Source organism: Procambarus clarkii, chromosome 19, assembly GCF_040958095.1.
Source record: "Procambarus clarkii isolate CNS0578487 chromosome 19, FALCON_Pclarkii_2.0, whole genome shotgun sequence".
Classification (NCBI taxonomy): Eukaryota; Metazoa; Arthropoda; class Malacostraca; order Decapoda; family Cambaridae; genus Procambarus; species Procambarus clarkii.
The window spans coordinates 36534332-36586831 of NC_091168.1; the positions used below are offsets into that span (position 1 = coordinate 36534332).

Below are 52500 nucleotides of genomic sequence, written 5' to 3' on the forward strand. Positions count from 1 at the left end.
CACCACCCACCACCACCGCCGCCACCACCCACCACCACCAGCCGCCGCCGCCACCACCACCCACCACCACCGCCGCCGCCGCCACCACCACCCACCACCACCGCCGCCACCACCCACCACCACCAGCCGCCGCCGCCACCACCACCCACTACCACCGCCGCCACCACCACCCACCACCACCGCCGCCACCACCCACCACCGCCAGCCGCCACCACTCATCACAGACGCCGCCACCCGCCACCGCCCGCCACCACCGCCAGACACAGCCGCCAGTGTCCGCCACCGCCGCCACTGTCCGCCACCGCCGCCAGTGTCCGCCACCGCCGCCACTGTCCGCCACCGCCGTCACTGTCCGCCACTGTCCGCCACCACTGTCTGCCACCGCCACCACTGTCCGCCCGCCGCCACCACTGTCCGCCCGCCGCCACCACTGTCCGCCCGCCGCCACCACTGTCCGCCCGCCGCCACCACTGTCCGCCCGCCGCCACCACTGTCCGCCCGCCGCCACCACTGTCCGCCCGCCGCCTCCACTGTCCGCCCGCCGCCTCCACTGTCCGCCCGCCGCCGCCACTGTTCGCCCGCCGCCGCCACTGTCCGCCCGCCGCCGCCACTGTCCGCCCGCCGCCGCCACTGTCCGCCTGCCGCCACTGTCCACCACCGCCGCCAAAGCCGCCACGGTCCGCCCGCCGCCACTATCCGCCACAGCCGCCACTGTCCGCCCGCCGCCACTGTCCGCCGGCCGCCACTATCTGCCACCGCCGCCACTATCCGCCACCGCCGCCACAGTCCGCCCGCCGCCACTGTCCGCCCGCCGCCGCCCTGTCCGCCCGCCGCCACTATCCGCCACCGCCGCCACTGTCCGCCCGCCGCCACTGTCCGCCGGCCGCCACTATCCGCCACCGCCGCCACTGTCCGCCCGACGCCACTGTCCGCCCGCCGCCACTATCCGCCACCGCCGCCACTGTCCGCCCGCCGCCACTGTCCGCCCGCTGCCACTATCCGCCACCGCCACCACTGTCCGCCACCGCCACCACTGTCTGCTACCGCCACCACTGTCTGCTACCGCCACCACTGTCCGCCCGCCGCCACCACTGTCCGCCCGCCGCCACCACTGTCCGCCCGCCGCCACCACTGTTCGCCCGCCGCCGCCACTGTCCGCCCGCCGCCGCCACTGTCCGCCCGCCGCCGCCACTGTCCGCCCGCCGCCGCCACTGTCCGCCCGCCGCCACTGTCCACCACCGCCGCCAAAGCCGCCACGGTCCGCCCGCCGCCACTATCCGCCACAGCCGCCACTGTCCGCCCGCCGCCACTGTCCGCCGGCCGCCACTATCCGCCACCGCCGCCACTATCCGCCACCGCCGCCACTGTCCGCCCGCCGCCACTGTCCGCCCGCCGCCGCCCTGTCCGCCCGCCGCCACTATCCGCCACCGCCGCCACTGTCCGCCCGCCGCCACTGTCCGCCCGCCGCCACTATCCGCCACCGCCGCCACTGTCCGCCCGCCGCCACTGTCCGCCCGCTGCCACTATCCGCCACCGCCACCACTGTCCGCCACCGCCACCACTGTCTGCTACCGCCACCACTGTCCGCCCGCCGCCACCACTGTCCGCCCGCCGCCACCACTGTCCGCCCGCCGCCACCACTGTCCGCCCGCCGCCACCACTGTCCGCCCGCCGCCACCACTGTCCGCCCGCCGCCTCCACTGTCCGCCCGCCGCCTCCACTGTCCGCCCGCCGCCACCACTGTCCGCCCGCCGCCACCACTGTCCGCCCGCCGCCACCACTGTCCGCCCGCCGCCACCACTGTCCGCCCGCCGCCGCCACTGTCCGCCCGCCGCCGCCACTGTCCGCCCGCCGCCGCCACTGTCCGCCCGCCGCCGCCACTGTCCGCCCGCCGCCACTGTCCACCACCGCCGCCAAAGCCGCCACGGTCCGCCCGCCGCCACTATCCGCCACAGCCGCCACTGTCCGCCCGCCGCCACTGTCCGCCCGCCGCCACTATCCGCCACCGCCGCCACTATCCGCCACCGCCGCCACTGTCCGCCCGCCGTCGCCACTGTCCGCCCGCCGCCGCCACTGTCCGCCCGCCGCCGCCACTGTCCGCCCGCCGCCACTTTCCGCCCGCCGCCACTATCCGCCACCGCCGCCACTGTCCGCCACAGCCGCCACTCTCCGCCGTACAGCCTCCCCTCTCTCCGTTAGTAAATAATTATAATTGTTAGTAAATAATAAAAGAAATATAAATTATTAGATTTTTTTTACCCTTAAATTGGTTTTAATATTTAAATTGAAAATAATAATATAATATAAAATATAATAAAAATAATATAATATAAAATATAATTTAATTTCAAGAAATTTAACTTTAAACACAAAAGATGTGAAAAGGGTTCAGATTATTGGCTCAAACCTTTCATAAGAGATTCATATTGGTATATGAATGGATTATGAATGACTCATGTTAGGAGTGTAAAGTTGCCACAACATCTCAAATTAGTGTTAGATACATATGTCTTGGTTATAAGTTTTGGAAACCTATTTAAGTCCACACACAATATCGTATCTGATACGATAAAACAAACGTTTCCAATACTTTCAAATACTTTCCAGATATGTTGTGGCAACCTAAAATTGTTTGCTGGGAAGGGGGTGCTGGAGTCAAAGCAAGTCACACTTGAGGACTTGTAGATGTGAGGAGAAAAAGTAAAAAGCATCTGATGGATCTATATGCCACTAAGAATGTAGGACCAGATCTCACTGTGAATACTATGAGAAAGAACAGCATAAGGGGCCTCTTAAGACAGCATTAGGGGTCTTGTGCTGGCCCCTTATAGCGTCACATGATATATGACAAGTCATACTATGATAAACATCTAGTCACTTGAAACAGGAGAACTGCCAAACAGCTGTAAGACGGCCAATATAGATCCAATATTAAAATAACAGAAAGAGACAAGAAGCACTAAACCACAGGCCTAGGTCTCTTACTTGCATATCATGCAAGATGGTAGAGAAGATCTTAAGAGTAAAGCTAGTAGAACACCTGGTGGGAAGGGACCTACACCACCAGGGTTCCAGGGGCGGCAAATCCTGCCTCACAAACTTGATAGAGGCTTATGAAGGGGCAACTGAGATAAAAACAAAAAAAAAGGGTGTGCGGATTATATATTTTTAGACTGTCAGAAAGCCATCGACATGGTACCTCACAGGAGAGATTGGTGCACACAATGGAGAAACAACTGGCAGGAGCGGCAAGGAAGGTTCTCTAGAGGATAAAGGAGTACCACTGCAACAGGAAACAGAGAGTCACCGTGCGAGGAGAGACCTCAGAGTGGCGGGACGTTACCTCTGGCGTACCACAAGGGTCACTTTTGGATCCGATCCCTTTTCTAATGTATGTGAAGGACCTACCAGGAAGGATGGAGTCCTTACCCACGGCTGAGTGGACAGTGCTTCGGATTCGTAGTCCTGTGGTTCCGGGTTCTATCCCCGGTGGAGGCGGAGACAAATGGGCAAAAAGTCTCTTTTATTCTGATGCCCCTGTTACCTAGCAGTAAATAGCTACCTGGGAGTTAGACAGCTGCTACGGGCTGCTTCCTAGGGGACGTGTAACAAAAAGGAGGCCTGGTCGAGGACCGGGCCGCGGGGACGGTAAGCCCCGAAATCATCTCACGATAACCTCAAGATGGTAAAGAATAATAACTCTCAGTTAGCTATCTGTGCATGAACACTTTGAGTAATAAAGATCAATACATAATAGCGATGAAAATATCATATCAAAGAACTATCAAAGAATATATCCACAGGAGTCCTGATGAAGGTTCGAACCATAGCTAGAACGCCTTTTATTATATTGTGTTAAATCCGGTCATTGTACTGTGTCTTGAAGGCATTTCCAAGGGCGCTTGTAAAGAGTTATAGAGAGAGAGAGAGAGAGAGAGAGAGAGGAGAGAAGGAGAGAAGGAGAGAAGGAGAGAAGGAGAGAAGGAGAGAAGGAGAGAAGGAGAGAAGGAGAGAGAGAGAGAGAGAGAGAGAGAGAGAGAGAGAGAGAGAGAGAGAGAGAGAGAGAGAGAGAGAGAGAGAGAGAGAGAGAGAGAGAGAGAAAGAATGCAGCACTGGGTATAGAGACTGGGGGTGTGTGTCCTTGATAAGAAAGATAACACATAGCGCCTTCTCCTAAAACAATCGCTGTGTCCTCCCTCACTCTCCCCCTTCACTCACTCACTCACTCACTCACCACTTCACCGTGACTAGCATCACCGTCAATCGTTACCCACTAGTATATATCTCTCTGCTTCCCCTAGTATATTCTGTTGCCTCTAGAGTTAACTGAGTTACTAATATGTTCTAGTGTCGCCTGAGTGTCTGCTAGCCAGCATCTCGCTCCCACTAGCTTCTGTTAAAGCAATATCCTCGTTGTTGCTGATATCTTAAGTCTCCGGCAAGATGACAGGTAAGAAACTAGTTATTCTTAGTACTTGTGTTACACACAAACACACATACAAGCACACATGCCTACACCTACACATACAAGCACACATGCCTACACCTACACATACAAGCACACATGCCTACACCTACACATACAAGCACACATGCCTACACCTACACATACAAGCACACATGCCTACACCTACACATACAAGCACACATGCCTACACCTACACATACAAGCACACATGCCTACACCTACACATACAAGCACACATGCCTACACCTACACATACAAGCACACATGCCTACACCTACACATACAAGCACACATGCCTACACCTACACATACAAGCACACATGCCTACACCTACACATACAAGCACACATGCCTACACCTACACATACAAGCACACATGCCTACACCTACACATACAAGCACACATGCCTACACCTACACATACAAGCACACATGCCTACACCTACACATACAAGCACACATGCCTACACCTACACATACAAGCACACATGCCTACACCTACACATACAAGCACACATGCCTACACCTACACATACAAGCACACATGCCTACACCTACACATAAGCACATATTTTACCTACACTTTCTCATAAACACATGCACGCGGACTTGCCTACACACACATACATAACAACAGAGACATACACCTGGAGAACAACGTCCGTAGAACATGTTCAACAGACCAACATTATGTAGTCTTCATACAAAAAATGAACAAAGGAGCATTAAGAGTAGTAGTAGACATCCATCAGTCTCAGGAGACTATGCAGTTGCGCTCTGATTGTCGAGGCTAGAGTAGCCTCTCCAGGGCGTAAAACCTGGGTAGGTTGATACGGAGAAGCTGTTACCCATGCAGCAGGTCCCCCCCTCTCCGCGATGCTGGAAGTTTCCAATGGAAAGGGCAAACGCCAATACGATTGGTTCCATATGCAGGCGATGAGTCACAATAACGTGGCTGAAGTATGTTGACCAGACCACACACTAGAAGTTGAAGGGACGACGACGTTTCGGTCCGTCCTGGACCATTCTCAAGTCGATTGTGATGAGGAGGTAAAGACAGGCAATAAATAGGCAAGAGAGAGCTGAGGAGGAAAGTAAGGTGTAGGGGATAGTAGTAATAATGAGAACTGAAGAAGGCCTATTGGCCCATACGAAGCAGCTCCTATTACAACCAACGAAAGAGAAGGAGATAGTAATAGGAATAAGAAGAGGATAGCAAGGGAGCGTAGGAGAAGACAATGAACAGAAAAAGGGGAGAAGAGAGAAAGAAAAGGAAAGATAAAGAAAGATAAATGGAAGGGGTAAGCTTATGTTAAGTCACGTTTGTTAGAAAGATTTGAGCATTTGAGTATATACTGTGAAAGGGAAGAGTCCACAGCAACAAAGCCAGGACTCAAGTTCATGTTGGATACATTGTGTATTAGAGCCGACTCTACAAGACGGCGTCTGTGTAGAGTAGAGGCAGGAAAGATTATTTTGGAGGAAGACCAATCAATGGGATGATTAGAATCCCTCACATGGCAGAAGAGAGCATTCTTAGTGTCTGCAGACTTAACACTTCTCTTGTGTTCTTTAAGTCTGTCATTCAGTGTACGGCCAGTTTCGCCAAAGTATTGGAGAGGACAAGATGAACAGGAAATAGAGTAGACACCAGCAGCATTAGCAGCAGGAGGAGCAGTGTGAACCAGATTGCTACGAAGTGTGTTAGTTTGTCGAAAGGCGAGTTTAATGTCAAGAGGACGAAAGGTATTGGTAAAAGTTTTGAGTTCAGATATGAAGGGAAGGCATAGTACAGTGCTACTAGTGTTGGAAGCAGGTTTAGGATGAAAGAAATTTCGTTTAGCTTGAGAGTAGACACAGTTGATGAAATGCAAAGGATAACCAAGGCGAGAGAATGATTTGTAGATAAAGGCAATTTCAGAATCAAGAAACTGAGGGTCGCTGATGCGTAGAGCGCGGAGGAAGAGAGAGACGAGGACACTTTTCTTAACAGAAGGAGGATGGTGGGAAAAGAAGTGAATGTACAAGCTACTATGCATGGGTTTACGGTAGACAGAGAAAGAGAACCCAGACACAGAGCTGTGAACATGAACATCAAGAAAAGGAAGGAGGGAATTAGATTCCCATTCAACTTTGTAATGGATAGAAGGAGCCAGATTGTTAAGAGAGGCGAGGAAAGGCTGGAAAAGATTAAGGTCATGAGGCCATAAAGCAAAAATGTCATCAACATAGCGAAGCCAGAGAGAGGGACGAGTATCAATAGAAGGAAGAAGAACAGTTTCGAAGTATTCCATGTAGAAATTAGCAAGAACAGGGGAGAGAGGGGAACCCATAGCGACACCGAATGTTTGAGTGTAATATTTATCGTTGAAAGAGAAAGAGTTAGAGTCAACACAGATTCTAATGAGATCGAGGAAAACGTCAGTGGGAAGCGGGAGAGGAAGGAGGCCCTCAGACGCCTTCTGTCTTAGGAAAGCGAGAACGTCATCGAGTGGAACATTAGTGAACAGAGAGTCGACATCAAGACTAAGCATCTTACAAAAGGGCTGCAGGTGCAGTCTTTCTATGAAGTCCTGAGAGTGACGAAGGTGGGCAGGGGAAAAAGTGCCAAGGTAAGGTGTCAGGGTTTTAGCGAGCCAGGAGGCAAGAGGATAGCTGACAGAGACCCGTGAAGAAATGATAGGACGAAGAGGGACACCAGGTTTATGAGTCTTAGGAAGACCATAGAAATAAGGAAGAGAAGGGCAGTTGACACGGAAACGTTTAATGAGATCAAAGTCAGGAGGACAAAGACTAGAGAACTGTCTTAGTGTGCGGTTAAAGGAAGTTTTGAGGCGATCCAAAGGGTTAGAAGTCAGAGGAGCATAAGTGCGAGAGTCAGAGAGCAAGACATCTGCTTTTCGGAGGTAGTCCTCACGGTCAAGGACAACCACCGAATTGCCTTTGTCGGAAGGAAGGATAAGAATAGAGTTGTTAGATTTCAGGGAGGCAAGGGCAAGCTGGAAGCGACGAGGAAGGTGGTGATTTTTAGAAAACAAGCTGTCATGAACGGGGATAAGGGCCCCTCTAAAGGCAGACAGGTCCGAAAGAGTACTAGAGTTAGAATTGACAAACCTGTCAAAGGAACTAATGAGATCAATGCCACAGCGTGGGCCAAGGGAAGTAGCAAAAGACAGACCAAGACCAAGAAGTTCTTGCTGGTGCTTAGAAAGAGAGTAGGACGAAAGGTTGGTAACACAGTCAGAGAGAGAGTATTTGGCCCAAGGACTGTTGGAGATCAGGCGTTGAAGTTTGTTGTGTAGTGTGGAGGAGTGGTGGGAAGAGGAGACGTGAGCAGTGTTAAATGCAATGGGAAAAATGATATTGCATAGATCACTGGGAAGAGAAGAAGACAGAAAGCGTTGCTGTTGACGAACAGCAAGAAAAGCCTCGTCAACTTGCAAGGAGGTGGCATGAATAAGTTCTTGAAGAAGAAGGCGGGCATGTTCAGGGAAAGGAGATCCCAAAGTGTTGAACTGGAGAAAGTGAGATAAAGAAAGAGGGAGAACTTGCTCAGCAAGACAGTCTTTAAGAAACCTGAGCTGGTTCTTCCAACGCTTGGCGGCAAGGGAAGATTCAAAGGCGCGAAAAGGCCGTTTAAAGGAAGGTAGAGCATCGAAGAAATTAAACAGAGTAAGATGCGTACGTGTGGTATCCACATGCCCGCCTTCTTCTTCAAGAACTTATTCATGCCACCTCCTTGCAAGTTGACGAGGCTTTTCTTGCTGTTCGTCAACAGCAACGCTTTCTGTTAAGTTTGAACTAACTAATTTGAACTGCACAACAGGTAGAGCAGTGGCAGTTTTTGCTAGTGAGTCTGCCATTTCATTCTACTTTTTAGGAAAGACGTGGGTAAATACAGGTTTGGAAACATGGTTGTTGATTTGGGGGACACCTCACCGGGTAGCTTAGTACAACAAGTATCACTTGATTGTTTCAAGCGTAGGTTAGAAATATATATGACTGAGTTTGTGGTGGCTTTAAATAGAAGCTGCCTCGTATGGGCCAATAGGACTTCTGCAGTTTCCTTAATTCTTATTTTCTTCTCTAGACTCTATTTTCACCTACGACCCGGACACCTGGAGAGTCACTCAGGAGATGAAAGACGCCTACGACACAAATGGTTACATCCTTGTCAGGTGGGTTCCTGTCAATGTGATATATTAAAGCTGCTCCTCCAGTTAGCATAGCTAATTTAGACCTAGGACAGGTTTGGTTGGAGTTATTGCTCTTCTATTTCAGGTGTGATGCTGTAGTACAAATAGTACAAAATAGACCAAATAGTACAAGATGTGAACTTGTGAGGATGCTACAGTCCATCCACAGGGGATAGGGGCATCACAGGTCCATCCACAGGGGATGGGGGCATCACAGACCCATCCACAGGGGATGGGGGCATCACAGGGCCATCCACAGGGGATGGGGGCATCGCAGGTCCATCCACAGGGGATGGGGGCATCACAGGTCCATCCACAGGGGATGGGGGCATCACAGGTCCATCCACAGGGGATGGGGGCATCACAGGTCCATCCATGAGGGGGCGGGGCATCACAGGTCCATCCACAGGGGATGGGGGGCATCACAGGTCCATCCACAGGGGATGGGGGCATCACAGGTCCATCCACAGGGGATGGGGGCATCACAGGTCCATCCACAGGGGATGGGGGCATCACAGGTCCATCCACAGGGGATGGGGGCATCACAGGTCCATCCCCAGGGGATGGGGGGCATCACAGGTCCATCCACAGGGGATGGGGCATCACAGGTCCATCCACAGGGGATGGGGGGCATCACAGGCCCATCCACAGGGGATGGGGGCATCACAGGTCCATCCACAGGGGATGGGGGCGTCACAGGTCCATCCACAGGTGATAGGGGCCTCACAGGTCCATCCACAGGGGATGGGGGCATCACAGGTTCATCCACAGGGGATGGTGGGCATCACAGGGCCATCCACAAGGGGATGGGGGCATCACAGGGCCATCCACAGAGGATGAAGGGGCATCACAGGTCCATCCACAGGGGATGGTGGGCATCACAGGTCCATCCACAGGGGATGGGGGCATCACAGGTCCATCCACAGGGGATGGGGGCATCACAGGTCCATCCACAGGGGATGGGGGCATCACAGGTCCATCCACAGGGGATGGGGGCATCACAGGTCCATCCATAGGGGATGGGGGCATCACAGGTCCATCCACAGGGGATGGGGGCGTCACAGGTCCATCCACAGGGGATAGGGGCCTCACAGGTCCATCCACAGGGGATGGGGGCATCACAGGTCCATCCACAGGGGATGAGGGGCATCACAGGTCCATCCACAGGGGATGGTGGGCATCACAGGGCCATCCACAAGGGGATGGGGGCATCACAGGGCCATCCACAGGGGATGGTGGGCATCACTGGTCCATCCACAGTGGATGGAGGGCATCACAGGTCCATCCACAGGGGATGGGGGCGTCACAGGTCCATCCACAGGGGATAGGGGCCTCACAGGTCCATCCACAGGGGATGGGGGCATCACAGGTCCATCCACAGGGGATGGGGGGCATCACAGGTCCATCCACAGGGGATGGTGGACATCGCAGGGCCATCCACAAGGGGATGGGGGCATCACAGGGCCATCCACAGGGGATGGTGGGCATCACTGGTCCATCCACAGTGGATGGAGGGCATCACAGGTCCATCCACAGTGGATGGGGGGCATCACAGATCCATCCACAGGGGATGGGGGCATCACAGGGCCATCCACAGGGGATGGGGGCATCACAGGGCCATCCACAGGGGATGGGGGCATCACAGGGCCATCCACAGGGGATGGAGGGCATCACAGGGCCATCCACAAGGTAATGGGGGCTTCACAGGGCCATCCACAGGGGATGGGGGGCATCACAGGGCCATCCACAGGGGATGGGGGCATCACAGGGCCATCCACAGGGGATGGGGGCATCACAGGGCCATCCACAAGGAGATGGGGGCATCACAGGGCCATCCACAGGGGATGGGGGCATCACAGGTCCATCCATAGGGGATGGGGGCATCACAGGTCCATCCACAGGGGATGGGGGCATCACAGGTCTTACCACAGGGGATGGGGGCATCACAGGTCCATCCACAGGGGATGGGGGCATCACAGGTCTTACCACAGGGGATGGGGGCATCACAGGTCCATCCACAGGGGATGGGGGCATCACAGGTCCATCCACAAGGGATGGGGGCATCACAGGTCCATCCATAGGGGATGGGGGCATCACAGGTCCATCCACAGGGGATGGGGGGCATCACAGGTCCATCCACAGGGGATGGGGGTATCACAGGTCCATCCACAGGGGATGTGGGCATCACAGGTCCATCCACAGGGGATGGGGGGCATCACAGGTCCATCCGCAGGGGATGGGGGCATCACAGGTCCATCCACAGGGGATGGGGGCATCACAGGTCCATCCACAGGGGATGGGGCATCACAGGTCCATCCACAGGGGATGGGGCATCACAGGTCCATCCACAGGGGATGGGGCATCACAGGTCCATCCACAGGGGATGGGGCATCACAGGTCCATCCACAGGGGATGGGGCATCACAGATCCATCCACAGGGGATGGGGCATCACAGGGCCGTCCACAGGGGATGGGGGGCATCACAGATCCATCCACAGGGGATGGGGGCATCACAGGTCCATCCACAGGGGATAGGGGGCATCACAGGTCCATCCACAGGGGATAGGGGGCATCACAGGTCCATCCACAGGGGATAGGGGCATCACAGGCCCATCCACAGGGGATGGGGGCATCACAGGCCCATCCACAGGGGATGGGGGGCATCACAGACCCATCCACAGGGGATGGGGGCATCACAGGCCCATCCACAGGGGATGGGGGCATCACAGACCCATCCACAGGGGATGGGGGGCATCACAGACCCATCCACAGGGGATGGGGGGATCACAGTACACACAAAACACTCTGATAAAACTAGTTTTCTGATTGTCAAAGCAATATACATCGCTAGTTTAGGCTGTATGTAGGCTGTATTAGGGGTCGGTTTGGTTAGGGTTGTTTGGCCTCTATTGGAGTAGGTTATGATGTGCTAAGTTCGATTGGTTAGGTTAGGTTAGGATAGGTTAGGTTAGGTTAGGTTGGTTTAAGTTTGATTAGGTTAGATTAGGTTGGGTAAACCTTGAGATAAAGTTTCAAAATCAAATTATAAAACTAATTTGAGTAAAATATGACAATTATCTACCTGTAGTAGGCAAAGGAACATTAATTTTAGAGGATGAGTCAGTCGAATCATCGTTATTCATGTGAACCATGCCTGACCAGTCGGCCAGAGTGGGGAGTGCGGTTCTCATTTGGGATTTCCCAACGTAGGAACATGTTGAACCGGGATGAGGTGGAGAAGGTGCGGGGGGCGCTGGAGAACCCCCGGGGCGTCCAGCAGCACGCCTACACCTTCCACGACGGCAAGAACCGCAGGAATGTGATGACGCTGTGGAACCACCCGGGTGATGACGTCACGGGCATGCTGGCCAGGTCTCGTAGAGTTGCTGACACCGCGGAGGAGGTCTGTCTGTCTGTCTGTCTGTGTGTCTGTCTGTCTGTCTGTCTGTCTGTCTGTCTGTCTGTCTGTCTGTCTGTCTGTCTGGCTGTCTGTCTGTCTGTCTGTCTGTCTGTCTGTCTGTCTGGCTGTCTGTCTGTCTGTCTGTCTGTCTGTTTCTCTCTCTCTCTCTCTCTCTCTCTCTCTCTCTCTCTCTCTCTCTCTCTCTCTCTCTCTCTCTCTCTCTCTCTCTCTCTCTCTCTCTCTCTCTCTCTCTCTCTCTCCCTGCAACCTTATAAAATAATAATGTACTAGTGGATGTTATTAGGCAATAACTTTACTTTTATTTCTCTCTACATAGTTTCATATTCATTTTATATTGCCTCTTTTTTTAATTAAAATTTATTTAATAAAAACAGTGCCCTTTTGAGCGCCCATTTCAATGCCCATTTTAATGCTCATTTCAGTGCCCATTTTAGTGTATATTTCGATGCAAATTTCTGTTCCCATTTCAGTGGTAACTGAGTCACGTTAGATGCTTATAGGAACGTTATCCCATGACATCACTTACCCTATTTCATCTCAATAGCATTTTCATGCTTGTGACGAACTTTTATCTCCCTACGACGACACAAAGCTTATCTATCCCATGACTTAGGTCATCTTATATTTTTCATATGATACAACGAAGCCTATCTCATCCCATGACAGCAAAAGGCTTATTTCTCTCCCTATGACAATAATAAGCTTCCCTCTCTCCCCATGACACCACTAAGCTGGCCCCTCTCCCCATGACACCACTAAGCTGGCCTCTCTCCCCATGACACCACTAAGCTGGCCTCTCTCCCCATGACACCACTAAGCTGGCCACTCTCCCCATGACACCATTAAGCTTGACTCTCTCCCCATGACACCACTAAGCTGGCCTCTCCCCGTGACACCACTAAGCTTGTCTCTCTCCCCATGACACCACTAAGCTTGTCTCTCTCCCCATGACACCACTAACCTGGCCTCTCTCCCCATGACACCACTAACCTGGCCTCTCTCCCCATGACACCACTAAGCTGGCCACTCTCCCCATGACACCACTAAGCTGGCCACTCTCCCCATGACACCATTAAGCTTGACTCTCTCCCCATGACACCACTAAGCTGGCCTCTCCCCATGACACCACTAAGCTGGCCACTCTCCCCATGACACCATTAAGCTTGTCTCTCTCCCCATGACACCACTAACCTGGCCTCTCTCCCCATGACACCACTAAGCTTGTTACTCTCCCTATGACACCACTAAGCTGGCCTCTCTCCCCATGACACCACTAAGCTTGTCTCTCTCCCCATGACACCACTAAGCTGGCCTCTCCCCATGACACCACTAAGCTGGCCTCTCCCCATGACACCACTAAGCTTGTCTCTCTCCCCATGACACCACTAACCTGGCCTCTCTCCCCATGACACCACTAACCTGGCCTCTCTCCCCATGACACCACTAAGCTGGCCTCTCTCCCCATGACACCACTAAGCTGGCCTCTCTCCCCATGACACCACTAAGCTGGCCCCTCTCTCCCCATGACACCACTAAGCTGGCCTCTCTCCCCATGACACCACTAAGCTGGCCTCTCTCTCCCCATGACACCATTAAGCTGGCCTCTCTCCCCATGACACCACTAAGCTGGCCTCTCTCCCCATGACACCACTATGCTTCACTCTCTCCCCATGACACCACTAAGCTGGCCTCTCTCCCCATGACACCACTAAGCTGGCCTCTCTCCCCTTGACACCACTAAGCTGGCCACTCTCCCCATGACACCACTAAGCTGGCCTCTCTCCCCATGACACCACTAAGCTGGCCTCTCTCCCCATGACATCACTAAGCTGGCCTCTCTCCCCATGACACCACTAAGCTGGCCTCTCTCCCCATGACACCACTAAGCTGGCTTCTTTCCCCATGACACCACTAACCTGGCCTCTCTCCCCATGACACCACTAAGCTGGCCCCTCTCTCCCCATGACACCACTAAGCTGGCCTCTCTCCCCATGACACCACTAAGCTGGCCTCTCTCTCCCCATGACCCCACTAAGCTGGCCTCTCTCCCCATGACACCACTAACCTGGCCTCTCTCCCCTTGACACCACTAAGCTGGCCTCTCTCCCCATGACACCACTAAGCTGGCCTCTCTCCCCATGACACCACTAAGCTGGCCACTTTCCCCATGACACCACTAAGCTGGCCTCTCTCCCCATGACACCACTAAGCTGGCCTCTCTCTCCCCATGACACCACTAAGCTGGCCTCTCTCCCCATGACACCACTAAGCTGGCCTCTCTCTCCCCATGACACCACTAAGCTGGCCTCTCTCCCCATGACACCACTAAGCTGGCCTCTCTCCCCATGACACCACTAAGCTGGCCTCTCTCCCCATGACACCACTAACCTGGCCTCTCTCCCCTTGACACCACTAAGCTGGCCTCTCTCCCCATGACACCACTAAGCTGGCCTCTCTCCCCATGACACCACTAAGCTGGCCTCTCTCCCCATGACACCACTAAGCTGGCCTCTCTCCCCATGACACCACTAAGCTTCACTCTCTCCCCATGACACCACTAAGCTGGCCTCTCTCCCCTTGACACCACTAAGCTGGCCACTCTCCCCATGACACCACTAAGCTGGCCTCTGTCCCCATGACACCACTTAGCTGGCCACTCTCCCCATGACACCACTAAGCTGACCTCTCTCCCCATGACAACACTAAGCTGGCCTCTCTCCCCTTGACACCACTAAGCTGGCCTCTCTCCCCTTGACACCACTAAGCTGGCCACTCTCCCCATGACACCACTAAGCTGGCCTCTCTCCCCATGACACCACTAAGCTGACCTCTCTCCCCATGACACCACTAAGCTGGCCTCTCTCCCCATGACACCACTAAGCTGGCCTCTCTCCCCTTGACACCACTAAGCTGGCCACTCTCCCCATGACACCACTAAGCTGGCCTCTCTCCCCATGACACCACTAAGCTGGCCTCTCTCCCCATGACACCACTAAGCTGGCCTCTCTCCCCTTGACACCACTAAGCTGGCCACTCTCCCCATGACACCACTATGCTTCACTCTCTCCCCATGACACCACTAAGCTGGCCTCTCTCCCCATGACAACACTAAGTTGACCTCTCTCCCCATGACACCACTAAGCTGGCCTCTCTCCCCATGACACCACAAAGCTGGCCTCTCTCCCCTTGACACCACTAAGCTGGCCACTCTCCCCATGACACCACTATGCTTCACTCTCTCCCCATGACACCACTAAGCTGGCCTCTCTCCCCATGACACCACTAAGCTGACCTCTCTCCCCATGACACCACTAAGCTGGCCACTCTCCCCATGACACCACTAAGCTGACCTCTCTCCCCATGACACCACTAAGCTGACCTCTCTCCCCATGACACCACTAAGCTGGCCACTCTCCCCATGACAGCTGCTGGGGGGGGAGGTGTACCACTACCACACTAAGCTTATCATGAAGGAGGCCAAGACTGGCGGCACTTTCCTCTGGCACCAAGATTATGGGTGAGTGTCTGAGTGTTTCCTCTCACCCATTACCACTCACCCATTACCTCTCACCCATTACCACTCACCCGTTACCTCTCACCCATTACCTCTCACCCATTACCACTCACCCGTTACCACTCATCCGTTACCTCTCACCCATTACCACTCACCCGTTACCACTCACCCGTTACCTCTCACCCATTACCACTCACCCATTACCACTCACCCGTTACCACTGACCCATTACCTCTCACCCATTACCACTCACCCATTACCACTCACCCGTTACCACTCACCCATTACCTCTCACCCATTACCACTCACCCATTACCACTCACCCGTTACCACTCACCCATTACCTCTCACCCATTATCACTCACCCATTACCACTCACCCGTTACCACTCACCCATTACCTCTCACCCATTACCACTCACCCATTACCACTCACCCATTACCTCTCACCCATTACCACTCACCCATTACCACTCACCCATTACCACTCACCCATTACCACTCACCCATTACCTCTCACCCATTACCTCTCACCTATCACCTCTCACCCATTACCTCTCAGCTATCACCTCTCACCCATTACCACTCACCCATTACCCCTCACCCATTTCTACTAACGAGCTCGGAAGTCCTACGAAGTCATCTTAAACTCAATGGTGTTATCATAGACGACTTCGTCCAGATATCATATATCATCACAGACATCAAAGCTTCGTAGCTTCTAAACTACTTAGTAAATACCGACTAAGCTGCCATGACTGAGATAAGGGGCTCTTATCTTTAGTATATGGTATATGCTCTGTGGTATACATACCACACTTATTAATGTATACCAATCAAACTAAAACAAAAAACTTTGTTCATAAGCGTTTTTATCTTTGCAAATGAGATGGTTTACATATAATTACTGTTCATTAAAGCCACGATATGTAAACTTTATCATTGTATAGTATGCAGTTTACATTCTGATGCTTCATTCTGCGCAAGTCGTACATCAAAGATTTCAGAGGTTATGAACCTCGCGAATATTTTAATAATCACTAACAACAACATTTCTGGCTGGGTATGTAAATTGGATCTGGTCATATCAAAGAGAGAGAGAGAGAGAGAATTTTTTTTAATAAACCAATATTAATCTCTCTCTCTCTCTCTCTCTCCATCACATCAGGTACTGGTACATGAACGGATGTCTCTACCCTGACATGGCCTCAGTCTTCATTCCTATCGACGACACAGACCGCGGCAATGGGTGCCTACAGGTGCTGCGCGGGTCCCACAAGTTGGGACGGGTCCAGCACCTTAATATCGGGGACCAGCTCGGGGCGGACCCAGAGAGGGTCCAGCAGGTGAGCTTCTCAGGTAGCTGTCAGTAGATCAGAATAAAGGGAATTCAGAAGGCCTATTGGTCCCTACGAGACAGCTAATTTTTGGTACCCGCGTTGTCACGTCTATAATGTTACCTGGTAATTTGTGCCATTGGTCAATGCTTCAGTTATCCATTGCTACTGGCTACTGACCATTGCTACTGACTACTGGCTACTGACCATTGCTACTGACTACTGGCTACTGACCATTGCTACTGACTACTGACCATTGCTACTGGCTACTGACCACTGCTACTGACTACTGGCTACTGACCATTGCTACTGACTACTGGCTACTGACCATTGCTACTGACTACTGGCTACTGACCATTGCTACTGACTACTGACCATTGCTACTGGCTACTGACCACTGCTACTGACTACTGGCTACTGACCATTGCTACTGACTACTGGCTACTGACCACTGCTACTGACTACTGGCTACTGACCATTGCTACTGACCACTGCTACTGACTACTGGCTACTGACCATTGCTACTGACTACTGACCACTGCTACTGACTACTGGCTACTGACCATTGCTACTGACTACTGACCATTGCTACTGACTACTGAACACTGCTACTGACTACTGGCTACTGACCACTGCTACTGACTACTGACTACTGACCACTGCTACTGACTACTGGCTACTGACCATTGCTACTGACTACTGGCTACTGACCATTGCTACTGACTACTGGCTACTGACCATTGCTACTGACTACTGGCTACTGACCATTGCTACTGACTACTGGCTACTGACCACTGCTACTGACTACTGGCTACTGACCATTGCTACTGACTACTGGCTACTGACCACTGCTACTGACTACTGGCTAGTGACCACTGCTACTGACTACTGGCTACTGACCATTACTACTGACTACTGGCTACTGACCACTGCTACTGACTACTGGCTAGTGACCACTGCTACTGACTACTGGCTACTGACCATTACTACTGACTACTGACCATTGCTACTGACTACTGGCTACTGACCACTGCTACTGACTACTGGCTACTGACCATTGCTACTGACTACTGGCTACTGACCACTGCTACTGACTACTGACCATTGCTACTGACTACTGGCTACTGACCATTGCTACTGACTACTGACCACTGCTACTGACTACTGGCTACTGACCACTGCTACTGACTACTGGCTACTGACCATTGCTACTGACTACTGGCTACTGACCATTGCTACTGACTACTGGCTACTGACCACTGCTACTGACTACTGGCTAGTGACCACTGCTACTGACTACTGGCTACTGACCATTACTACTGACTACTGGCTACTGACCACTGCTACTGACTACTGGCTAGTGACCACTGCTACTGACTACTGGCTACTGACCATTACTACTGACTACTGACCATTGCTACTGACTACTGGCTACTGACCACTGCTACTGACTACTGGCTACTGACCATTGCTACTGACTACTGGCTACTGACCACTGCTACTGACTACTGACCATTGCTACTGACTACTGGCTACTGACCATTGCTACTGACTACTGACCACTGCTACTGACTACTGGCTACTGACCACTGCTACTGACTACTGGCTACTGACCATTACTACTGACTACTGGCTACTGACCACTGCTACTGACTACTGGCTACTGACCATTGCTACTGACTACTGGCTACTGACCATTGCTACTGACTACTGGCTACTGACTACTGACCACTGATACTGACTACTGGCTACTGACCATTGCTACTGACTACTGGCTACTGACCACTGCTACTGACTACTGGCTACTGACCACTGCTACTGACTACTGGCTACTGACCACTGCTACTGACTACTGGCTACTGACCACTGCTACTGACTACTGGCTACTGACCACTGCTACTGACTACTGGCTACTGACCACTGCTACTGACTACTGGCTACTGACCACTGCTACTGACTACTGGCTACTGACCATTGCTACTGACTACTGGCTACTGACCATTGCTACTGACTACTGGCTACTGACCACTGCTACTGACTACTGGCTACTGACCATTGCTACTGACTACTGGCTACTGACCATTGCTACTGACTACTGGCTACTGACCATTGCTACTGACTACTGGCTACTGACCATTGCTACTGACTACTGGCTACTGACCATTGCTACTGACTACTGGCTACTGACCATTGCTACTGACGATGATAGTGACTATCTCGATCCCCCGATGGTCTAAGTGGATGGCATTGGTCCTTCCGTTTATCCTGATATCCCAGCTCCTTGTACTCATATCCCAGCTCCTTGTACTCATATCCCAGCTCCTTGTACTCATATCCCAGCTCCTTGTACTCATATCCCAGCTCCTTGTACTCATATCCCAGCTCCTTGTACTCATTTCCCAGCTCCTTTTCTCATTTCCCAGCTCCTTGTCTTCATATCCCAGCTCCTTGTCTTCATATCCCAGCTCCTGATCCTCATATCCCAGCTTCTTCTCTTCATTTCGCAGCACCTTTTCCTCATATCCCAGCTCCTGGTCCTAATATCTCGGCTCCTTGTCCTCATTTCCCAGCACCTTTTCTCATTTCCCATCTCCTTATCCTCATTTCCCAGCTCCTTATCCTCATTTCCCAGCTCCTTGTCCTGATATCCCAGCTCCTTGTTTTCATTTCCCAGCTCCTTGTCCTCATATCCCAGCTCCTTGTTTTCATATCCCAGCTCCTTGTTTTCATATCCCAGCTCCTTTACCTCATATCCATGCTCCTTATCCTAATATCTCAGCTCCTAGTCCTCATATCTGAACACAGGAAGGGTCCTCATATCCCTTCCAAGTGCTGGGATGTGGGCACAATAGGTTAAGCTTTTCTCCCCATATGTACCTTACCTTACGTGTCTCCTCGTGTGATATGCCGCACCACAGCTACATGGGGGATGGAAGACTTTCAGTCTTACTCCCGTTTTCCTTCTCTCACAGACTAGGACTCATTACCAGGGATCAGATTCACGAAGCAGTTACGCAAGCACTTACGAACGTGTATACCTTTTGCTCATTCTTTGGCGGCTTTGTTTACAATTATTAAACAGTTAATGAGCTCCGAAGCACCAGGAGGCTGTTTATAACAATAACAACAGTTGATTGGCAAGTTTTCATGGTTGTAAACTGTTTAATACATGTAACCAAAGCTGTCAAAGATTGAGGAAAGATGTACAGGTTCGTAAGTACTTACGTAACTGCTTCGTGAATCTGGCCCCAGGGGTACTTAGGAGGTGTTATCGTGCTTCAGACAGTGTGTGTCGGTCTCCACACAGGCGCAGAAGCAGCTGGATCACATCTACGTGGAGATGAAGGCCGGGGACATCCTGTTCTTCCACTGTAACCTGCTCCACACCTCCGATCAGAACTCGTCTGATCGGCGTCGTTGGGTCTTCATCGTCGCCTTCAACAAGCGGGCCAACAATCCCTACAAGGTGCACCACCACCCACAGTATACGCCGCTCATCAAGGTCTGTGTAATCACCTAAGTGTAGTTACGTAGGTGTAGTTACTGGGTGAGAGATACGGTTTGAAACTACTGACAGGTATTCACCTAGTTGTGTTCACCTAGTTGTGCTTGCAGGGGCTCTGCTCTTTCGGCCCACCTCTCAACTGTCAATCAACTGTTTCCAATACTACTACTTTTTTCATACCACACACACACACCAGGAAGCACCCCGTGACAGCTGACTAACTCCCAGGTACCTATTTTACTGCTAGGTAACAGGGGCATTGGGTGAATGAAACTCTGCCCAGGGTTTCTTGCCGGCGCCCGGGGACCACAGGATCACGTGTACAGCGTGCTGTCCGCTCGACCACCGGCTCCCGATGGTGTGTGTGTGTGTGTGTGTTTGTACTCACCTAGTTGTATACTCACCTAGTTGTCCTTGCGGGGGTTGAGCTCTGGCTCTTTGGTCCCACCTCTCAACTGTCAATCAACAGGTGTAAGGTTCCTGAGCCTACTGGGCGCTATCATATCTACACTTGAAGCTGTGTATGGAGTCAGCCTCCACCACATCACTGTCTAATGCATTCCATTTGTCTTCAATTCTGACTGTGAAAAAATTATTTCTCACGTCTCTATGGTTCATTTGGGAACTCAATTTCCACCTGTGTCCCCTAGTGCGTGTGCCCCTGGTGATAAATAGTCTGTCTTTGTCTACCCTATCAATTCCTCTGAGAATCTTATATGTGGTGATCATGTCCCCCTTAACTCTTCGGTCTCCGAGTGACATGAGATTTAATTCCCGTAGTCTCTCCTCGTAGCTCATACCCCTCAGTTCGGGTACTAGTCTGGTGGCAAACCTTTGAACCTTTTCCAGTTAAGTCTTACGTTTGACTAGATATGGACTCCATGCTGGAGCCGCATACTCCAGGTGTGAGATTTTTTTCTACGCCAACCTCCCTTAGCAGGTGGACTACAAGTTTAAAGGCTGCTCACGGCAGTTAAGCATGAGTCCAATAGAAAAAGGAAAAGCGGGAGCACACCGCCAGGCCTCCACCACCAGGGGTGAAAACCTGTCCACAATAGGCCGCTGGCTCCTCCTAGTTAAACAGGACGTTAAAACTAATAAAGGGTAACCGACGGGTTCTCACAATCAAATATTTATATTTGATGTGGCGCTATGAATTGAAATTCGAATTCCCAAGAACAGCCGCCTTATCAGATCACATCAACATTTAATAATATGCAGACATATGGTGGAACAATATGGTTGAAGGGTTGACATCAAAGACCGTTTTCTATAACATAACAATTTATTAATAACAAGAGACTAACTACTACATTACCGAGTTTACGTTACGTTAATGTCCATCCAGTGGCACGATAACAAACAGCTAAATAGCAACCCTTGCTGTGAGGCTGCATACTGAACTAACCTGAACACAGGTGTGCCCACTGATGACGCAATATTGCAAATCAAAGAAAAATATCACAGACTAAGTTACACCACAGCGAATGGTTACGTTATTGTACATCAAGTGGCATTTGCAACACAGCTATTCAACAGCCCCTCGAGAAGTGACAGCAGGCTCCATCTTGCTGACACTTCGGGCTGACAACATGAACTAACTGAACAAATGAAGGATATCCACTGAAGACACAAGCATGCAATCAATAGTGTCTCGGTTTCCCTGACAGCTACTATAATCACAAGCTTAGGGGTCCTCCCGCCCCCCAGGAGAGACCCACGTAACTAGGCGGGTACTCCAACAGTGACCCCCCCCCCCCCCCATCACAACCCAGTGTGAACACTCTTTGCAACTCCCTACAAGAAGTTGCCCTGTTGTAAACAGTAACAAAGACAGGCAAGGCGGGATTCTGGGACACAGCTCCACAAATCCCTAGATGACTCTACTCTCGTCACCAGACGACAACCAAAAGAAATTGCCTTAAGTGATTAATTACGTTAATTGACTGATCGCAGCAGTCAGCAACAAAGTACTACGGTAATCACAAACAATTGTCTCCCACTAGACATCAACATGATGATACTCTACGTTAATCCTTAACACTTGTCTCTCTTGTTAACAATAACTCAAACTTATATTACATCACACTTGACTCCTTGCAAGTATTCAGTGAGTATTCCTCAATAAAGGTCAAACGGACCACTAATTACATCCCCATTGAGTTACGTTAACTAAGCCTACCCTAACTTGGTAGCTTCTCAACAGTCTGTGTCAAAAAATTACTAGTGAGTGTTAATTACCCTAATTAGCTCCGAGTAATTAATTAACTGTCACCAGGACCGATAATTAATCATCCATAAATACGTCTCACTCCGCACTGCCTAAGCAGGTCTCATCAAACACTGTGAATTCACGGGAAAGGAGTTAATTACCCCTAATTAACAAGAGTGCCATTAATGCACTGTCCTCAGACAGGATATGATTAATACAACAATTTATGCTAGCTCCATGACCTCGCTTTACCGAGTCATCTGAGCCCTCTAGACGTTAATTACTCCACTAATAAACATGAGCCACTAATTGCTATACCCCAGAAAGGTAATTAGTCTCGAGCAAATTACGTTAACACAAATACTGACAGACTCTGACAGATCCTCTCCCACTACGTGAATTCATGATGAGAAGGCTAATTACATAATTAGCTAGAGTGGTCAATTAGTTGTCACACGGAGAATTAATTGCTCCCGAGACGTATCTCATTCTCGCTCAACACTGTTCTCTCTCATAACAGCCCTCACTCACTCCACAATAAGTGTGCACCCCTTATCCAGTTAATTCCCCAATTATTAACTCACTGAATCCTAAAGTCCTCAACACAACTTAAAGAAACAAAGTAACCCCAGTGTTACATAGGTCACACTACAATGGCATGCAACAACACAAATGCACTGCCCACATACGGTTGCGGCTACTGCAACTCGTTAATTACTGTGCCCACACAATAATGACACACGGTTGTGCAACAACAAGAGTATACCAATATTACTGCCCCCCTTATCTTGCAACCTTTGCAAAGGACTACTGTGAGCACACACTTACCTCAGCAAGGCAATCAACCAATCAACTGCCTGCTCTCATTAAGTACTGTGAATTCCCCTGAATAATCCTAGAGGTCCCGTAAACCCTCAACACAGCTCCCAGGACAATAATATCGTATAAACTGATAACAACACTGCACAAACCTGCAACATAATGATGCCGTCAGCATACCCCACATGCTAATGACATCATTTGGCAATCAGTCAGCAATCACATCTACTGACTCACCCACACAACACAGTACATAAACATGCAAATGAACACATAGAAATGGCATTCACATAATCAATGAAAATTATATCATCAGGTAAATGTAACTCTAACTACACAGACCTCAGGGTATCCACTGACATCCCTGCAACATAATGATTATAATTATTCATGCTGGTACTCCATCGCACTAATCCAGTCTGACCGATTATATAGAATAGACAACTGGATCATTTATATGGTAAATCTCTACACTGACCGGTTACATACTCGAGTCAGTCTACACACACACACACATATATATATATATATATATAACTACAGTGTGGTCGTGTACAACATCTATCTCCAGGTACCGCCCTACCAGTCACCTGGACGTGCCACTGACAGCTGTCTCTCAGCTGCTTCTCTAGCCTGGCAGGGCTATGGGACAACACAGCTTTACCGTGAATTTCCCCTAATACTGAGACACTGTTACACTGGCTATTGTACTCACGTTTTCCTCACATTTCACTCCTTTCCCAGGTCACTACCTCTCGGACTGTCAACACTTAGCTTGCTCCTCGTGCGTCGACAAGATGTGGCCCTAGGCTGTCCCGGGAATGTGGCCAAGTGGCCCAAGGGGGTGGCCAAGGCATGTGGCCACCGCGTGACCCACAGCGCCCCTCCCGAGCTGAGAGGGGGGTGGTAGTCGGCGCGCGGGCAGGCGGGTTGGCCGAGCCGGGCCGGGCCGGGCGGGTGGGTGGCCAGACTGGGCGGGCGGGCGGGTGGGTGGCCAGACCCCTTGGCCCCCGGGCATACACACGTGGATGGGGAATCACCAACAACCCCATCAAACCAGAGCCTGCCTTGCTCTACACTGGGGTGACAATGGCCGGCGGCATCCCCACACTGACGCCGCCTGGCGGAATTCAAAGTCCCACAGGGGCCTGTAATCTCACCACAATTACACTGCCCTGATTCCGCCAATTGTCCATCAACACTAGACAGGTTATTCAAACCACCTGTTACATCATGAGGCTCTGCCAGCTGCCTCATGGGTGCCCACTGTCTCTGAGGCTATTTTACTGGTCCTTCTGTACCTCATCGGCCCCAAATTTCACGAAAATTACGCCTAGACACAACCTGGGATGGCAGGAGTGCCATCCCTGCTGGACAACACGGTAACGTCCGCGAATAACGGGGGTGGAGGGGGAAAACTTCCCCCCCCCCCACCCAGATACGTCCTCGTCCACCTGCTACCCTGCTCAAACTGGCGATTTCGCGGGCTAAGGAAACTCAAAATGCCCATACCTCCTCCCCTAATTTGTCTTGACCAATCAGCACAAAGCCGGCACTGTTCCCTCGTGCCGCACCCAATCACAAAGGTTTGCGCCAAAACACAGCTCGGAGCAGACATGCCTACCCCAATCACAGGCCTCACTCACCCTCAGGCGTCCCGTGACGTCACAAGGAGGGGGAGGCCTAAAGACAAGGGGCGCACTGTCTCACATGGTGGGGGGGGGGGCAACGGTCACCCCACTTTCCCCCCACCTCTAACGGTTTTAGTCAAGTATCCTCTGGCACCGCTCACTGTCCACTCCCATCCTATTTCACAGAAACAGGAAAATCTCTGTAATTCTCTCTACAGAGTAATCACAGACTTCTGGCTACTCACAAATGATAGTCCATAGCAAGAGCTTTCATCCAACACCCCACAAGTGTTGATAGGGTAGACAAAGACAGACTATTTATCACCAGGGGCACACGCAGTAGGGGACACAGGTGGAAATTGAGTTCCCAAATGAACCATAGAGACGTGAGAAATAATTTTTTCACAGTTAGAATTGAAGACAAATGGAATGCGTTAGACAGTGATGTGGTGGAGGCTGACTCCATACACAGCTTCAAGTGTAGATATGATAAGAGCCCAGTAGGCTCAGGAACCTGAACACCAGTTGTCTGACATATGTGGTATACAAAGTTCTGAAGGATTCCTTACATAAGTTTCTAGAGGGCGTTCTTATGTTGGCCAATCTTTCATATGCCGCTGATGTTATCCTCTTGATATGAGCTTCAAGGAACAAGTCTGGCGTGATATCAACCACCAGGTCTTTCTCTCTGACTCTTTAAGTATTTCATTTCCCAAATGATACCTTGTATTTGGTTTCCTGTTCCTACCCCCTATCTTCATTACATTATATTTACTTGGTTTAAACTCTAATAACAATTTGTTCGACCATTCATGCAGCTTGTCCAGGTCTTCTTGAAGCCTCAAACTTCCCTCGTCTGTGTTAATCCTTCTCATAATTTTGGCATCGTGAGCAAACATTGAGAGGAATGAATCTATACCCTCTGGGAGATCAATTACGTATGTCAGAAACAGGATAGGTCCGAGTACAGAGCCCTGTGGGACCCCACTGGTTGTAACACTGTAAAAGTCTTTGGTTTAGTTGTATTTAATACATACATAAAGTACATGAGTCACAGACAGGGATTTGAGAAGGCGCCAAGTTATCGGCCGGAGTTTCACACCTCTAAGAGTTAATGACCACCAAGTGACCTGAGGTCAGATCATGCGAATTTCACCTTACTTCTACTAATCTTATAATTGTAGCCTGGTAGCCTTCAAACATGCCGACGTTTAAGGAGTGGCTTGGTAGAGAGCCTGAGGCTATCTACTTGTGGGCGGAGTTAGTTACTAGGTTCCCCAATATATACTCGGAGAGCTATCGATTCGAGAGCATTAAGAATACAGGAAGAACAGAGGAGCCAGCAGAGCAGAGGAGACGGCCTTTGTCTTTTAAAAATTCAGTGGCAAGGTATATGCCTGCAAGTTTGGTTTGAGTTGTACTTGCCCAGTCATTGACGCGCTTCATTGCTGTATGTACGAGAGAAGATTGTTCAAATATGTTACATGCACATCCGGTACATCGTCCACCTTCTTCTACAGAGCCGTCGGTATAGCACTGATACACATCGTTACCCATACTCTGAGTACTTTCAGTGATGCTTTTCAGTGTTAACTTTTTTAATAATGTAGTGTGCACACTATCTTTCTTGGGCGCATTTACAAAATCAACTGATAGATCCCAGTTATCCCATGGAGTAATTGGCTGATTAATCATTAGTTGAGTTGGGTACATATTTAATATTTTGATGGAGTTGGCTACCTTGTAGAACCAATATACATAATCAGATTTCGTGTTTCTTCTATAGACCTCGGGTGAGTACAGCATATTAGAAAGTTTAGCTTGAAACTTCATGTGTTGTCTAGATCTACTCAGTGCCTTCACACCGAAAACTGTGCTAATAGACAAAATTCTCTCACTTATGGTAGGTAATTGTAACTCTGCTCTCATATTAACTATTCTCGTGGACTGTGGAGCCCCAAGGATGAGACGCATAGCTTCATTTTGCAAGGTTTCAAGAGATTTCAGCTCTTTGTCAGTATACAGTGTGAGATGTAGAGCATTGTAGTCAACCACAGAGCGTATAAATGATACATAAAACATTCTAGCAAGTCTCACGTTAAGTCCATGATTGACACCAACAAGGACCCGCAAGGGCTTTAATCTCTCCCAAAGTCTCCTCTTGAGAGAAGAAAGGTACCTCGGGTCGTTAATGGGGACACCAAGGTACCCTGGGGCTTTAATGGGGACTCCAAGGTATCTGTAAGACTCGCAGTTCTCAAGTGCTCGCCCATCTATATGATAATTGGCTGGTGGAATACCACACGGAATGAGGGCACGAGTTTTCTGTACAGAGATAAGGAGGCCACATTCCTCAGCTCTAGTAGCAAAAGCATCGGGCAGAACTTGCATTCTAGGCTCGGTGGCAGCCTGTAAACATATATCATCAGCATAACAAATGACAGTGTCTTCATTATTAGTTGGAAGATCTTTAATAAGTTTATGCAACAGAACGTTGAACAACAAGGGACTGAGGACCTCTCCTTGTAGAGTTCCCAGTTCAAAGTGTTTGCTCTCTGTGCTTTTAACACCATTAAACAAAACATATGCTGTTCGATTAGACAAATAGCCCTTAATCCATTTCAGTAATTTTCCTTGTATTCCCAGCTCGGCAAGCTGTTCCAGTATGATTTCTCTGTTTGCTGTATCAAAAGCTGCTGCTAGGTCGATGAAGACTGCTTGAGGGGAAGCTTCAATATGTGCGAAGTACTCAGCAAAACAATGTTGTGTACTGAGCATAAATCCAAACAGTTGGGGTGACAGGTGCCCCTGTATACGATACATGAGTCTGTTAAGAACAATACGTTCAAGCACTTTGAAGACACACGATGTTAGAGATATGGGTCTATAATTATCTGAGTGTGGTTTGGAGATAGGAACAATGACACTCTTTGTCCAAGCATCAGGTAATCCTCCTTCACGTAAACTCATTCTGTACAACACTAATAGTGGATTACCTGGTACGTGTGAGACTAATCTCAGTAGACTGTAAGCAATACCGTCCTCTCCAGGAGCAGTTGATTTTCCCATCTTTAGTGCATGATTTAATTCCCATTCAGTTACATCATTAAGGTCCGACACGTCGATAGCTGTACAGGCAAGATTGATGGTTCGTTGTCTGTTGGGGCGTGTGTCATCAAGTTTGTGCTGTATGTTAATTGGGAGTGAGTCGTAGCTCGATGTTAGTGCCCATTGATCAAGGAGAATGTTTGCTTGTTCTAGTGGGCTGTGGTGCAGCGGTTTGGTTGGGCTGCTTCTAGAGATTTTTCGTATCTTTTCCCAAACTTCAACAAGTGTTGTTTGCTCATTTATACTTTGTAGGAACTCTTCCCAATGTTTATTACGTATAACGTTGCTCATGTCTCTCACCTCTCTATTTGCAACTAGAAATGCATGCAGGTCACCTTGTGCTTTGGTTCGTTTGTACGTATCTCCAAGTTGCTTTACTCGTTCATGTTCTTTAACAAATACGGGGTGAAGGACCCACTTGGGTGGTGGTAGGTGTTGCCCACTTCTGCTAGGCTTACGCCCTGTTCCCCAACACACCCATGTGTCGGAGAGTCGACTGTTAGCAGCCGTGGAGTGAGGACGTTTCTCGACCCTCCGTGGCTGTTGGAGTCGTTTGCTGTTTTGGTCGCCAGGTGGTGTGGGCGTCCCTGCCCTACCAGTTTTGTTGCCTGCCTGGCTGCGTTGACGTGGCAGTTCTGACATGGGGGGCCATCTTCCTCCTGTTCAGCGTGTGAGCTCCGTGGGCCTGGAGTTCACTTGTAAGGCTGGTTATCCGACCATCGAGATGGTGATGTGTGACATGCTTCGTGTCCCGGTGGAAGCTGTTTACGGTGTGGAGCTAGTTTCGGCCCATCGGGTTGTTATAAGTTCGTGGGGGAGGACGAGTACCGGGACTTCCTCCGTCGGTACGGGGGGCGTACGTTGCCGTTGCCAGACGATGCCGGCTCTGTGGCGATTTCGGACCGCAGTGGTGCCCTGACTTATGTCAGTATCCATGGTGCGCCCCTGGAATTCCCTGATGACCTCCTCCGGCGTTACTTCGGGGGTTTTGGTACTGTTGTCAGCGTGCGGGTGAACACGCTCTCCTCGGGGTGGTATGCTGGGAAACATACAAACATTCGCACGTTGGGGATGCGCCTGCGGTCGGATATACCTTCTTCTGTCCGGTTTATGGGGTACTACGTCCGGGTGTATTATGCCCGGCAGCCTCGTACCTATTTCTGGTGTGGCCTGTTGGGGCATCAGGCTGCCGGGTGCTCTGAGGCCCCTGCTGCTCCTGTCAACTTGTTCCGCGACGAGGATTTCCCGCCGCTCCCTCTGGAGGCAGTCTCAGATGATGTTGATGAGGTGGTGCGCGTCCTGTCTGCTGCTGCAGCTTCCCCGGCGGCGCCTGCCGTTCCTCCGGTTGTTGCCGTCCCTCCTCCGGTTCTTGAGGTACCGTCGGTTGGTCTGCCTGATCCTGTTGCTGTTCCAGCTGCTCCCGTGGGCCTTCCTGGAGCTCCCTGTGTGACGTCGCTGTCTTCTCCCTCGTCTTCTGATGCTGCGCCTGGCCCTGTGTCCGTGACTCGGATCCCGGATGTGCTTGGTGCTGGGGTGGCTGCGGAGCCTCCTGCTGTGTGTGGCCCGGTTCACCCTGTGGTAAAGGCTGCTGCCGTCCTGGCGTCGGTTCCTTCGGCTCGTGGTACCCGTATTTCTGGGTCACTTACCGGCTCGGACGATATCTGGCCGGTGCCCAAACGTTCCCGGCGTTCGTCTTCTTCCTGGGCAGACGTTGGTGACTTCAGTGACTGTGGGGCTTCGGATGTTGACAGTGTGGATACGGATGCGTCGATGTCTCCGCGGTTCGTGGTGGCGGAGGTCCATGTGCCTGCCGGTGCTGGTGCCTGTGTCTCGGACGTGCCTTCGGTTCTTTCTCCGCCGGGGGACTCTCCACAGTGGGGGCTTCTGCTGCCAGGGATGGTGTGGACTCTGGTGCTGGGCGTGGCCTGGTGGTGACGTTATGGAAGGATGCGCGCCGTCCGGGTTCCCTGCTGTCGTCTGGTGGTGTGCCCGGGGCCGCGGGTACCCCTGTGGTGCGGGTGCGCGTTGGGGCCCTGGGGGACGTGTTGCCGGCGTCTGTGATGCCACCGGGTCACTGGTCGAAGATTGCCGAGTTACTGCTGTCTGACGGACCGGAGTGCTTTCGTGGGGGGCAAGTTCCCTTCCTGTGGGGGCGAGTGGCGACTTCTCGCCTCATGAGCTCTACCATCTGGGTCCCCAGTTTGCAGGTGTTTGTTGCCCCGGTTCCGGATGTTATGGTGTCCCCGGTGGATGGACGTGACCCATGGCAATGGGTGCTCTGGGAGGCGTTCAATGTAAGATTCCCGCGGGCCAAGTTCCCGGGCAAGTATGTGCTCTGATTTCTTGTGTATTTGCTCTATGACATGCTGTGTGCCCTTCTGGCTGTTTGTTTGCACTATTCTATTATGTGCTTCTGCCTCTCCCTTTGTGCGTAGCTTTGCCGTGTGGCATATTAGTTTCTAGTGCTTGGCGTCACTCGTTTCGCGTTTTGGCTTAGCATTTCGCCTTTCCTGGCTTTGCGATTCACCCTTCACGGGTACGCCGGGGCGCATCCGATCCCACGATCGTCGTCGCCCCTAACTCAACAACAACAACAACAACACCCATGTGTCGTAGTAGGTAGTAATCGTATCAACGAGATCTCTGGAGAAGGCTTGTACATTCGTTATTGTGTAATCTTGATACCATTTTGAAATACAATTAATAAAGTGGTCATGCAAACCATATGGAATATTCATTTTCCGTCTCTGATGTCTATTAGGTACATCACACTGTACCTCATAGGAAGCAGAAACTGAATGTTCGTTGGTAAATCACTTGGTTAGTGAGGGGAGATGGGAGATTGGGTGGGAATGGGATGATGGGGGGGGGGGGGGTGAGGGAGGACAGGGATAGGAGGGAGGGGGGGGGGAAGGTTGTGTGTGTGTATTCACCTAGTTGTGCCTCCGTGGGTTGAGCTCTGCTCTTTCGGAACTACATTTTTTTTTCACACACACATACACAGGAAGCAGCCTGTAGCAGCTGTCTAACTCCCAGGTACCTATTTACTGCTAGGTAACAGGTGTTTCAGGGTGAAGGAAACTCTGCCCATTTGTTTTTCCGCCGGCTGCCGGGATTGAACCCTGGTCCCTAGGTCCACGAATCTAGAGCTCTGTCCACTCAGCCAGCCAGCCCTCTGTGTGTGTGTGTGTTTTAAATACACCCCATAGTTGATAGTCTCCCCCCCCAACACACACTCATTGGGTGACAGCCAAATCCCCCCGCCCCCCCCCCCCCCTTCCTCCTCAGCCTACAGAATTCATATTTAAAGACATTAATCCAGATTTTTTAAACATTCATAACGGTTTTCAGCGAAGCTCCGTTATTTAACGGCTTTTCCGCACGTTTTACTGCTATTATTAAGAGCAGTTAGAACTGAACACTGTAAAATGTGCGTTAGATTAACGAGGCTCAGTCCTCACCACTTTGTGCCAGACTCACTTTTATTCCTTGTCATGCCTACCTGTCTTGTTCCCTGTAGGCCTATAGTGCCTTCTCTTTCACCTAGCGATTCCGGCGTCGTCATACGTACATAAGAATTCATGAAACTGTAGCATTACATTATATATTAAAGTAGTATTAATATGGTAGATATTTATCTATTAATATCTGCCTATTAATAATCAATTAATATGGTAGATATTTAACGTATTCAATTATGGTAAATATTTTATTTTATTTATTTATACAAGAGTTCTTACATTTTTGTAAAGCCACTAACACGTGTAGCGTTTCGGACAAGTCCTATCTTGAGGTTATCTTGAGATGATTTCGGGGCTTTTTAGTGTCCCCGCGGCCCGGTCCTCGACCAGGCCTCCACCCCCAGGAAGCAGCCCGTGACCGCTGACTAACACCCAGGTACCTATTTTACTGCTAGGTAACAGGGGCATAGGGTGAAAGAAACTCTGCCCATTGTTTCTCGCCGGCGCCTGGGATCGAACCCAGGACCACAGGATCACAAGTACAGCGTGCTGTCCGCTCGGCCGACCGGCTCCCTTTATCTCTCCTTTATCCTTCTCCTTTATCAATTTTTTTCCTGGAATATGATCCGCCAAATTGTTTAACATCCAGGTACCCATTTGCTGCTGGGTGAACAAAGGCTATAGTTAAGGATTGGTGCCCAGTCAATCCTCCCCAGCCAGGATACGATCTCAGGACACAGCACTTGCGAACTGCCGGGCGAGTGTTTTACCACTACGCCACGGGGACTGTTGTGGAACCATTAGATATGGTATTATAAATATGGTATTGTCCTAAATAGGCCTAGTGCCTTCTGTTCTCAGCTTTTTTGCCCCAAGTAGGCCTATTTTCTGCTGTTCTACATAGCTGCAGTGTCCTTAATGGGCCTCGATCCTGCTGTTCCACCTAGTGCGTACTAACGACCGGTGTGTGGTAGTTAGTAGGCCTCCAGGGCCTACTAACGGCCGGTGTGTGGTAGTTAGTAGGCCTCCAGGGCCCTACTAACGACCGGTGTGTGGTAGTTAGTAGGCCTCCAGGGCCTACTAACGACCGATGTGTGGTAGTTAGATGGCCTCCAGGGCCTACTAACGGCCTGTGTGTGGTGGTTAGTAGGCCTCCAGGGCCTACTAACGGCCGGTGTGGTAGTTAATAGACCTCCAGGGCACACTAATGACCGGTGTGTGGTAGTTAGTAGGCCTGCAGGGCCTACTAACGGCCGGTGTGTTGTAGTTAGTAGGCCTCCAGGGCCTACTCAGTGTGTGTGCTCATACGGCACCTCGGCAGCCGGGAATCACCCCAACACTTGTATACAACATGTAAGATGAACTTATAATCCGTGAAGAAACTTAAGTTCCTTGACTGTAGTTATGTGTTGTGAAATTATTTTGGCTTTTAGAGAAATATGAGTTCATTTACTCAACATTTTTGTTTGTGGATGCTGAGGCAATTCGAAGCTTCGTAAAGGTTTCACTTGGATAGCACGTATATATGTACCGCCGTCAGGGTAAAGAGCCGACGTTACATAAGTCAAATACTGACTTAATAAACCCTTAAGTGAGACAGTATAAAGCTCGAACCCTGGCCTGAAGTGTCTCCTCTCACTCCAGCACCATCAAATTAGAATTTGAAACACTTGCGAACCCTAAAGCCGTCAAAAGGTTCGAACAGTGATATGTATTAGATTCTAAAAGGGATATGTTGTTTTAATCTGAATCTCATAAGACATTTGAGTTAATCAGTTGAAAATAATTAGTTTTTAAATTAAATTAAAGAAATTAATAAATTGTACTTTGAAGCTAAATAGTTGATGAGTGACTTCTCTTAGAATTTGATTCTAAATTTAGAATTTCACAGAATTAAATTTTAATTAGAAATGGCAAAACTTCAATTAGCTTTTTTTTATTATAATTTTTTAACAGTTTATTTATACAGAATTTCACCTGCTAAGGTATTTTGACTTAAACAATTTCTTAGACTTGTAATTTCTCGGCAGGTGGAGGACTCGGCCTTACTGGAGTGTGAGAACCTGGAGGACCTGGAGGGCAAGTGGTTCATGAGCCCTGAGGAGGACCGCTCCGTCATCCGTAAACTACAGCAGTAGAGGCTTCCAGGGCCCTCCAGTCCCTCCAGGGGCCCTCTAGTCCCTCCAGGGCCCTACATGACCTCCAAGGCTTCCAGGGCCACCAGGGTCTCTAGGACTCTCCTGGGCCCTCCAGGACCTCCAGGAAATCCAGGACCTCCATGGCCGAGGGGACCGCTAAAGCCTTCCAGGACCTCCATGGCCCTTGCGGGTCCTCCAGGGCTTCAAGGTCTGCAGGACCTCCAATGCTTCCAGGACCACCATGGCCCTCCAGGCCTTCCAGGACCTTTAAGGCTCCCAGGGCCTCCAGGGTCTCCAGGACCTCCAAGTCCTCCAAGGCCTCCAGGACCTCCAGGGCTTCAAGGTCTGCAGGACCTCCAATGCTTCCAGGGCCACCATGGCCCTCCAGGCCTTCCAGGACCTTTAAGGCTCCCAGGGCCTCCAGGGCCTCCAGGGTCTCCAGGACCTCCAAGTCCTCCAAGGCTTCCAGGGCCTCCAGGACCTCCAGGGCCTCCAGATCGCTCCAGGGACCCAAGGAATCCTAAATCCACAGCCTCCACTCTACCCTCGCAGTCTCCATCACCCCATAATTCCTCCAAGGCTTCAGCAGCGCCAAAACAAACATTAAGTATATAGATTTTCCCCCAACTGGTCCCCTCCGAAGGTTGGTACTACAGAGTAAAATCCAAAACTAATAAAGCAGAGAACTATTTTGTACATTTTCTTAACCAAATTTTGCGATACTTCAAGAAAGTGGAATTAATTGTATTATTCGTCGTGGATATTTTCTCAAGCTAAAAGGTGTTGGTTTGGTTTCTATCGCCTAGAGTGTTCCTTGTCTTAATATCCCAGCTCCTTGCCTTAATATCCCAGCTCCTTGTCTTAATATCCCAGCTCCTTGCCTTAATATCCCAGCTCCTTGTCTTAATATCCCAGCTCCTTGTACTCATATCCCAGCTTCTTGTCCTCATATGCCACCTCCTTGTCCTCGTATCCCTGCTCCTTGTCCTAATACCCCAGCTCCTTGTACTCATATCCCAGCTCCTTGTCCTCATATCCCAGCTCCTTGTCCTCGTATCCCTGCTCCTTGTCCTAATACCCCAGCTCCTTGTACTCATATCCCAGCTCCTTGTCCTCATATCCCAGCTCCTTGTCCTCATATCCCAGTTCCTTGTCCTCATACCCCAGCTCCTTGTCCTCATACCCCAGCTCCTTGTCTCATATCCCAGCTCCCTGTCCTCATATCCCAGCTCCTTGTCCTCATATCCCTGCTCCTTTTCCTCGTATCCCAGCTCCTTGTCTTCATATCCCAGGTCCTTGTCTTCATATCCCAGTTCCTTGTCCTCATATCCCTGCTCCTTGTCCTCATATCCCAGCTACTTGTCCTCATATCCCAGCTCCTTGTCCTCATATCCCAACTCCTTGTCTCATATCCCAGCTCCTTGTCCTCATATCCCAGCTCCTTGTCCTCATATCCCAGCTCCATGTCCTCATATCCCAGTTCCTTGTCCTCATATCCCAGCTCCTTGTCCTCATATCCCAGCTCCTTGTCCTCATACCCCAGCTCCTTGTCTCATATCCCAGCTCCTTATCCTCATATCCCAGCTCCTTGTCCTCATATCCCAGCTCCTTGTCTCATATCCCAGCTCCTTGTCATCATATCCCAGCTCCTTGTCCTCATATCCCAGCTCCTTGCCCTCATACCCCAGCTCCTTGTCCTCATATCCCAGCTCCTTGTCCTCATATCCCAGCTCCTTGTCCTCATATCCCAGCTCCTTGTCCTCATATCCCAGCTCCTTGTCCTCATACCCCAGCTCCTTGCTCATACCCCCAGCTCCTTGTCCTCATATCCCAGCTCCTTGTCCTCATACCCCAGCTCCTTGTCTCATACCCCAGCTCCTTGTCCTCATATCCCAGCTCCTTGTCCTCATATCCCAGCTCCTTGTCCTCATATCCCAGCTCCTTGTCCTCATATCCCAGCTCCTTGTCTCATACCCCAGCTCCTTGTCCTCATATCCCAGCTCCTTGTCCTCATATCCCAGCTCCTTGTCTCATACCCCCAGCTCCTTGTCCTCATATCCCAGCTCCTTGTCCTCATATCCCAGCTCCTTGTCTCATACCCCAGCTCCTTGTCCTCATATCCCAGCTCCTTGTCCTCATATCCCAGCTCCAGCCAGGCTAGCAAGTGCTAAACAGTTATTTAGACTTGCGTTTCCCCTCGTGAAGAGGTTGTGAATAGCCTGTTCCTTCTCCCTTCTCCCTTAAGGGTAAGTAAGGGGAAAGGGAGGGAGGGGGGTACTGGGAAAGGGGCGCTGCTACACACCTGTTGCTTCCCGCAAGCGGTTCTCCAGTGACTGCGGCAGCTGCTGCGGCGATAAGAGCACCTCTTGAATAAAAATTTAAAAATTGTTCCTGAAAAGCGAGTCCTGTGAGTGGACGCACCGTCATAGACACAGTATTGGACAGCGTCACTCATCCTGTGAGTGGACACACCGCCATAGTGACAGTATTGGGCAGCGCCACTCATCCTGTGAGTGGACACACCGCCATAGTGACAGTATTGGACAGCGCCACTCATCCTGTGAGTGGACACACCGTCATAGTGACAGTATTGGACAGCGCCACTCATCCTGTGAGTGGACACACCGCCATAGTGACAGTATTGGGCAGCGTCACTCATCCTGTGAGTGGACACACCACCATAGTGACAGTATTGGGCATCGTCACTCATCCTGTGAGTGGACACACCGCCATAGTGACAGTATTGGACATCGTCACTCATCCTGGGAGTGGACACGCCGCCATAGTGATAGTATTGGGCAGCGTCACTCATCCTGTGAGTGGACATACCGCCATAGTGACAGTATTGGACAGCGTCACTCATCCTGGGTGTGGACACACCGCCATAGTGACAGTATTGGACAGCGGCACTCATCCTGTGAGTGGACAAACCGCCATAGTGACAGTATTGGACAGCGGCACTCATCCTGTGAGTGGACACGCCGCCATAGTGATAGTATTAGGCAGCGGCACTCATCCTGTGAGTGGACACACCGCTATAGTGACAGTATTGGGCAGCGCCACTCATCCTGTGAGTGGACGCACCGCCATAGTGACAGTATTGGGCAGCGTCACTCATCCTGTGAGTGGACACACCGCCATAGTGATAGTATTGGGCAGCGTCACTCATCCTGTGAGTGGACACACCGCCATAGTGAATTGGGCAGCGGCACTCATCCTGTGAGTGGACACACCGCCATTGTGACAGTATTGGGCAGCGGCACTCATCCTGTGAGTGGACACACCGCCATAGTGACAGTATTGGACATCGTCACTTATCCTGTGAGTGGACACACCGCCATAGTGATAGTATTGGACAGCGTCACTCATCCTGTGAGTGGACACACCGCCATAGTGACAGTATTGGGCAGCGCCACTCATCCTGTGAGTGGACACATCGCCATAGTGACAGTATTGGACAGCGTCACTCATCCTGGGAGTGGACACACCGCCATAGTGACACTATTGGACAGCGTCACTCATCCTGTGAGTGGACACACCGCCATAGTGACAGTATTGGACAGCGTCACTCATCCTGTGAGTGGACACACCGCCATAGTGACAGTATTGGGCAGCGCCACTCATCCTGTGAGTGGACACACCGCCATAGTGACAGTATTGGGCAGTGTCACTCATCCTGTGAGTGGACTCACCGCCATAGTGACAGTATTGGGCAGCGCCACTCATCCTGTGAGTGGACACACCGCCATAGTGACAGTATTGGACAGCGTCACTCATCCTGTGAGTGGACACACCGCCATAGTGACAGTATTGAACAGCGTCACTCATCCTGTGAGTGGACACACCGCCATAGTGACACTATTGGACAGGCCACTCATCCTGTGAGTGGACACACCGCCATAGTGACAGTATTAGGCAGCGCCACTCATCCTGTGAGTGGACACACCGCCATAGTGACAGTATTGGGCAGCACCACTCATCCTGTGAGTGGACACACCGCCATAGTGACACTATTGGACAGCGCCACTCATCCTGTGAGTGGACACACCGCCATAGTGACAGTATTGGACAGCGCCACTCATCCTGTGAGTGGACACACCGCCATAGTGACAGTATTGGGCAGTGTCACTCATCCTGTGAGTGGACTCACCGCCATAGTGACGGTATTGGGCAGCGTCACTCATCCTGTGAGTGGACACATCACCACAGTGACAGTATTGGACAGCGCCACCCATCCTGTGAGTGGACACACCGCCATAGTGACAGTATTGGGCAGCGCCACCCATCCTGTGAGTGGACACACCGCCATAGTGACAGTATTGGACAGCGCCACTCTTCCTGTGAGTGGACACACCGCCATAGTGACAGTATTGGACAGCGCCACTCATCCTGTGAGTGGACACACCGCCATAGTGACAGTATTGGGCAACGTCACTCATCCTGTGAGTGGACACACCGCCATAGTGACAGTATTGGACAGCGACACTCATCCTGTGAGTGGACACACCGTCATAGTGACAGTATTGGGCAACGTCACTCATCCTGTGAGTGGACACACCTCCATAGTGACAGTATTGGACAGCGCCACTCATCCTGTGAGTGGACACGCCGCCATAGTGACAGTATTGGGCAGCGCCACTCATCCTGTGAGTGGACACGCCGCCATAGTGACAGTATTGGACAGCGCCACTCATCCTGTGAGTGGACACGCCGCCATAGTGACAGTATTGGACAGCGCCACTCATTCTGTGAGTGGACACGCCGCCATAGTGACAGTATTGAGCAGCGCCACAAATCCTGCACATGCAGATTTTCATGAATTTGTTGACAAACAATAAAAAAAGGGTTACCAATGGGTAACCCTATTTTTCTGTCTGTCTCTCTTTCCCTCTCCCTCTCCCTCTCTCTCTCTTTCCCTCTCCCTCTCCCTCTCTCTCTCTTTCCCTCTCCCTCTCCCTCTCTCTCTCTTTCCCTCTCCCTCTCCCTCTCTCTCTCTCTTTCCCTCTCTCTCTTCCCCTCTCTATTCCACTTCTCTTCATCCTTCCTGTTTCCAACTCGAACCATCTCAAAGTCGTCGTCTCACTCAGCGTTCGCTTCGTGAAGAAATTCATCTCCATGATGCCGCTGGCGCTCTGGGTATTGTCTTGTTGACATCCCGGGCCCTCTGGCCTCTGACGCGCTCTCATTTGACGGCGTCGAGCAAGACTCGACGCTGATTTACAACCAGTTGAGAGGTGATGAGTGGGAATCGTGAGGGATTAAGAGAGAGTTGAGAGTTGTTAAGAGAGTGTTATGAGGGATTGAAATGTATTTGATAGATTGTATGAGAGATGTTATGAGCCTGAGGACGGGATGGGGTCTACCACAGCTTGGACAAGCATATTTTTTTAAACATTTAGATGTATGGACATTAAAGTAGATATCCTCCTTCTCTCAGCCCCTCCCACAGCCCTCAGCTCCTCCCTGAAGCCCCTCCTTCCTGCCCCCTCCCTTCCTTCCTTCCCCCCCCTCCCCCACCCACCCCCCTCGCAGCATCCATCACGGGGAGCGGAGATAGGAAACTCAAAATGAATCGCCCTGCTCAAACTGGCGATTTCGCGGGATAAGGAAACTCAAAATGCCCATACCTACTCCCCTAATTTGTCTTGACCAATCAGCACAAAGCCGGCACTGTTCCCTCGTGCCGCTTCCAATCACAAAGGTTTGCGCCAAAACACAGCTCGGAGCAGACATGCCTACCCCAATCACAGGCCTCACTCACCCTCAGGCGTCCCGTGACGTCACAAGGAGGGGGAGGCCTAAAGACAAGGGGCGCACTGTCTCACATGGTGGGGGGGGGGGGGGCAACGGTCACCCCACTTTCCCCCCACCTCTAACGGTTTTAGTCAAGTATCCTCTGGCACCGCTCACTGTCCACTCCAATCCTATTTCACAGAAACAGGAAAATCTCTGTAATTCTCTCTACAGAGCAATCACAGACTTCTGACTACTCACAAATGATAGTCCATAGCAAGAGCTTTCATCCAACACCCCACAAGTGTTGATAGGGTAGACAAAGACAGACTATTTATCACCAGGGGCACACGCACTAGGGGACACAGGTGGAAATTGAGTTCCCAAATGAACCATAGAGACGTGAGAAATAATTTTTTCACAGTTAGAATTGAAGACAAATGGAATGCGTTAGACAGTGATGTGGTGGAGGCTGACTCCATACACAGCTTCAAGTGTAGATATGATAGAGCCCAGTAGGCTCAGGAACCTGAACACCAGTTGTCTGACATATGTGGTATACAAAGTTCTGAAGGATTCCTTACATAAGTTTCTAGAGGGCGTTCTTATGTTGGCCAATCTTTCATATGCCGCTGATGTTATCCTCTTGATATGAGCTTCAAGGAACAAGTCTGGCGTGATATCAACCACCAGGTCTTTCTCTCTGACTCTTTAAGTATTTCATTTCCCAAATGATACCTTGTATTTGGTTTTCTGTTCCTACCCCCTATCTTCATTACATTATATTTACTTGGTTTAAACTCTAATAACAATTTGTTCGACCATTCATGCAGCTTGTCCAGGTCTTCTTGAAGCCTCAAACTTCCCTCGTCTGTGTTAATCCTTCTCATAATTTTGGCATCGTGAGCAAACATTGAGAGGAATGAATCTATACCCTCTGGGAGATCAATTACGTATGTCAGAAACAGGATAGGTCCGAGTACAGAGCCCTGTGGGACCCCACTGGTTGTAACACTGTAAAAGTCTTTGGTTTAGTTGTATTTAATACATACATAAAGTACATGAGTCACAGACAGGGATTTGAGAAGGCGCCAAGTTGTCGGCCGGAGTTTCACACCTCTAAGAGTTAATGACCACCAAGTGACCTGAGGTCAGATCATGCGAATTTCACCTTACTTCTACTAATCTTATAATTGTAGCCTGGTAGCCTTCAAACATGCCGACGTTTAAGGAGTGGCTTGGTAGAGAGCCTGAGGCTATCTACATGTGGGCGGAGTTAGTTACTAGGTTCCCCAATATATACTCGGAGAGCTATCGATTCGAGAGCATTAAGAATACAGGAAGAACAGAGGAGCCAGCAGAGCAGAGGAGACGGCCTTTGTCTTTTAAAAATTCAGTGGCAAGGTATATGCCTGCAAGTTTGGTTTGAGTTGTACTTGCCCAGTCATTGACGCGCTTCATTGCTGTATGAACGAGAGAAGATTGTTCAAATATGTTACATGCACATCCGGTACATCGTCCACCTTCTTCTACAGAGCCGTCGGTATAGCACTGATACACATCGTTACCCATACTCTGAGTACTTTCAGTGATGCTTTTCAGTGTTAACTTTTTTAATAATGTAGTGTGCACACTATCTTTCTTGGGCGCATTTACAAAATCAACTGATAGATCCCAGTTATCCCATGGAGTAATTGGCTGATTAATCATTAGTTGAGTTGGGTACATATTTAATATTTTGATGGAGTTGGCTACCTTGTAGAACCAATATACATAATCAGATTTCGTGTTTCTTCTATAGGCCTCGGGTGAGTACAGCATATTAGAAAGTTTAGCTTGAAACTTCATGTGTTGTCTAGATCTACTCAGTGCCTTCACACCGAAAACTGTGCTAATAGACAAAATTCTCTCACTTATGGTAGGTAATTGTAACTCTGCTCTCATATTAACTATTCTCGTGGACTGAGGAGCCCCAAGGATGAGACGCATAGCTTCATTTTGCAAGGTTTCAAGAGATTTCAGCTCTTTGTCAGTATACAGTGTGAGATGTAGAGCATTGTAGTCAACCACAGAGCGTATAAATGATACATAAAACATTCTAGCAAGTCTCACGTTAAGTCCATGATTGACACCAACAAGGACCCGCAAGGGCTTTAATCTCTCCCAAAGTCTCTTCTTGAGAGAAGAAAGGTACCCCGGGTCGTTAATGGGGACACCAAGGTACCCTGGGGCGTTAATGGGGACTCCAAGGTATCTGTAAGACTCGCAGTTCTCAAGTGCTCGCCCATCTATATGATAATTGGCTGGTGGAATACCACACGGAATGAGGGCACGAGTTTTCTGTACAGAGATAAGGAGGCCACATTCCTCAGCTCTAGTAGCAAAAGCATCGGGCAGAACTTGCATTCTAGGCTCGGTGGCAGCCTGTAAACATATATCATCAGCATAACAAATGACAGTGTCTTCATTATTAGTTGGAAGATCTTTAATAAGTTTATGCAACAGAACGTTGAACAACAAGGGACTGAGGACCTCTCCTTGTAGAGTTCCCAGTTCAAAGTGTTTGCTCTCTGTGCTTTTAACACCATTAAACAAAACATATGCTGTTCGATTAGACAAATAGCCCTTTATCCATTTCAGTAATTTTCCTTGTATTCCCAGCTCGGCAAGCTGTTCCAGTATGATTTCTCTGTTTGCTGTATCAAAAGCTGCTGCTAGGTCGATGAAGACTGCTTGAGGGGAAGCTTCAATATGTGCGAAGTACTCAGCAAAACAATGTTGTGTACTGAGCATAAATCCAAACAGTTGGGGTGACAGGTGTCCCTGTATACGATACATGAGTCTGTTAAGAACAATACGTTCAAGCACTTTGAAGACACACGATGTTAGAGATATGGGTCTATAATTATCTGAGTGTGGTTTGGAGATAGGAACAATGACACTCTTTGTCCAAGCATCAGGTAATCCTCCTTCACGTAAACTCATTCTGTACAACACTAATAGTGGATTACCTGGTACGTGTGAGACTAATCTCAGTAGACTGTAAGTAATACCGTCCTCTCCAGGAGCAGTTGATTTTCCCATCTTTAGTGCATGATTTAATTCCCATTCAGTTACATCATTAAGGTCCGACACGTCGATAGCTGTACAGGCAAGATTGATGGTTCGTTGTCTGTTGGGGCGTGTGTCATCAAGTTTGTGCTGTATGTTAATTGGGAGTGAGTCGTAGCTCGATGTTAGTGCCCATTGATCAAGGAGAATGTTTGCTTGTTCTAGTGGGCTGTGGTGCAGCGGTTTGGTTGGGCTGCTTCTAGAGATTTTTCGTATCTTTTCCCAAACTTCAACAAGTGTTGTTTGCTCATTTATACTTTGTAGGAACTCTTCCCAATGTTTATTACGTATAACGTTGCTCATGTTTCTCACCTCTCTATTTGCAACTAGAAATGCATGCAAGTCACCTTGTGCTTTGGTTCGTTTGTACGTATCTCCAAGTTGCTTTACTCGTTCATGTTCTTTAACAAATACGGGGTGAAGGACCCACTTGGGTGGTGGTAGGTGTTGCCCACTTCTGCTAGGCTTACGACCTGTTCCCCAACACACCCATGTGTCGGAGAGTCGACTGTTAGCAGCCGTGGAGTGAGGACATTTCTCGACCCTCCGTGGCTGTTGGAGTTGTTTGCTGTTTTGGTCGCCAGGTGGTGTGGGCGTCCCTGCCCTACCAGTTTTGTTGCCTGCCTGGCTGCGTTGACGTGGCAGTTCTGACATGGGGGGCCATCTTCCTCCTGTTCAGCGTGTGAGCTCCGTGGGCCTGGATTTCACTTGTAAGGCTGGTTATCCGACCATCGAGATGGTGATGTGTGACATGCTTCGTGTCCCGGTGGAAGCTGTTTACGGTGTGGAGCTAGTTTCGGCCCATCGGGTTGTTATAAGTTCGTGGGGGAGGACGAGTACCGGGACTTCCTCCGTCGGTACGGGGGGCGTACGTTGCCGTTGCCAGACGATGCCGGCTCTGTGGCGATTTCGGACCGCAGTGGTGCCCTGACTTATGTCAGTATCCATGGTGCGCCCCTGGAATTCCCTGATGACCTCCTCCGGCGTTACTTCGGGGGTTTTGGTACTGTTGTCAGCGTGCGGGTGAACACGCTCTCCTCGGGGTGGTATGCTGGGAAACATACAAACATTCGCACATTGGGGATGCGCCTGCGGTCGGATATACCTTCTTCTGTCCGGTTTATGGGGTACTACGTCCGGGTGCATTATGCCCGGCAGCCTCGTACCTATTTCTGGTGTGGCCTGTTGGGGCATCAGGCTGCCGGGTGCTCTGAGGCCCCTGCTGCTCCTGTCAACTTGTTCCGCGACGAGGATTTCCCGCCGCTCCCTCTGGAGGCAGTCTCCGGTGATGTTGATGAGGTGGTGCGCGTCCTGTCTGCTGCTGCAGCTTCCCTGGCGGCGCCTGCCGTTCCTCCGGTTGTTGCCGTCCCTCCTCCGGTTCTTGAGGTACCGTCGGTTGGTCTGCCTGATCCTGTTGCTGTCCCAGCTGCTCCCGTGGGCCTTCCTGGAGCTCCCTGTGTGACGTCGCTGTCTTCTCCCTCGTCTTCTGATGCTGCGCCTGGCCCTGTGTCCGTGGCTCGGGTCCTGGATGTGCTTGGTGCTGGGGTGGCTGCGGAGCCTCCTGCTGTGTGTGGCCCGGTTCCCCCTGTGGTAAAGGCTGCTGCCGTCCTGGCGTCGGTTCCTTCGGCTCGTGGTACCCGTATTTCTGGGTCACTTACCGGCTCGGACGATATCTGGCTGGTGCCCAAACGTTCCCGGCGTTCGTCTTCTTCCTGGGCAGACGTTGGTGACTTCAGTGACTGTGGGGCTTCGGATGTTGACAGTGTGGATACGGATGCGTCGATGTCTCCGCGGTTCGTGGTGGCGGAGGTCCATGTGCCTGCCGGTGCTGGTGCCTGTGTCTCGGACGTGCCTTCGGTTCTTTCTCCGCCGGGGGACTCTCCACAGTGGGGGCTTCTGCTGCCAGGGATGGTGTGGACTCTGGTGCTGGGCGTGGCCTGGTGGTGACGTTATGGAAGGATGCGCGCCGTCCGGGTTCCCTGCTGTCGTCTGGTGGTGTGCCCGGGGCCGCGGGTACCCCTGTGGTGCGGGTGCGCGTTGGGGCCCTGGGGGACGTGTTGCCGGCGTCTGTGATGCCACCGGGTCACTGGTCGAAGATTGCCGAGTTACTGCTGTCTGACGGACCGGAGTGCTTTCGTGGGGGGCAAGTTCCCTTCCTGTGGGGGCGAGTGGCGACTTCTCGCCTCATGAGCTCTACCATCTGGGTCCCCAGTTTGCAGGTGTTTGTTGCCCCGGTTCCGGATGTTATGGTGTCCCCGGTGGATGGACGTGACCCATGGCAATGGGTGCTCTGGGAGGCGTTCAATGTAAGATTCCCGCGGGCCAAGTTCCCGGGCAAGTATGTGCTCTAATTTCTTGTGTATTTGCTCTATGACATGCTGTGTGCCCTTCTGGCTGTTTGTTTGCCCTGTTCTATTATGTGCTTCTGCCTCTCCCTTTGTGCGTAGCTTTGCCGTGTGGCATATAAGTTTCTAGTGCTTGGCGTCACTCGTTTCGCGTTTTGGCTTAGCATTTCGCCTTTCCTGGCTTTGCGATTCACCCTTCACGGGTACGCCGGGGCGCATCCGATCCCACGATCGTCGTCGCCCCTAACTCAACAACAACAACAACAACACCCATGTGTCGTAGTAGGTAGTAATCGTATCAACGAGATCTCTGGAGAAGGCTTGTACATTCGTTATTGTGTAATCTTGATACCATTTTGAAATACAATTAATAAAGTGGTCATGCAAACCATATGGAATATTCATTTTCCGTCTCTGATGTCTATTAGGTACATCACACTGTACCTCATAGGAAGCAGAAACTGAATGTTCGTTGGTAAATCACTTGGTTAGTGAGGGGAGATGGGAGATTGGGTGGGTATGGGATGATGGGGGGGGGGGGAGGGAGGACAGGGATAGGAGGGAGGGGGGGGGAAGGTTGTGTGTGTGTGTGTGTGTATTCACCTAGTTGTGCCTCCGTGGGTTGAGCTCTGCTCTTTCGGAACTACATTTTTTTTTTTCACACACACATACACAGGAAGCAGCCTGTAGCAGCTGTCTAACTCCCAGGTACCTATTTACTGCTAGGTAACAGGTGTTTCAGGGTGAAGGAAACTCTGCCCATTTGTTTTTCCGCCGGCTGCCGGGATTGAACCCTGGTCCCTAGGTCCACGAATCTAGAGCTCTGTCCACTCAGCCAGCCAGCCCTCTGTGTGTGTGTGTGTTTTAAATACACCCCATAGTTGATAGTCTCTCCCCCCCAACACACACTCATTGGGTGACAGCCAAATCCCCCCGCCCCCCCCTTCCTCCTCAGCCTACAGAATTCATATTTAAAGACATTAATCCAGATTTTTTAAACATTCATAACGGTTTTCAGCGAAGCTCCGTTATTTAACGGCTTTTCCGCACGTTTTACTGCTATTATTAAGAGCAGTTAGAACTGAACACTGTAAAATGTGCGTTAGATTAACGAGGCTCAGTCCTCACCACCTTGTGCCAGACTCACTTTTATTCCTTGTCATGCCTACCTGTCTTGTGCCCTGTAGGCCTATAGTGCCTTCTCTTTCACCTAGCGATTCCGGCGTCGTCATACGTACATAAGAATTCATGAAACTGTAGCATTACATTATATATTAAAGTAGTATTAATATGGTAGATATTTATCTATTAATATCTACCTATTAATAATCAATTAATATTGTAGATATTTAACGTATTCAATTATGGTAAATATTTTATTTTATTTATTTATACAAGAGTTCTTACATTTTTGTAAAGCCACTAACACGTGTAGCGTTTCGGACAAGTCCTTTATCCATTTTTTTCCTGGAATATGACCCGCCAAATTGTTTAACAACCAGGTACCCATTTGCTGCTGGGTGAACAAAGGCTATAGTTAAGGATTGGTGCCCAGTCAATCCTCCCCAGCCAGGATACGATCTCAGGACACAGCACTTGCGAAGTGCCGGGCGAGTGTTTTACCACTACGCCACGGGGACTGTTTGGTACCATTAGATATGGTATTATAAATATGGTATTGTCCTAAATAGGCCTAGTGCCTTCTGTTCTCAGCTTTTTTGCCCCAAGTAGGCCTATTTTCTGCTGTTCTACATAGCTGCAGTGTCCTTAATGGGCCTCGATCCTGCTGTTCCACCTAGTGCGTACTAACGACCGGTGTGTGGTAGTTAGTAGGCCTCCAGGGCCCTACTAACGGCCGGTGTGTGGTAGTTAGTAGGCCTGCAGGGCCTACTAACGACCGATGTGTGGTAGTTAGATGGCCTCCAGGGCCTACTAACGACCGGTGTGTGGTAGTTAATAGACCTCCAGGGCACACTAATGACCGGTGTGTGGTAGTTAGTAGGCCTCCAGGGCCTATTAACGACCGGTGTGTGGTAGTTAGTAGGCCTGCAGGGCCTACTCAGTGTGTGTGCTCATACGGCACCTCGGCAGCCGGGAATCACCCCAACACTTGTATACAACATGTAAGATGAACTTATAATCCGTGAAGAAACTTAAGTTCCTTGACTGTAGTTATGTGTTGTGAAATTATTTTGGCTTTTAGAGAAATATGAGTTCATTTACTCAACATTTTTGTTTGTGGATGCTGAGGCAATTCGAAGCTTCGTAAAGGTTGGATTCGAAGCTTGGTAAATGTTTAATTCGAAGCTTCGTAAAGGTTTCATTCAAAGCCTCGTAAAGGTTTCACTTGGATAGCACGTATATATGTACCGCCGTCAGGGTAAAGAGCCGACGTTACATAAGTCAAATACTGACTTAATAAACCCTTAAGTAAGACAGTATGAAGCTCGAACCCTGGCCTGAAGTGTCTCCTCTCACTCCAGCACCATCAAATTAGAATTTGAAACACTTGCGAACCCTAAAGCCGTCAAAAGGTTCGAACAGTGATATGTATTAGATTCTAAAAGGGATATGTTGTTTTAATCTGAATCTCATAAGACATTTGAGTTAATCAGTTGAAAATAATTAGTTTTTAAATTAAATTAAAGAAATTAATAAATTGTACTTTGAAGCTAAATAGTTGATGAGTGACTTCTCTTAGAATTTGATTCTAAATTTAGAATTTCACAGAATTAAATTTGAATTAGAAATGGCAAAACTTCAATTAGCTTTTTTTTTATTATAATTTTTTAACAGTTTATTTATACAGAATTTCACCTGCTAAGGTATTTTGACTTAAACAATTTCTTAGACTTGTAATTTCTCGGCAGGTGGAGGACTCGGCCTTACTGGAGTGTGAGAACCTGGAGGACCTGGAGGGCAAGTGGTTCATGAGCCCTGAGGAGGACCGCTCCGTCATCCGTAAACTACAGCATTAGAGGCTTCCAGGGCCCTCCAGTCCCTCCAGGGGCCCTCTAGTCCCTCCAGGGCCCTACATGACCTCCAAGGCTTCCAGGGCCACCAGGGTCTCTAGGACTCTCCTGGGCCCTCCAGGACCTCCAGGAAATCCAGGACCTTCATGGCTGAGGGGACTGCTAAAGCCTTCCAGGACCTCCATGGCCCTTGCGGGTCCTCCAGGGCTTCAAGGTCTGCAGGACCTCCAATGCTTCCAGGACCACCATGGCCCTCCAGGCCTTCCAGGACCTTTAAGGCTCCCAGGGCCTCCAGGGTCTCCAGGACCTCCAAGTCCTCCAAGGCCTCCAGGACCTCCAGGGCTTCAAGGCCTGCAGGACCTCCAAGGCTTCCAGGGCCACCATGGCCCTCCAGGCCTTCCAGGACCTCTAAGGCTCCCAAGGCCTCCAGGGTCTCCAGGACCTCCAAGTCCTCCAAGGCTTCCAGGGCCTCCAGGACCTCCAGGGCCTCCAGATCGCTCCAGGGACCCAAGGAATCCTAAATCCACAGCCTCCACTCTACCCTCGCAGTCTCCATCACCCCATAATTCCTCCAAGGCTTCAGCAGCGCCAAAACAAACATTAAGTATATAGATTTTCCCCCAACTGGTCCCCTCCGAAGGTTGGTACTACAGAGTAAAATCCAAAACGAATAAAGCAGAGAACTATTTTGTACATTTTCTTAGCCAAATTTTGCGATACTTCAAGAAAGTGGAATTAATTCTATTATTCGTCGTGGATATTTTCTCAAGCTAAAAGGTGTTGGTTTGGCTTCTATCGCCTAGAGTGTTCCTTGTCTTAATATCCCAGCTCCTTGCCTTAATATCCCAGCTCCTTGTCTTAATATCCCAGCTCCTTGTACTCATATCCCAGCTTCTTGTCCTCATATGCCACCTCCTTGTCCTCGTATCCCTGCTCCTTGTCCTAATACCCCAGCTCCTTGTACTCATATCCCAGCTCCTTGTCCTCATATCCCAGCTCCTTGTCCTCGTATCCCTGCTTCTTGTCCTAATACCCCAGCTCCTTGTACTCATATCCCAGTTCCTTGTCCTCATATCCCAGCTCCTTGTCCTCATATCCCAGCTCCTTGTCCTCATACCCCAGCTCCTTGTCCTCATACCCCAGCTCCTTGTCTCATATCCCAGCTCCCTGTCCTCATATCCCAGCTCCTTGTCCTCATATCCCTGCTCCTTTTCCTCGTATCCCAGCTCCTTGTCTTCATATCCCAGGTCCTTGTCTTCATATCCCAGTTCCTTGTCCTCATATCCCTGCTCCTTGTCCTCATATCCCAGCTACTTGTCCTCATATCCCAGCTCCTTGTCCTCATATCCCAACTCCTTGTCTCATATCCCAGCTCCTTGTCCTCATATCCCAGCTCCTTGTCCTCATATCCCAGCTCCATGTCCTCATATCCCAGTTCCTTGTCCTCATATCCCAGCTCCTTGTCCTCATATCCCAGCTCCCTGTCCTCATATCCCAGCTCATTGTCCTCATATCCCTGCTCCTTTTCCTCGTATCCCAGCTCCTTGTCTTCATATCCCAGGTCCTTGTCTTCATATCCCAGTTCCTTGTCCTCATATCCCTGCTCCTTGTCCTCATATCCCAGCTACTTGTCCTCATATCCCAGCTCCTTGTCCTCATATCCCAACTCCTTGTCTCATATCCCAGCTCCTTGTCCTCATATCCCAGCTCCTTGTCCTCATATCCCAGCTCCATGTCCTCATATCCCAGTTCCTTGTCCTCATATCCCAGCTCCTTGTCCTCATATCCCAGCTCCTTGTCCTCATACCCCAGCTCCTTGTCTCATATCCCAGCTCCTTATCCTCATATCCCAGCTCCTTGTCCTCATATCCCAGCTCCTTGTCTCATATCCCAGCTCCTTGTCATCATATCCCAGCTCCTTGTCCTCATATCCCAGCTCCTTGTCCTCATACCCCAGCTCCTTGTCCTCATATCCCAGCTCCTTGTCCTCATATCCCAGCTCCTTGTCCTCATATCCCAGCTCCTTGTCCTCATATCCCAGCTCCTTGTCCTCATACCCCAGCTCCTTGCTCATACCCCCAGCTCCTTGTCCTCATATCCCAGCTCCTTGTCCTCATACCCCAGCTCCTTGTCTCATACCCCAGCTCCTTGTCCTCATATCCCAGCTCCTTGTCCTCATATCCCAGCTCCTTGTCCTCATATCCCAGCTCCTTGTCCTCATATCCCAGCTCCTTGTCTCATACCCCAGCTCCTTGTCCTCATATCCCAGCTCCTTGTCCTCATATCCCAGCTCCTTGTCTCATACCCCCAGCTCCTTGTCCTCATATCCCAGCTCCTTGTCCTCATATCCCAGCTCCTTGTCTCATACCCCAGCTCCTTGTCCTCATATCCCAGCTCCTTGTCCTCATATCCCAGCTCCAGCCAGGCTAGCAAGTGCTAAACAGTTATTTAGACTTGCGTTTCCCCTCGTGAAGAGGTTGTGAATAGCCTGTTCCTTCTCCCTTCTCCCTTAAGGGTAAGTAAGGGGAAAGGGAGGGAGGGGGGTACTGGGAAAGGGGCGCTGCTACACACCTGTTGCTTCCCGCAAGCGGTTCTCCAGTGACTGCGGCAGCTGCTGCGGCGATAAGAGCACCTCTTGAATAAAAATTTAAAAATTGTTCCTGAAAAGCGAGTCCTGTGAGTGGACGCACCGTCATAGACACAGTATTGGACAGCGTCACTCATCCTGTGAGTGGACACACCGCCATAGTGACAGTATTGGGCAGCGCCACTCATCCTGTGAGTGGACACACCGTCATAGTGACAGTGTTGGACAGCGCCACTCATCCTGTGAGTGGACACACCGTCATAGTGACAGTATTGGACAGCGCCACTCATCCTGTGAGTGGACACACCACCATAGTGACAGTATTGGGCATCGTCACTCATCCTGTGAGTGGACACACCGCCATAGTGACAGTATTGGACATCGTCACTCATCCTGGGAGTGGACACGCCGCCATAGTGATAGTATTGGGCAACGTCACTCATCCTGTGAGTGGACACACCGCCATAGTGACAGTATTGGACAGCGTCACTCATCCTGGGTGTGGACACACCGCCATAGTGACAGTATTGGACAGCGGCACTCATCCTGTGAGTGGACAAACCGCCATAGTGACAGTATTGGACAGCGGCACTCATCCTGTGAGTGGACACGCCGCCATAGTGATAGTATTAGGCAGCGGCACTCATCCTGTGAGTGGACACACCGCTATAGTGACAGTATTGGGCAGCGCCACTCATCCTGTGAGTGGACGCACCGCCATAGTGACAGTATTGGGCAGCGTCACTCATCCTGTGAGTGGACACACCGCCATAGTGATAGTATTGGGCAGCGTCACTCATCCTGTGAGTGGACACACCGCCATAGTGAATTAGGCAGCGGCACTCATCCTGTGAGTGGACACACCGCCATTGTGACAGTATTGGGCAGCGGCACTCATCCTGTGAGTGGACACACCGCCATAGTGACAGTATTGGACATCGTCACTTATCCTGTGAGTGGACACACCGCCATAGTGATAGTATTGGACAGCGTCACTCATCCTGTGAGTGGACACACCGCCATAGTGACAGTATTGGGCAGCGCCACTCATCCTGTGAGTGGACACACCGCCATAGTGACAGTATTGGACAGCGTCACTCATCCTGTGAGTGGACACACCGCCATAGTGACAGTATTGGACAGCGTCACTCATCCTGTGAGTGGACACACCGCCATAGTGACAGTATTGGGCAGCGCCACTCATCCTGTGAGTGGACACACCGCCATAGTGACAGTATTGGGCAGTGTCACTCATCCTGTGAGTGGACTCACCGCCATAGTGACAGTATTGGGCAGCGCCACTCATCCTGTGAGTGGACACACCGCCATAGTGACAGTATTGGACAGCGTCACTCATCCTGTGAGTGGACACACCGCCATAGTGACAGTATTGAACAGCGTCACTCATCCTGTGAGTGGACACACCGCCATAGTGACACTATTGGACAGGCCACTCATCCTGTGAGTGGACACACCGCCATAGTGACAGTATTAGGCAGCGCCACTCATCCTGTGAGTGGACACACCGCCATAGTGACAGTATTGGGCAGCACCACTCATCCTGTGAGTGGACACACCGCCATAGTGACACTATTGGACAGCGCCACTCATCCTGTGAGTGGACACACCGCCATAGTGACAGTATTGGACAGCGCCACTCATCCTGTGAGTGGACACACCGCCATAGTGACAGTATTGGGCAGTGTCACTCATCCTGTGAGTGGACTCACCGCCATAGTGACAGTATTGGGCAGCGTCACTCATCCTGTGAGTGGACACATCGCCACAGTGACAGTATTGGACAGCGCCACCCATCCTGTGAGTGGACACACCGCCATAGTGACAGTATTGGGCAGCGCCACCCATCCTGTGAGTGGACACACCGCCATAGTGACAGTATTGGACAGCGCCACTCATCCTGTGAGTGGACACACCGCCATAGT

General features: G+C 50.5%; 1 protein-coding gene across 1 annotated transcript; it reads left to right on the plus strand.

Moving 5' to 3' along the window:
* Window positions 1-4199: 4199 nt before the first annotated feature.
* On the plus strand, window positions 4200-34499 carry LOC138366279 (L-proline trans-4-hydroxylase-like). Its single transcript, XM_069327295.1, has 7 exons — window positions 4200-4450; window positions 8559-8646; window positions 11875-12067; window positions 15511-15602; window positions 16767-16944; window positions 20243-20437; window positions 33702-34499. Exons 1-7 carry the CDS (start codon window positions 4444-4446, stop codon window positions 33807-33809), a joined length of 861 nt encoding a protein of 286 aa, XP_069183396.1. The 5' UTR covers window positions 4200-4443; the 3' UTR covers window positions 33810-34499.
* The last annotated feature ends 18001 nt before the right edge of the window (window positions 34500-52500 follow it).

Excerpts from the sequence above, each read along its gene's own strand:
- LOC138366279 (XM_069327295.1), top strand. Across the intron at positions 15,603-16,766 it reads CTCTGGCACCAAGATTATGG|GTACTGGTACATGAACGGAT; the intron begins GTGAGTGTCTGA and ends CCATCACATCAG. Across the intron at positions 16,945-20,242 it reads ACCCAGAGAGGGTCCAGCAG|GCGCAGAAGCAGCTGGATCA; the intron begins GTGAGCTTCTCA and ends GTCTCCACACAG.